This window comes from Anastrepha ludens, chromosome 3 (assembly GCF_028408465.1).
Source record: "Anastrepha ludens isolate Willacy chromosome 3, idAnaLude1.1, whole genome shotgun sequence".
Lineage (NCBI taxonomy): Eukaryota > Metazoa > Arthropoda > Insecta > Diptera > Tephritidae > Anastrepha > Anastrepha ludens.
The window spans coordinates 57,591,858-57,660,287 of record NC_071499.1 but is presented as its reverse complement, the minus strand read 5'-3'; the positions used below and the strand labels follow the sequence as shown (position 1 = coordinate 57,660,287).

Here is a 68,430-nt window from a genome sequence, read left to right as displayed (position 1 = left end):
TCGAAGAGTTAAGGGGATTTCAGAAGGGTTTATCTGAATAAATATTTCTTCTTTGTCTTCTTAATTGGCGCGATAACCGCTTTCGCGATTTTGGCCGAGTTTAACAAATCGCTCCAGTCGTTTCTTTCTCATTCTAACCGGCGCCAATTGGACACACCAAGTGCAACCAAATCCTTTTCCACCTGAACTTTCTAACGCAGAGGAGGACTTCCTCTTCCTCTGCTACCACCAGCTGGTACCGCATTAAATACTTTCAGAGCCGGAGCGTTTGTATTCATTCGGACGACATGACCTCGTTGACTGGGCTGCGGGATCTTTATTCGTCACTACGCTATGTCTATGCTATCGTAAAGCTCATACAGCTCTTTGTTCGCCGTCACCAACGTGCAAAGGTCCAAAAATCTTCCGAATCTCTTTCTTTCGAACACTGCAAGTGATGCCTCATCGAATGTTGTCATCGTCCAAGCTTCTGCGCCATACTATAGAGCGGGAATTACAAGAGCCTTTTAAAGTGTTATTTTTGTTCGTCGAATAAATATTTCAACAAAGTAAATAAAGGATCTTCTTCGAAATATATCTTACACAGAACTATAAATATTCTTTCATATTCAGCAAAAATGATTTCAAATGCAATAAAATTTGTGGAAAAATCAGGAAAAAAGGAGGAAAACGTAAAACTTCTTGCAAGACGATCGCAGAATTGTAAGATGATCCAAAGCGTATCACATGAAGTTAGCCATACAAATTAAAAAAAAGATGAACTTAAATGCTTCTGACATGAGTGTACGTAGCAGACTACAGGAAGCTGGATTAGCAGCTCGCAGCCCACGAAAAAAGTCATTCCAGATACCAACACATAAGGCAAAACGTTTGGAATTTACAAGACACCATGCTAGCGTAATATTTTATGGACTAATGAGACTAAAATAGTTTTGTATGGCACCAAGGGTTCACGAGAATGTGGCACCGAAAATCAGCCACAATATACTTTAAAAACCATTAAACATAGGAGCTCAAAAATAAAGGTATGGGGATGTTTCTCCTATTGTGGCGCAGGCCTCATACACAAAATGATGGCATAATGGATACCAATGCTTTATGTGGCAATAATGCGGAACGTTATGTTGCCGTATTGGAGAGAGAAAATGCCAATTAAATGAGTCTACCAGCAAGATAATGATCCCAAGTGCACGAGTCCGAAGGCCACGGAATAGTTTGTTTTTTGCGTGTTCACTCCGCTCGAGAGCATAGGGCCTCGGCAAGACTCTTCCATCATACACGTTTTTGTTTTTTTTTTTTTTGCGCCGTCCCATGTGATGTGATCTTTGGCCGACCGCGACCTCTGCTCTCTTGCGGGTTGCAGTCCAGTGACATACTCGGGATGAATAGTTACGCGCAAATAAAATTCAGGTTATGGAATGGCCAGCTCAGTCTCCCGATCTCAATCCTATAGAAAATCTGTGTCTTAAAAAGAGTTATACACAATGACACACGGAGTAATAATCAACAAATCTGGGAAATTGTTAAAGATGTGTGGCTGAAGACTCCGAAGCAGCGATTTGAACAATTGGTGGACTCAATGCCCGCCGTTGCGGTGCTGGAATAAAAAAATTGGGGAGATCAAACTAAATATTAGTTGCAACTTTGTACCTGCAAAATTTGTTAGTGCAATTTTTAATTATTTTTTTCAGAATGCGTTACTTATATGGCCACTGCTATTGTAATGTTAACCCTGAACTTCTATCTTTTGTTATAAAAAGTTTTATTTTGCGTATAGAAATGATGTAAGGCACCTTTCTAGAATTTCGAAAAAATCGATTTTTTCATGTTATGATAATTTATACTTTCATAAATATATATGCAAATTTTTATATTGAAATTCGTTGTAGTTTAGACATTGCAGTCCTTTAAAACGAGACCGGTTTGGAGTACGACGCCCAGGTAGGTATAAGCGCTTTAACCGTGTTTTTCTCGAAACTATTTTTTCCGAGTTGGCGTTGGTAATTTCTAAAAAAGTACTGAATTGATTGTTGAATTTTTAATATGTTATTGAGTAGACTTGTGGCTCTCGCAGGTAGCAGAATTATAATTTTATAATCAATTTTTCGATTTTTTTAAGAGCGAGAACGTGAAAAAAGTCCTTTTTTTTGTTTTTCAAAAACAGTCTTAGAATGTTTAAACTTCTAAATGACGTATCTAAGTGCTACAAAGTGCACCTTATTTGGGTGTCAGACCACAGAAATATAGCAGGAAACTGCAAGGCGGGTGAACTTGATCGAACCGATCTACAACCGGATAGGACGCTAATACCCATGCCTTTAGCCACTTGTAAATTACTTACAGACAGGGAAACCATCAAAAAGATAAATACAAGCTGGCAAAACCTCACAACATGCGAACTAAGCAGACAGACATGACCGAATTGGAACAGCGGTCGATCGAAAATCTTATTAAGATTTAACAGAGAAGCTATAAGAAAAATGATAGGGGTATTAACTGGTCATTGTTTAATAGGCAACGACGCTCGAAGGTTAGGACTCCCGTACTTCGATTTCTGTAGAAGCTGAAATACTGAAATAATACAGAAGAAGAGGAAACAATCAGACACCTTTTATGTGAGTGTGAAAGCTTAGCTATGAGGAGGCTGCGCATTATTGATACAGCATTTTTAACCGACGTAGCGGAGGATGGTTCCATGTGTAGAAGTCCACGCAAGTGGGGAAAGTTACTGATCGCCATTCACTTGGGAGTGGCCAGGACGATTCTTCTACATATGGTTCAAGCAGCTCACAACGTCCGGGATTAGCCCACGTATCCTCTGGTTAGCTTCCGAACACCCGTTCGGGAGTGAGCTAACGTGAGAAGGCGAAGCATCCCAGCATAGCTGGTTGTGCGTTGGGTTTGGGACCCGCCGCTTAAAAAGCCCCCCCCAATGAAAACAGCAACAAAGCCTCGGATGAGAACTTCCAACACTGATGACGACCCCTGCAAACGAAATAAGGAATACGATTTGAGGGCATGCACCTGGAATGTCCGGTCCCTTAATGGGGAAGGTGCCTCTGCCCGGCTGGTTGATGTCCTCGTGAGAGTAAAGGCTGACATCACTGCCATCCAAGAGATGCGATGGACGGGGCAAGGTAAGAAAAACATAGGACCTTGCGACGTCTACTACAGCTGCCATGTAAAGGAGCGCAAATTCGGTGTCGGATTTGTTGTGGGAGAGAGACTTCGTCGCCAAGTACTGTCGTTCACTCCGGTGGACGAGCGTCTCGCAATAATCCGCATCAAAGCGCGATTTTTTAACATCTCGCTAATTTGCGCCCACGCTCCGACGGAAGAGAAGGACGATGCGACCAAGGATTCTTTCTATGAGCGCTTGGAACGTTCCTATGAGCACTGCCCCCGCCACGACATAAAAATCGTGCTTGGCGACTTCAACGCCAGGGTGGGCAAGGAGGGAATTTTTGGTCCCACAGTCGGAAAATTCAGCCTGCACAACGAAACATCCGGTAACGGACAGAGGCTGATCGACTTCGCCGGGGCCCGAAACATGGTAGTCTGCAGCACCAGATTCCAGCATAAAAAGATACACCAAGCTACCTGGCTGTCCCCTGATCGAAAAACGCGAAACCAGATCGATCATGTTGTGATAGATGGAAGACACGCTTCTAGTGTATTAGATGTACGTACGATCCGAGGAGCCAACATCGACTCGGATCATTACCTTGTTGCAGCCAAATTGCGCACACGCCTCTGTGCAGCAAAAAACGTACATCTACCTACGCAAAGAATGTTCGACATCGAAAAGCTGCAATCACAACAGACAGCCAGAAGATTCGCCACTCGACTCTCACTCCTGCTCTCGGAGAGCACTGCCCAACACACCGGCATGCGTGAGCAATGGAGCAACATTTCTCGTTCCCTACGTACCGCCGCCGAAGAAGAAATCGGATCCCGGCGAGCCCGAAAAAAACAATTGGTACGACGAGGAATGTCATGCTTCCGCCGAAAGAAAAGATGCCGCCTATAGAGCCACGCTGCGATCGGGCGCAACGCGAGCCATGTGGGATCTCTACAGAGAGCTGAAAAAGGAAGAGAGACGTATTATCCGACAGAAGAAACGAGAGGCCGAAATACGTTAGTGCGAGGAGCTTGAGATGCTGGCCAATAGGAACAACGCCCGAAAATTCTACCAGAAAATTCGGCGGCTTACAGAAGGTTTTAAGACCGGGGCGTTTTCCTGTAAGAACAAAGACGGTGATCTGGTGACTGACGTACAGAGCAATCTTAAATTATGGAGGGAACACTTCTCGAACCTGTTAAACAGTGACAGCTGCGCATGTCATAGAGAATGTGAAGATCCCGATACCCCAATCGTTGACGACGGAATTATCGTTCCGTTACCCGACCATGACGAGGTGAGAATAGCAATATCACGGCTAAAGAATAACAAAGCCGCGGGCGCCGACGGACTGCCGGCTGAGCTATTCAAACATGGCGGCGAGGAGCTGGTAAGGTGCATGCATCAGCTCCTATGCAAAATATGGTCGGATGAAAGCGTGCCTGCCGATTGGAATTTAAGTGTGCTCTGCCCAATCCATAAGAAGGGCGATCCTGCAATTTGTGCCAATTACCGCGGGATTAGTCTTCTAAATATCGCCTATAAGGTTCTAGCGAGCGTATTGTGCGAAAGGCTGAAGCCCACCGTCAACCAACTGATTGGACCTTATCAGTGTGGTTTCAGACCTGGATAGTCTACCATCGACCAAATATTCACAATACGCCAAATCTTGGAAAAGACCCATGAAAGGAGAATCGACACACACCATCTTTTCGTCGACTTCAAAGCTGCATTCGACAGTACGGAAAGGAGTTACCTGTATGCCGCTATGTCTGAATTTGGTATCCCCGAAAACTAATACGGCTATGTAAGATGACGTTGCTCAACACCAGCAGCGCCGTCAGAATTGGGAAGGACCTCTCCGAGCCGTTTGATACCAAACGAGGTTTCAGACAGGGTGACTCGCTGTCGTGTGACTTCTTTAACCTGATGTTGGAGAGCATCGTACACGCCGCAGAACTTAATCGCTCAGGCACAATATTTTATAAGAGCGTACAATTGTTGGCGTATGCCGACGATATTGACATCATCGGTCTTAACAACCGCGCTGTTAGTTCTGCCTTCTCCAAACTGGATAAAGAGGCAAAGCGAATGGGTTTGGTGGTGAACGAAGACAAAACGAAGTACCTCCTGTCTTCAAACAAACAGTCGGCGCACTCGCGTATCGGCACTCACGTCACTGTAGACAGTTATAATTTCGAGGTTGTAAAAGACTTCGTTTATTTAGGAACCAGCATTAACACCGATAACAATGTCAGCCTTGAAATCCAACGTAGAATCTCTCTTGCCAACAAGTGCTACTTTGGACTAAGTAGGCAACTGAGCAGTAAAGTCCTCTCTCGACGAACAAAACTAACACTCTACAAGACTCTCTTCATGCCCGTCCTAACGTATGGCGCAGAAGCTTGGACGATGACAACATCCGATGAAGCGACGATTGGAGTGTTCGAGAGAAAGATTCTGCGTAAGATTTTTGGACCTTTGCACGTTGGCAACGGCGAATATCGCAGGCGATGGAACGATGAGCTATATGAGCTTTACGGCCACATAGATATAGCGCAGCGAATAAAGATCCAGCGGCTTCGTTGGCTGGGTCATGTCGTCCGAATGGATACAAACGCTACGGCTTTGAAAGTATTCGATGCGGTACCAGCTGGTGGTAGCAGAGGAAGAGGAAGGCCTCCTCTGCGTTGGAAAGATCAGGTGGAGAAGGACTTGGCTTCACTTGGTGTGTCCAATTGGCGCCGGTTAGCACGCGCGCTTTGTTAAGCTCGGCCAAAATCGCGTAAGCGGTTATCGCGCCAATTAAGAAGAAGAAGCGGACATAGCGCATCTAAAACTAACGAAGCTCTGCTCTTTTATTAAAGCTACCAGTGGTATCACAATGGACCGTCATTAAAAAAAAATATATATTTTTTTTGTAAATAAAGAATTGATCTAATGAATAAACGATTTTCAATTGATACCGATTGCTTTTCTTCTTTTCTTCAATTTTCAACGCCTTCAATTTTCACGTCTCTAGACTACATAGAAAGGTGCCTTAAATATGTGTTCACTTAATAAATATAATAATATAATATTTCAAAAAAAAATAATAAAAACTTTCTAATCATATCATAGATTAAAATTTTTTTGAAAACAATTTAATATTTTTTTGGTACTTCTATTTTCATGTTCGCAACTGTACATACATAATGATTATACAATATACACCAATTTGTAAGAATTTATAGCTGTCTTCACATACATATACATATAAACACTTCTTAACTCAACTAATTTACACCAAAACATCATACCTGAAATGAAGCTTCCGCGTCGGGCAAAGGTGGCTACAAATGACTGACATACAAACACACATCCATTGAAGTAGAGTAAGATGAGGATTGAAATAAATATGAAAATATGAATATAATATAAAGAAATATAAATATAAAAAGAAATAATATCAATGGTTTAAGGGGATTTTGGTATTAATTAGCGGTTTGTTTCCACTTATGCGCGCATATGTACGAGTATGCGTCATACCATTTTGCCACAGTATTCACTTGATATCATGAGTCTTCACTAGCTTTACTACACATATTTGTGCTTAAACACAAAACTGTTCTACAAGTACAAATTTCAATGTACAGCAGTACTCCGCAGTAGTCCGAATTTTTTATTGAAACCACCCACAGTCATAGTTATCGAGCTTCAACCGTATTTCAAAATCGTTGCGAAATTATAGAACTAGTAATATAACTAAATATTACCTATATATTATTAATGGTAGTTTTGTTGCTGGAATGCTGACTTGGTTTATTTATTTCAGCCGGAAGCGTTTCGGAACAATTTTTCGACACTAATTTGTTTAGCGGCTTGAGGCGATTGCGCGTATAAATGAACAAAACTGAAGTGATACTTAATAGAAATAGAAAATATAAATGTTTAGAAAGCAAAACATAATTGTATATCAAAATAAAACAAGTGGCACAAAATTAATCACCCTACAAACTTTTTTTTGTTTTAATAATAATTTTTTATACATAACCTAGCGTCTATCAAACAGAAATTTTAGCTATAAAAGAAGTAGCTACTTATCTATTGTAAATACGCATGCCGTAACAAAAACTACTATAAATATATTTCGGATAGCCTGGCGGCTAAGATAAAAGGTTGCACAGGAATGCTGGGCAGCCCTAAATGATGTTAGTGTCGTATTCAAGGTCAGTCTTATTTGGGTTCCGGAACATAGAGATATTGAGGGAAATTGTAAAGTCGATGAGCTAGCCAGGGAAGGTACTACTCTTCAACTATATATATATATATAATTGGCGCGTACACCCTTTTTGGGTGTTTGGCCGAGCTCCTCCTCCTATTTGTGGTGTGCGTCTTGATGTTGTTCCACAAATGGAGGGACCTACAGTTTTAAGCCGACTCCGAACGGCAGATATTTTTATGAGGAGCTTTTTCATGGCAGAAATACTTTCGGAGGTTTGCCATTGCCTGCCGAGGGGCGACCGCTATTAGAAAAATGTTTTTCTTAAATTTTGTGTTTCACCGAGATTCGAACCGACGTTCTCTCTGTGAATTGCGTATGGTAGTCACGCACCAACCCATTCGGCTACGGCGGCCGCCCTTCAACTGCTTAGTGATAGAAGTACCATTGGAATACGTATGGCCACGAGCAAATTAATAATTAAGAATAACATTATCCAAGAGGCCAAAATGCGTAACAGCTAAGCTACTATGGCCGGAAATAAATAAAAAAAAGACAAAGAACTGTTTAGTCTTCTAAGAGAGGAGATCTTGAAGGTCGTGGATTGTATAACTAGTCATTGACTATTTGGCAGACATTCCTTGAGATTAGAAGTTTTCTCCCATAAATATTGTTGAAGTTGTAGAGATGAGGTAGAGGAAGTAACAGTTGGGCACTTCCTTCGAATTTTTCCAGCCTTAGCTAAAATCAGAGCACTTTTTATAGGTAAATATTTTTTTAATTCTCTTACGGAACTATCTGCCGTGAATATGGCAGCAATACTACGATTCATAAAATCCACAAAATTTTTCCACGAAGTAAAATAAATTAGGCAGGTCCTAAGGTCTAAGTGAGTTGGTCGTACAGACCGACTACCACCATAACCTAACTTAACCTATAGTATGTTTGCAGTTTTTCACTCAATCTCCACTGTTTTGCTGATATTATGGAGCAAAACACGCCAAGTGCATCCGCTTAAATGTATAGATCAACGTAAATTTACAACACACAACTGGTATTTTCTAACAACTGAATGCGTTTAAGTTCAAAATTTAATATTGTAATTTTCTCTCCCCATAATATCATTGTAAAGGGAAATTTTCAAGCTTTCATTTGAGCATTATCAAAAGAATCAAATACAAGGTGAAGTCCACAATGAACAAGACTGGCGTCTTAAAAATGTTTTTAATGGCGCCATCTTTTTAATAAGTTAGTGCGTTAGAAGTTACATCCCTAGCTGACTTCCAGTGAAAGCTTGGTGACATTCGGTTCAGTGGAAACGGTACAAAAATGAGTTTTGAACAAAGAGCTTATATCAAATTTTGTTTTAAAATCGGTGAAACGTTTACCGAAACATTTGAGTTGATGAAAAAAGTTTAGGGCGATGATTGTCTATCTCGTGCCAGAGTTCATGAGGGGTTTACACGTTTCAGAGATGGTTGTGAGGGCATAAATGAGAATGAACATACGGGCCGCCCAAAATCCGTAATCACTGAAAACTCCATCGAAATTGTTTGTAAATTTATCAAAAATCGTAATCGTAGTTGAATATCTCCAAGACATCGATTTATCGCATTTTAACTGATCATTTGGGCTTACGAAAGGTCTGTGCACGTTTCATTTCGCACAAGTTAACTGAGGACAGAAAATTGCTCAGAATTCAACATTCGAAAGACTCATTAAAGAGGCGAGAAAGGACGAGAACTTCTTCCGTAGAGGCCATCTAAAAAGCTTGTTCCGACATCCTGAAGGACATTCCGGTCACCAACCTGAAACACTCTTTCGAAAAGATTTTTGGACCGCGCAAAACAGTGTATCGAGGTCAAAAGGGATTATTTTGAATAAATAAACTCGCACCGGTCGTTTCTATTTTAACTCAGTCTTGTTTATTTTGGACTTGGTCGAAATTTGAAAATAATTGGAAAAAATAGAAAAACGAAAAATTATAAAAAAGTGGTTGTCTGTAAAGTCGGTTTACTGACGATAGTTTAACATGACAACGTCATAAGAAAATACTGATGGAATGGTTGCATTTTTCAAAAGAAAATTTTAATTTTATTTGTGTGATGGATATTTTGTATGGATATAGAGGAGGAGGTAAATGGAATTGCAATGAAATAGGTCAAGTTACATTTACACAAACGTGAAAAATGACGAAACATTTATCAAATTCATGAAAGATATCTTCAATTTCGATTGTGCATCAGACGTTAATAGGTCAACAACACTAAGAGGTAACATCATCGTTTTGCCTTTTTCAAGACACATTACACCGAAACAACCCCTTTCATTTCCTACTTTACCTATCATCTCCTATTCTCAACAGAGAAATGGTTCATTACCATGCACACAGGAAGAAGGCATATGCAAATAGAAATATGTGAATTTATATACAAATGCGCATATACATACATATACATACATATTTATGCTCACTCAAGTAGGAGAGAGCCAGATGTCGAACGTTGCCGAACGCGGGGGCCGATTGTGCTCTTTGTCGTTCATTCCGCGCTTTCGCTTGCAGTTCAAGCAAGGTAACGGTCATAACTGAAGCAACACACATTTGCCAAAGTTTAACCCAGTCCTCCATGCACCCCTGATAGGCCGACGACGGGATGGCCGTCCGTCAGCTCCTTCGTCGCATTCTTTTTGATCTCCGCTATCGACTTTGATCTCCTCCACGAAGGGGTAACTTCTACTTGAAAAACAAAAGAAATCGCACGGGGCCATATCAGGTGAATACGGTGTTTGCACGATGATATTTACTTGGTGTTTGGTCAAATAATCCAGCACAATTTGGGCTCGGTGCGATGGCGCGTTCTCATCATGCAAAATCCAAGAATTGTTTGCCCACTTTTCAGGCCGTTTACGACGTACAGCATCTCTCAAACGCTTCAAAACGGATAAAAAATATTCTTTATTGACTCTCTGGGCCAATGGAAGGTACTCATGATGAACTACGCCTTGGCAATCGAAGAAAACAGTCAACATCACTTTCACTTTTGAGCGGCTTTGGTGCAATTTTTACGGTTTCGGCTCGTCTTCGAAGCGCCATTCAGACGATTGTTGCTCGGTTTCCATGTCAAATTCATAAACCCATGTCTCGTCGCCAGTAATTATCCGTTTCATGAAGGTTAGATCACTTTGGGCTTCAGAAATCATCTCCTCTGCAACTGTCTTTCGGTGGTGCTTTGGAACGAATTTCAGATCGTTCGGAACGAGCCGGGCTGTAACACGTCTCATACCCAAAACATCATCCACAATGTGTTGTGCGGTTCCATATGAAATGCCAAGTTTACTAAAAATCTCTCTTAAGCTGGTATGACGATTGATTTTCAAGCACGATTTCTTTCACTTTATTCACTTTTTCGTCGGTGTCCGACGCCGATGGGCGTCCGAAAGAAGGCAAATCTTCCACCATTGTACAACCACTTTTAAAGTACTTCTACCGCTCGTGCGAAAAGAAGTTCTACGCAAAAATACGGTGGATTCTATCGAAACTGAAAAGAAAAAGTACGCATTTTTTTTATAAAATTTGTTTAATTTCTTATCATTTACTTACAGCATTTCGTCAATACAGAATTTCGTCAATACACAATTTTGTCAATACAGAATTTCGTCAATACAGCATTTCGGCAATACAGAATATTTTTTACAGAATTTTGAAATACAGAATTTCGTATACAGAATTCTATAATACAAAATTCTGAAATACAGCATTTTGTAAACAGAATATTGTACAGCATACAACACTGTACATACAGCATTACGTACCCAACCCTATAAAAACTACCTAGCTAATGAAGTCGATATTAAAGCCGGCGTACCACAAGGCAGTGTACTGGGCTCGCTTTTACATGAATAATACACGGCTGATCTTCCAACAAACCCGCAAATATTTACATCCACGTTTGCTGACAACACTACAATCCTTTGTCGCTCCGAGTGTCCAATAAGAGCGTCGGGTGAACTCAACAATCATCTGAAACACATAGCAAAGTGGTTGGCAGACTGGCGCATTAAAGTGAATGAGTGTCAGCATGTGACTTTTACGCTTAATAGAAGCGACAGCTCCAGTGTATATCTAAACTGCCCACTCATACCTCATCCTAAAGAAGTTACATACCTTGGTGCTCGTATAGATAGGTGCTTGACATGGAAAAAGCACATTGAGGCCAAAAGTGGGCGAATGATCCTTTTCTACAATACAATCATCAAGCCCATCTGGACGTATACGTCACTGCTGTGGGGTAATGGAAGTGCCAGCAATATTGTAATTATACAACGAAGACAATCTAAAATATTCAGAATGGTTACTGTAGCGCCGTGGTACATAACCAATGAAAATATCCATCGAGTTCTAAATGTTTCATTAGGGGCTACAGAAATATAGGGTGGGCCAGGTAAAATTTGCTTTTTGAATCGGCTATAAAAAAAAACTAATCAATATTTTTTCAAACTTTTTTTTTATTTTTAAGACTGATCTTTGTCATTTATGAATGAAAAATAATATCGTTCAAATGACTGCCACGACTGGCTTTACAGTAGGCCATTCGATCAACGCAATTTTTAAGCACATTTGCGATTGTTTGGGCTCCAATTTCATGAATGGCAACTTCGATTTCGTGTTTTAAAGCATCAATCGTCACTGGATGGTTCGCATAGCATTTGTCCTTAACGGCTCCCCACAAAAAATAGTCCAACAGCTCCGAAGCGGCCATTTGATATCGGAATTTCGGCTGATTATTCGGTTTTTAATAACGGAAGCCAAAAGTTTGAGTGTAACTTTGGCAGTGTGACAAGTTACACCGTCCTGTTGAAACCAAATGTCGTCCATGTCATCCTCTTCAATTTTTGGAAATAACTCGTTGAGCATGTCACGGTAACGCTCGCCATTTACTGTAACCGCGGCTCCTCGCTCTTTTTGGAAAAAAAAAGGCCCGATAATGCCGCCAGACCAAAAACCGCACCAAACAGTGACTCGTTGTGGATGCATTTGCTTCTCTACAGTAACGTGTGGATTTTCTCAGCCCCAAATCCGACAATTTTGCTTATTGACGTAGCCACCGATGTGAAAATCAGAAAAGAAGAAGAAGACTCACCACTTTGGAAATAGGTTTTCAATATTTACCAATTTTGTTCAAGCGTATAGTGTCCCATTTCGTAAATGTCAAACCTTTAAATATTATATGAACACATTTGACATGTCATTTGTGTTACCATTCTCAAAAAAATAGGTGGTTCAAAAAGCAAACGCTATATGGCCGACCCTGTAGCAGTAATTCAAAACAACTACTACCCAAGGTTGAGACACCACCCAAATCCATTGGCTCGGTCGCTGTTACATACCGTCAATTCGTCACGTCTCAGAAGAATTGACCTTTCAACCCTGTGACGCATATTTAACCTTCTTCAAGAAGCTGTGGGTACTATAATTTAGGTTAAATGTCAAAACCGTATTTCTGGTATTAAGTTTAATTAATAGATACAATAAATAATAATAACAGCATACAAAAAATAGAGGACTATTTTACTAATATCATTTAGAAATTCTCATTCCATTTTTTTTTATTCCTTATTTTTGAACCAACCTGTATAACAGATGAAGTCAAATGCTTGCGAGGTATCGAAGGCGGTAGCTGTTCTTTTTATTTACTCGCATGCAAAAAAACTGTCTCTAAACGTCATGCAGTGTACGTTTGCCTCTACTCATCCCTACTTTTCAAATGCGTCGCTTAATACTGGTGTCACTGGTTGTTTCATAAGGACTCCACCCGCTCAACGCTAATTGAGATCATTTTTTAGATGTGCAGTTTGCTTTGATTACGTCCATTTACCTGCATATGTAAAAAATGCATCGATACACATTTAAAAACAAAAATCAATTTTGAAAGAAAAGTAAAAAAAATCTGTTTGTTGAAGCTGAAGTGCGACTGTAAAATAAAGCGAACCTTTCACTTTTCATGCCGCGCACGTCACGCGTAGATAACGAAATATAATAAAAAAAGCATAAAATAACCACTAAAATCTTTAACCATCACCAAATAAGGAGATAAAATAAAACAAACTGGTATGAAAAAAAATTCAGTGAATTCTAATGATTTAACTTGGTGAGTTATCCTCAATCAAATCAAGTGCAATATGTAAAATGTATTGTATTATAAAAACAAAAACAAAAAGAGAAAATACGAGATTCACCCGAAACTAAATGTTTCATGGTCAAATGTTAAGCTGAATATTTCCTGTTTTGGAATTATACAAAATAGGGACGGTTGTTTTAAATGCAAATAGAGATCGACCGAAATTTAGCTTCAGCTTCAGTTTCGGTCACGCTTGGCCTCAAATATTCGGTTTGGCCTTTTCCAAATATGACAGAATATTCCTATACTTGTCGTTTTAGGTATAAATAAGACTTAAATTGTAGGTATAAATTACACTGTAAAGTTAAAAATGCGGGCAAAAGTTTTGATAATTGATCTTACTTAATTAAAGCGTTCTAAATTCAAAGGTGCCTCCGCAGTAAGATAACGGTATTTGTAATATATTGGTGATTTTCAAAAGTAAAAACTGTTCAACACAGTGCAAATTTCAGTAGTATAGCTTTAAAACTAGAGGATTTATTAACAAAAAAATTAAAATTTAAGAAAGTTGTCTAAATAAAAACTAAAAAAAAAATCGAAAACAGCTTAAAATGTATTGCAAATTATTTTCTGCTTCGTACAGGGTTTGATTGAAAAGTAATGAGCCTTATTTTTTTTAAGCAGTTTTATTAAACCTTTTGACTTATACAACTCATATTCTTGAAAATAGGACCCTTGAGCGTCAATACACCGCTGGTAGCGGCCCTTCCACTGCAGGAAACATTTTTTAAACTCATCCGCCAGAATCGCTTTCAATTCAGCTGTCACAGTTTTTTGGATCGCCTCGATGGAGTCGAAACGCCTCCCCTTCAGCTTTCTTTTCAGGCGCGGGAACAAGAAGAAGTCCGGAGGAGACAGGTCTGGGCTGTAGGGAAGGTGGGGAACTGGAACCCCCATCTAGGCCAATGCAGAGATGCAGAAGAAGACGGTTTGTCGTGTTGAAGGGTCCAATTGTTGACGAGGTCGGGTCGATCCCGGGCGACGCGGTTTTTCAGCCGAAGGAGCACTTCTTTGTAAAATGCCGCGTTTACAGTCTTCCTGGAGTACAAACTGGTCAGCTTTACGCAAAATTTGATCGAGTAACGTTGCTCCAACGATCGCTGCATTTTCGCCACTGCAAAATCCTAACACACTTTTAAAACAGCTTTCACGCGCGGAGCGATGTTGACTGCACCGCTGTTGCCAGCGAACTGGGACCGGTTTCTAGTGGAAGAGGAGGTCCAACGATCGTTTCCCCCACCAGCCGATTCGGTTGATCGCTTGGCAGACGCTCCGCGCGGGAAGGCTCATTACTTTTCAATCAAATCCTGTATATTGTATCTACTCGTATAATACGTTAAGATTTAAATGGTTTTCGATTTGAAAATAATGTAAGGCTGCTTCTAAGTGAGCTGTTTATCTTACAAACAGGATCCCATAAAAAAACGGCGGATGCGTTTGAACTTAAAAGGTATCAATTAAGTAAAACTAACTATAAAAATCTTTACCCAAAAAAATGTTTGAACGTTGTGTTATTGGTTTTTGTAATATTTTTGAATACTGGCCGTCAAAGACAACATTTTCTATTAAAAATTAATTTTTATATATTTTTCTGCTCCTCCAACGTGTGTGGCTAGTAAGCAAATGTTCAGTGGGGCAGGTCAGCTCTAAACTGCTTGCTCGAGATAAATATCTATAAGTTATTTTTAGGTAGGTAGGTGAAATGGTTGAAGTACCACTCTGGCACTCCCCAAGTAGCACTAAAGCGCCGTTTTGATACCATTAACTGGGAGGATTGGGTCTGGATTTGACCAATGACGTCGTCAGAGCCTTGATCGCGGCTTGCCTATCGGAAAAAATGTTAATATCTATCTCACTCTCACGTTTCCTAAACATTTTGCATACCTGCAGGATCGCAAAGACTTCTGTATGAAAAGCACTAACAGTATTCAGCAATTTTAAGGAAGTAGATAAATTGACTTACTTAGTAAATATTTTATGTGAATTTTTCACCAATTAGTTCAATATCTTTCATTTACTCGTACCATTAAAAATGTTTGGTTCGGTTCGAATTCAACCTCAATAAGTGTAACCAAAAATTACTATTTTCACGTATTCTTTATTTGTAAATAAATACTTTAAACAAAAAATACTTATAATAAATTATGTACACATACATTTTCAAGTTCATGATATACTATTCCCTAAGCTAAATTAAAATAATAAAATCTGTACATTCTATGTTAATTCGTTGTCTCCTCCCAATATATGTATGTATGTACATATGATACAATATTTCTTCCTTATAGAGGGGGTAAATACATATTATTTATTGTACATTACCACGAAAAATCTCATTTTCACTATCCCGGCGTGGAATTTCATAACCATAACCACTCGCTCTCTTGGTTGTTGTAATAACTGCTGGTCGTTGAGGAACCACTGTTGGTTTAATAGTAACAACAATGCCCGTTGTAGTGCTCCCAATCGCCTCAGTTGTTGTTGTCGCTCTCTCAGTTGTAGTGTAGGGAATAGTAGTTGTTGGTGTATTTGTTGTTACTTCCGGTGTAAAAACGGTATTTGGCTCTGTGGTACTTTGAGTTGTTGTTACAGGTCTACGCGTAGTAATTCCCGATTTGAATTTGAAACCAAGTCCAAAACCGCCACCAATGCCGCCACTGCGACCAGCATTGCCGCCAAAGCCGGAGAGTAGACTAGTTACAAGATTTAGTTTCCGACTTATAATGCCAGTGGGCAGTTGAAGGAGACCATTGGATGCTGGCGAGGAGAAGGAAGAGGAGTAGGAAGCGGAAGATGATATACTCCCTGTAGAGGGCGCTGAAAGGAAAGTCGAAATTATATAAGCAATTTTAAATATGTGCATTCTAAAATCCATGCGGAACACTTTTGAACAGATTTTGTGTTCACACAACTTAATATATTTGGGTAATATTTTTGATCGGCGGAGGAAGCTTAAAAATAAAATGTTGTTTCAAATATATTTTAAAATTATAGCTTCAGAGGCTAGAGAAGAACCCAGATTATCGCAATAATTGTAAGTACAAAGGAAACACTGTTTCGAAATTCAGCGATTTCTTAATAATAATTAGAGGAAGAAATCACTATATTCTAAGTCAAGTGCAAGTCCGAAATACTCAATACATTCACAACTTTTTGCCAATACACTCATATTTTCGAACGGCGAAGCTGCTTGCATCGAAGTTTCAAAGGCAGTATTGTGTCTACAAGTAAATTTCCAAAAAGTCCTTCAAAATACTAACATTGAAAAATTTGTTTTTAGTTCAAGAGAATGACTATAGAGTACCACCATTTTTGAAATTAACTTGCACTTTTCGCAAGCAGTTTCGAGTTTTCCGATGATAATACGTATTGTCTATTAGTTATTAGTTCTGAGGTCTGGGTGCCTCACGAGCTCAACGAAAAAAACAAAGAAAGTCGCCTTCAAATTGATTCTCAGCATCTCGCCTCGTGAGGGAAGATGAGATTTGGTGCATTTACATCAATATGACTCAACGAAAGGAGTGAGTGGCTCCAGGAGATACGCCAAAGCTAAGAGTCCAGTCGGATCTGCATCCAAAGAAAATCATAATATGTGTTTGGTAGGACTGGGAGGGCATGATGCACTAGGAAATGCTCGAAAAGATCCACCACGTGAATGAGGCTATTCGATTGAAAAGCCCTGATCGACATGGTCAAACCATACTCGTTCACGACAACGCCGCAGTCGTCAAAGTCGCACTCCAAGAGATCAAAAGGGAGATCCTTCAGCATCCGCCGTATTCTCTGGACCTTGCACCGACCGATTACCATCTTTTCCACATCGTGTCAAAAAAGGGTGTTACCTTCAATAAGAAAGAGGTCCTTAAAAACTGGCTCAACAACTTTTTTGACATCAGACTAGGCGATTTTTGGCGTTCCCACGACAGTCGGTTCTACGTAACCGGAACGACCCGAATTTATAACCGGCCGAGGACTGTCACTTCAGCAGCATTCCTCGTGTATGCAGGGGGAATGTTTATGCTGTTACAACAACAACAACAACAACATTTTTGGCGGAACGGCATCATCAAATTGGTCGAGAGGTGGGAAGAGGTAGTAAACAGCAACGGCGAATATTTTAACTTATTGATATAATTATTGTTTTTTGTTTCAATCAAAATCTTCGGTAAAAACGCTACGAACTTATTCACCAGCCCAATAATTAAAATAAGGCACTTAGGAGTCCATTAGATCAATCTGGTCGCAGTGCATAAATGCCTTAGCCTAGTTCGTACAATCATTACCATTACCGTTATGACAATCAGTATATGATCTAAATCAAAATTCGTTTAACACTTTTTAAATAAAAAAGGGATTTACTCTGGTTGCGTAGAAGCGTCTACCGAAGTATGTTCAGTCTCGGGTTCACTCCAGCAATGCAAAATTTCGATAGGCATCGAAAGAGCATCACTAGACAACTTCGCTCTATTCCGATCTGACCCAATTTCGAAATCCCTTGCCGAAAAGTGATGCACGAAAAAATAATAATCTTTTTCATAAACAAAAAAAATAATTAAAAATAAAATTAAAAACAAAAATTTAATTCTACAAATAAACAAATACTTTCTCAATGAAGTGTCAGATTTTATCAAAACTTTTCTTTTGATTTTGTCTTTTGAAACATGAACAAACTTAACGCCATATTTTGCCCTCGTTTTGTGGCACAACAAAAAGAGTATTGCCTGATAACTTTTTTAGCAAAAGTTTTCATTTCTATGCTTTTGAGTACTTTTCCTTTAGAATTTGCTCTGAAATAAAAAGTAGCTTTTCCAAAAGGACAACACGGATTTATTAAGTAGCTCAAGATGACCGATGCAGGGTGAAAATTAGACATCTTACATCGCCTTGAATTATTGCTTGATATGTTCGTCTGACACACTTGATGCGCTAAACTGCACTTTCACACACACACGCAGATATGTACATACATACCTCTAGTTGTCAGGACAAAGAAATTTGGCGCCAGTAATAGAAATGGTTTCGCCTCAGCCTGTTGCCACAACACCGTTGTTGTGCCGAGTAAGAGCAGTATAATTACACTCTTCGACATGTTAATAGCTTAAAAAATACAAACAAAAAGCCGTTTCCCTCAATTTGTTTTCCGCAGAAATAACACTTCCTGCTTTCACTGGTTCCGTTTCTGCCGTTAACGCCTTTAACGCGCGCGTACCAATTTCGTACTGATGTTGTGCTTTTGGTAAATTATAAACTTAAACCTCAACTAAAATTAGTATTTAGAGCACAAACGTCTTGCAATAGTGTGAAGTACCTGGGCATGTGTACGCCTCAGTGTATAAGCGTATTTTAATAGCCATTAGTCAAGTTGTTAAGCGAAATCAATGGAAGCGTTGTTAGCATAATTCTTGCCAAATCTTTTTCCTCGCCTTCACATTGATCTTTCCATTCAAACGTGTTGTATTTTTATTATAATTTTTATTGCTTATAGTTTTGCAATTCAAATAAAGAACGATGATAGAACAGATTAAGTTACCGTCACTTTTGCATAAATCTTCTCAGCTTGGTCCGGTTACTCGTATAAAATACGCATCAAATAAACGTTTAGAATTTTTAATCATCCACAATCAAACTGCAGCAAAAATGTTCTGCTGTGTTACAAAAAATTGAAATCAGTTGACAAATTTTTAGCTTTTATTCTTTCACCTTTTGGCCTGCTTTTATATATTTTAACTAATTTGATGTGATTTTTTGATATCTTGCTGACTCTTACACTGGTCGGTCATTGACTGCTGTATTTTTGTGTTGAATTACCACATTTTCGATAAGTTTCTTTAAAGCAACTCTTTCCATATGTGAGATTTAGCTATTAAGTAACAATACCGTCGTAACTCATTTTATTTTGATTTCATGCACATTTACTATTATCACCTTGAATATAAGCTCCTATTCTCTCTATCCTCTATTCCTCCTCTATCCTGCAATGCTCCATGCAAAACTTGCATTATGCGAAGGAGTTCTGGAAGCCTTGCACTATCGTTTCTCTCTTCACAATTTCAACTGACTTAAATCTTTGCTCTCTTAGTGCTGATTTTACCTAAAATGGCGAATAAGGCTACACTTAGTGTTGATCAAAGCATGATATCATAGATTAGTTTCTGTACACCCTAGTGTTAATCGGATCTCGCTATGTACTCGATACCTGTTCTCGTTAAAAGTTATCTTCATCATTGTTAGCTCAACAAGCCGATCAGCGTCTTGGCTTGCTATAGCATTTGTCTCCAGTTCGATTTATCCCTCTCCACAAGGTATACCTAATAGCTCAGCTTCCCGATCTACGCCATCCAACCGTGGCAGTTTTGGTCTTCGTTTGCCTCTATTTCTCCTACACGTACTCAGTAGAATTTTCTTCGGTCGGTATTCTCAGCCGGCCCTTATAATGTGACCAGCCCATTGTAGACTGCTAAGCTTTGCCATATTGTCGTGACAATATCCAGATGGTTATACAGTCTTTCAAGTTCGTGATTTAATCAATTGATTATTCTCCAATTCGGTTTTCGCAAACAGCACTAAATATTTTTTTACGCTCAAAAACATTAAGTTTTTGCTCACTATCCTTGTTTAGTGTACAAGCTTCACTAGGGTGTATACTGGTACAATAGGAGAACGGTAAAGTGTTATTTTCACTCCAAGAATGTGAATTCCTAAACAATTTCGAAATTGTAGGGACCTATTTTAAGACGTTGGCAGATGTGCTGCACTGATTTTCCTTGCGGTGATGACACCATTCCCTTGTCTTGTCTGCATTCAATGATAATCCCATTCTTCTTGCCGCTCTTTCAATTTTTATAAAGGCTTATTTAAGGGGTCTCGGTGGTCTAGAATTTTCAAAAAATCGATTTTTTTTATATTTCGAAAGTATAGGCTTTTAAGAATATACTGTCAAATTTTTGGAAGGATATTTCCAGTATTTTCGATTCCACAGCCGTTTTAGCAGGTAGAGTCAGATTCATCACGCTACGGCGTCAAAGAAGAATGTCCACTCTCGAAACTTTAAACTCAATTATCTCAAAACTACTTTTTTCGGCCTGGTGTTGTAAAAAAAAACTATTCAACCGAATCGTCTGAAATTTTAATACGTCAATCACAACATCAATGGCTACGTGCGTACTAGAATCTTATTATTATTTCAATTATTTCGTTTTTTTTTATTAAAAAACTGAAAAAAATCCGATTTTTAGAGTGTCAAATTCATTTATAGTTATAGTTCTTAGTTCGGTAGCGGTGGGTCAATTGATTGCTTTCAAAATATTTCCGGCAAACCAAAAACCCATGTAAACGAACCACCTTCCTCTTAATAAATATTATCCTAGAAGTGGAGCGATGTACATTTTCAAGTCGCCTCCGAATAACAGATTATAAATCTGGAAAATTGTAAATTTAATATTATACAAATTATAGAGTTGTAATTCATGTTATATATTGCTGAAGTACCACAATGGCACATGCGGGAAATGCTGATAGAACGCATGTGATACTTTTTACTAGAAGGTACAAGATCCCCTATTGGCAACCCACGAAGCTAAACGACGTGGAACTAACTCTTAAAAACCACGCAAAGTACCTTGGAGTAATTTTGGATAGCAAACTATCATGGAAGTACACTATTTTAGAGAGGAAGAAAGAGGCCAGTAACGCACTATACCCATGTAAAAAGATGCTGGGAGTTACATGGGGTCTATCTCTTGCTATAACAATTGACATCGCGACGTAAAATTATTCGGCCATCAAATTTTTCGCGCAAAAGAGCCATTGTTTCGTTAGCTGTGTGACAAGTGGCACCGTCCTGTTGAAACCACATATCGTCCACATCCATACCTTCCAATTCGGGCCATAAAAAGTTCGTTATTATCTCACGATAGCGAACACTATTCACAGTAACTGCCTGACCGGCCTCATTTTGGAAAAACTACGGCCCAATGATGCCGATGGCCCATAAACCGCACCAAATAGTCACTCTTTGTGGGTGCATTGGTTTTTCGGCAATCACTCTTGGATTATCATTCGCCCAAATGCGGCAATTCTGCTTGTTGACGAATCCACTGAGGTGAAAATGTGCCTCATCACTGAAGATGATTTTCCTCGAAAATTGGTCATTCACTGTTGCCATTTCCTGCCACCATTCTGACCATTGACGACGCTTGAAATGTTCAAGAGGCTTTAGTTCTTGAGTCAATTGCACCTTGTAAGCGTGTAAATGCAAGTTTTTCTGCATAATGTTCATCAACGACGAGCGTGAGATCTGGAATTGTTGGGCACGACGACGAGTTGAGGTGGACGGCTCTTCAACCACACAATCGCGAACAGCAGCAATATTTTCTGCAGTACGAGCTGTACGAGCATGCACTGGTGTTTCCACATCTCCTACAGACCCGGTTTGCTCAAACTTTTGCACAATTTTTCCGATTGTACGCTAGACCGGAGTGAAATACGTAATTTTTTTCAAAACATATCGTAATAGCAGGGAAAAGTTGCTACATATCAATACAAATTCAGGAAAAAAAAGAAATTTCAAATCGGTTAACATCTTCCGTTCGCGCATTGCATTTAAAATTTACAAATTTTATAATAAATAAACTCACCGCGGGAAGGTGACTGTACTACGAGTTCCATCCACTCCCTTCCCAACCAACCAACCAAAAATTAAAAATTATTTATTCGGGAGTGGCAAAGTCTGCTTTAGTGTCCAATTGAGGCATAACTGTACGAGAAGTGAGTGTTGCTCTTATAAACCCATCACGTCTCTCGTTCCCATACACTTTTGAGGACGCTTAAGTTACTAGTTTTACGCAACGCTCCACAACTTGCGTATGGCATGGAATATTTGTTAAATCTATGGTTAATTTTGGTTTTTCTTTATCAGAAATTAATTGCAAGATATCTTCAGAAGAAAGGCTGCCTAAAATTGGGGGGCAGGTAAGTATCATTTCAGACCCATTAATTAATTCGAAATATTTATTTGCTTCAAAGTTTAGTTTAGGAACCAAAAAGTTTCGAATATTTTTGTCTTTTGAAGGGATTTTCTTTATTTTCAGAACTCGCCTCAATCCAAGATCGCGGACATGCTCTCTGTCATCTATCACCATCGAGAGAAGAATGTTTGTGCTCTTCCTTTTTTATAGATTGATAACGTTTGTTTCCTTTTTCAACTAAAACTTAAGTGTCATCAATCCTGCCATCAAAATACACACACATCGGGTCGTTTAATTGCTCTATTGCATTCCCCGACTCGATAAGTTTTAGTCTACATTTTTCTTTTTCTCTTCTAATTTTGCTTCGATCAACAACAAAAGAAGTATCTTTGTCCGTTATAAGACCAACGTCTTTAAATGTACTAGACACAATAGCTGCTGCTGCTCTATCAGATACTCCAAAACGATCACTTGTTAAAACCGATACTGGAAGTGATAAGCGCACCTGTGCATTTTTGAACTTGCTGACTGAGAGGAAATAGAGCGTGGGGTCTGAAAATCGGGATCATTCTTATCATTGTCAATTTCAGGAGTTATCTCTGTTTCAGAATCAATGCTACTACAAGAAGGTCCAGGTAAGTTGGTCTGACTTAAGTGACTAGCTTTTCTCTGCAACTTTAATGTAAGCTTTTGAGTTTCTTTGGTATCTACTGTCCCAATCTTACCTTGTCCGAGATATCTTTGAGCATATAAATAGAAATTTGATTTCTAATGGCGGTATCTTCCTATCTTTAGGGCACGTGCAGTTGATAGTTACCGGCCTGGGACAAATACACTTGTCAAAGCTTTTTTGACAAAAGCAATTGGGTGTCATCTCGCACTTGCAGGACGAAATGTCAAATAATGTACTTGAAGATTGTTCAATAAAATCATTGTACGAAGACGAAGAAATACAAGTAATCAAGTGGAAGACGATCTAAAGCACAGACGTGTTATAGTAGCCGTAAGCCGCTTTCACGTAAGCCTCATTTGGCATAGGCTTCCTTAGTAGATGTGGTATAAAATTGGTGTAAGTTGATCGCTCAGAACCACAGAAATGGATAGATTAGTAAATTGGAAATCTACTACTCAATGCTGAAAGTGCTATGTATAAAAAGTGAGCTCGATCTTTAATCATTTACAACTTCTACAAGTTTTCGTAAATCAGCTGGATTTGGGATAAAATTTGTAAATTTTAAAGGCAATGCGCGAACGGAAGATATTAACCGATTTGAAATTTCTTTTTTTTCCTGAATTTGTATTGATATGTAGCAACTTTTCCCTGCTATTACGATATGATTTGAAAAACTTTACGTATTTCACTCCGGTCTATTGTACGCACGTTTGGACGATTAAATTGACCGAAAAAATCACGAAGTGCGCGATATGCATTTTGATTTGAACGCCCGTTTTCATAATAAGCCTGAATAACTTTAACGCGTTGCTCGATTGTTTATCTTTCTATGGTTCAAATTGAGTTAGTCTGAAATTGAAATATGTCAAATGAAATGCAAAAAAAACTTGACGTTTAGGTGTAGTTTACATTCAACATCGGCCCTTGAAATTTAACCCTTTATTTACTGATGGCTCAAAAACCACTGGCCCAAGACCACTGCAGTATCTTTCAAGTAGAAGTCTTTGCTGTAGGTAAGGCTGCGGAAATAGCATTCGCAAAGGCATCAAACAACGTCAAAATAAATATATACATACGTTGACAGCCAAGCGGCAATAAAAGCAATAAACTCATATGAAATTCCATCTAAAAATGTTCTAAAAAGCAGGGAAGCCATAGAGAGACTAGTAGTAGAGAGAGTAGAGAGACTATTGAGTACCCGGACATATGGGCATTGCAGGAACCGAAATTGTAGATGTTTACATACAATTCGAACAAGAAAACGACATACTGAAACCTTTAAATACGGTATAAAATAACATCGCTGCGGACATGAAAATACGGATAGATAGGAGGTGGAATAATCTAGCCACTTGCAGAACCGTGAAAATCATGTGTGCGTACTAGCTCTGTCTAGAAAAGAAAGCAGAACTATCGTAGATATGCTGACAGGCCACAATTTGCTAGCGGAGCACGCATACCAGGTAGGAGTTACAAACGGATTTTGCAATGAACTGGAAGAGAGGGAAACACTAAAACACCTTCTATGTTCTTGCCCTGCGATAGCTAGAACCAGATTAAAATGCTTAGAAGCTGTACAATATGAGAAGTTAAAATGCCCCTCGGGGATAGAACTTCAGAGTTTACTTAGATTCGCAAAAGGCGCAGACCCATTACAAGATGTCTACTACAAAGAAACGTAAGGGTCAAGCTCCATCTGTTAACAATGAGGACCAATAGGTCTATGTGATAGCTTTCAGCCAGCCAGGTCAACTTAACCTAACCTAAACTTAAAAATAAAACAAAAATGCTATATAATATATTACTTACTCCTGTTGTGCCCATCATATTGTTCCAGAAATTTAGTACAGTAATTTTTTTCAGTCTTTTTTGTTCTTCACCTTAAAAGTTTCATTATGTTTCATTCACAATAGAAATTAACAGTCATTTTTGGGCAATGTTGCCTTCAAAAATTCTCTTTATCCGCTTGAATCATGAAGTCTAGTTGTCAATCCGCACTAGTTGCACCTAATTCCTCAGATAATTCCGAATTAAGTCCTTAATCTCGATTAACACCACCATCTGTCTAGGCTATAAAGAATTTGTTATAGATACTTAGCATATCGTAACACAGGTGAGAACTGTCATGCTACAAATTAATCTGAGCAATGAGTTTTTCGGATAGGTAATCGTATTGATTTTGAAACAAATTCTCATAATTTATAAATATTTGCTTTGCATTCACTTAAATTTTGCCAAAATGCGAGTTATATTTATGGATTTTTATTTTAAAATAACCACTCAGCTTACTACTACGCTACTTAAGTATATATAATCAGTACCAATAGGCACAATTTACCACCAATTACCCAGCTACAGCCATTAACAGTACAAACAACTTTAACAAATGACGCAGAAATAAAGAGCAGTCAACAAAATAAAAGTAAGAAATACAAATTGAAAAAAGGGTATACGCCACCTGTTGCTTAAACAAACAACACTTAGTGGAAATTAATTTTATATCCAAATATAAGCGTCGCTAAGCGGTATTAAAACAATGGTCGGTGGTCGGTGGTGCTTATGCTCTTCTCTCTTTACTAGTTTCTCTGGCAAAAACAAACTAAAATAGCATACTAAATTCGGCATTGAACTTGGCATTATGGTCTTATGTTAGTAACATACTATGCATATTTATATGTGCATATGTACATACGTGGCAGTTTCAGAGGGGCAGCGCTTGCAGCGAAGGTAAAGGCTTTCGGATGTTATGCAATCGATCGTTAATGAGTCGAATTTACACACGTAGTTTATTCGTGTTCTTTGTTTTTGTTTTGGCGTAGGTCAATGTTGAGCTTGAAGTTCTGCAACTTACAAAAAACGATGGGACTTAAATTATTCAGTTTTTTCTTTGGTTAATTATTTATTTATGTTTTTATTTTGGTTTTAATTTTATTTACATGCAAGTAATAGATTTTATGTAGAACTTAGTGGATTGAATACATACGAGTATGTGCGGTTTCAGAGTCTGTATCTATACAAGAATTTAGGGAAAATCAACTCTGTCATTGAATTCAATTTTTATTTTGAAGCTACGAAATGAATGAAATTATGATTTAGAGCCGCGCATGAGAACTAAAATAAACGAGTAAAGTCGTCGTTATCTGTACCACGGTGAGATATGCGCTCTAGATTATTATTAGTGTATTTGTTGGTCGGTCTTAGTTTTCTATCTGCGAGAGACCTTTAGAACATAACCGGGGAAATTATCTAAAATATATTGACATACATTTTCTAAGATTTCTGTCACAAATATAATATAATGACAATGACTATTTGCTTCTTTGCAATTTCTTTCAAGTTGACCATCAAGAATTCCCCCAGCATTCTATGTCGTGGATCACCCAGACTCACAGATAGTGAAAGTCTGTTGCCTTAGATTCTTCTTGATTGCAGTTTCTACATCTACTGTTGTAAGGCCACCCTATCAACCTGACATTGTCTCCCAAAGGCCAGAGACCGGTTATTGTTGACGTAGTTCTGAATATGACTGCTCGTGGATTTCTTAACGAGTCAGTTCTGGATTTGTGGAAATTAGGTCTCGTTTGTTTAGTTATTTTGCAGGTATCTGTGTTAGTCCATATGTCAAACGGCCTGCTTCTGGAACAGCGAGAAGATCGCTCTTTTGCGCACACCTTGGGGACAGCCTATTTCTACCGCTTCGGATTCCTTATAGCATGCCCGGCAAATCTTGTCAAATCATTAGCCTTCTCATTACCTTCTATGTTCCTATGTCTGTCGTGCGCGCTAAAGCATTAAGTTCTTCTTTTGTTTGACGATTTTTAAATTAGTTGTAGGTGGCTTCAAAGCTAAGATAGCTGCTTGACTATCTGAAGAAATTCATACTTCCGATAGTTGTTGTGATTGGAAGTTTCGGGGTCTTACGAATATATAAGAACACCGGCGTTGAAGCCGCAATACATCTTGGATCCGTCAGTGTAAAGTGTCCAATGATAAGTGTAGAATAAGCACAAAATTAAGACAGAATTTCGTATGTACGGGAAATTTCTAATAGTAAAATAATAAAAACATAAAAAACATTAAAAAACAAGATTTACGCTGTAAAACATTTCTTTTGGTTCCACACATATTTACATAATATCGCCTTCAATGTATAAGTATACATAAGTGCATCCTTCCTCCATCCCTTGAATGCGTCATAAGAATTTTCCATTGTTCGAAACAGTCCTGCCAGGCGCGTGGCGCGGAAGCCTATAATTAACTATAAAACCTCTTGACAGACAATGTGGAATGAGCCGATGCACCGTCTAGATGGAGAGCTCAGAGCTTGTAAAGCCATCCGTAAACACCAATTTTGAATGACTCGGTCGGTATCTCGTGAATAACATTAGTAATGTTGGCTTCCAATGCCTCAATCGTAGGCTTTACATACGCCCATAAATAAAAGTCCAAAGATGTGATATCACACGATCTTGGTGGCCAATACACTGGTCCGAGACGAGATATAAATTGCTCACTGGAATGACGTCGCAGTAAATCCATTGTTTCACAGGTTGTATGGCACGTAGCGCCGTCTTATTGGAGCCAGATGTTGTGAGATCACAGGCTTCAATTACCGGCATCAAAAAGTCGTTTATCAAGGCGCGATAGCGTTCGCCATTCATTGTTACGTTGGCGCTAAACTCGTCAAAGAAATATGGGTCGATGATTCCTCCAGCCCATACCCCGCACCAAACGGTTGTTTTCAATGGATTTAATGGCTGTTCTTGAATTTTTTCGGGTTGTTCTTCAGCCCAAATACGGAAATTTTGCTTATTGAAGTAGCCATTAAGCCAAAAATGGGCCCTATCGTTGAACACCATAAGTTGGCCTGAGGGCGCGAGGAACACTTTTCATAGAGGTCGATTTTCGTAATAGAATTGTATATGTAAGGGTTTTCCAGTAAGAGGTGTTATTTTGATATTCAAAGAGAAATGCTATTTTTTAATACAAATGATGGGATGTTTATTTCATTATAAAGAGGAAGGTATGCCTTTAATAGTGGAAAATAACATCAGGTAAATGACCCCCACGACTACGCTTACAGGACAATATCCTTTTCATGAAATTTTCCATATCCGAATTGCAAAGTGGCTGCCCTATGTCCCCGATAGCCTCACGAATTCCATCTTTGAGGTCGTGAATCGACCCTGGGCTGTTGGCGTAGAGCTTCTCTTTCACGTGGCCCCAAAGAGAAAAGTCACAAGGTGTTAAATCACAAGATCTTGGTGGCCAATGGTAATCACCTTTTTAAGAGATAACACGGTCCGGGAACTTTTCCCGTAAAAGATCAATGGTTTCGTTGCACGTAACCGCGTCTTGTCGAAAAAAAACGTTGTCCAGATCAATACCATCCAATTCCGGCCATAAAAAATCGTTACTCATCTCTCGATAGCGCAATCCTATTCAAAATAACACCTGTTATTGGAAAACCATTTAGATGCATACTTACCTATATATATGAGACTTTACATTTTTCCAGCAAAGCAAAAAAAACTCGAAGGCGAACGAAAGCTAACGAAGTATACAATTTTTTGTTTAGGAAAGCGAGAGGTAAAATGCTCGAGAAGGATGCTTATATGTATGTATTATTCCACATATACTCGTATTCTTCTTCCACAGTAGCGTCAGTCTCGTAATTTTATACTTGCATCTCGTATAAGATTGGCTTTGTTCATTCAGCGGATGTGAAAAAATTCATTAAAGTGAGAACAAAGTATCAACCCACAATTCATCCTTCTGTATAACTGTCTCTCGTTTTAACCGAATGTTTAAATATTCGTAAGCTCAATTTAAGACTTGGTGGTAGGTACGCGGGCTTGCCACACTTGCTGACAGATAACGAAAAAAATGATCGGATTGAAGATTATAAAGACATCTTGAAATTTGCTTATAAGGACTCAAATTTTCTGAAAATGATTGTGACTGGCGACAAAACATAGTTTTTTTGAATATGAGCCCTAAACCAAGCGTTAAATTAATTAAAGGTTATCAAAGGAAGATCACCCGAAAATATTTTGTCTAAAAAGCCAACTGTGAAGATTATGGTGCTCTTTTTACAATTTTAAGGGAATTGTGCATAAAAAATTAGTTTCACAGTGCCAAACAGTAGTAAAACAATCCGCATATTTACTGTTTGTAGACTTCGAAAGAGCATTCGATATTAAAGAAGACGCTATGTGGAATGCCCTTCGCCGTTTAGGTGTGCCTGGAAAAATCATTGCATTACAGGGTCGAAGTGTAACCAATTAAAAAGGCCATAAATTTAGTTTGGAAAATTACTTTTATTCAATTCAAAGTAAAAAATGTGTCCAAATAATACAAAACTAAGAATCAATTTACTTTTGCTGGATATGACCACCTTTGCCTTAACTATGGCCTTGAGACGGTGCAGAAACGAATCGCAAACTACCCGAAAGTGACTTGCAGGTATTTTGGCCCACTCGCGGACAATGGCTTTTTTCAGCGCCTCAAGACTGGTGAATCTTTTAGTTCGGACCCTGCACTCCAAAATGACCAAAAGAGAATAATCCATCGGATTCACGTCTGGTGAATTTGAGAGCCATTGTATGTACGTTATGAAGTTCGGAACGTTGTTTTCTAGCCATTCTTGGTTCACACGAGCTTTATGAGACGGTGCCGAGTCCTTTGAAATGTCCATGGTCTGCCACCGAAATGTTTGTCTGCCCACGGCTTCAAAGTAACCTCCAGAATACTTTCCCGATAATATTTCGCATTTACCTTGACGCTAGGCTCGATGAAAACGATTGGAGAACGCATACTCGTATCTGCGGTTACAGCGGCCCAAACCATTACTTGTGGCGGGTGCTGAGGTGCTGCCTCCTGGTGGCTAATCGATGACTCAAATTCTCGTATGTCGGTCAAATAAACCCTATCGTTTTGAGAGTTTACGAATTGCTCAATTTGAACATTTTTTTCGTCTCCCCCTCTTCCACAAGCTAAAGTTGCCCTGCATAAACGCGGCCCAAGCGTTGGTTATTTCTCTCCCGCAAGCCATCTATTTGTACCCTCATGCTAGTCGATGATAGTCCACCAAGATAATCGACCTCGAATCACTTTTCACAACAAAAAACTCTAGCTGCTTTCAAGGCTGCTTCAATTAGTTTTTTGCATCTTAAATTTAAAAAATTCTTATATTTTACAATCCGAAACAATCTAATTAAACTTCGTTTAAAAACTGTTATGCATTATTGCACCTTGTTGACATTGATTTTGCGCGTCTGCCCAGCATTCATATGCAAATCTAGACATTAGGGTGCAGCACACTCCATACAAAAATAAGCCGGTACTAAATATTTTTCTATCACAACCACAAAATGTGCAATATTTTAAGACTTCCACCAAAATTTTTCGGAAAAATGTGAGAGTTTTTATACAATAAATAAAATTAGTTTTAAAAACAAAATTACCTCAGATGATAGAAGAGCTTCAGCTTAAAAGATCTGCATTAGGAGGTGAATGGGTTAGTTTTCCAAGATATGAAAATGGTAGGAAAATACATTTCCAATTATAACTACATCGGTCAGAACTTGGCTAAGTTATTCAAGTTTTCCTCAAACCTGTCTTCTAAAACAAGTCAAAAAAGTCAAAAATCTTATTACTTTTATTCCGTTGATAAAATTTTCACAAGGAATTTATGCAAAAATTGTAATCTTAAATTATTCTGCTGTCTAACTTTATTTTTTGGAAAAAATATTTTTGAAAACTAGTTTTATTAATAAAAAAAACTTGATTTTTGTGGTCAAATCCATCCAGCTTACATAAATCGTAATATTTTTCTGAAATATTATATTTTGGCGAAAGTCTTAGAATATACAAAATTCAGTATGCAAACAGTAAAATTTTTCGTGGAGCTACCCTAATGTACATATGTTGGTAAATGCAAGTAGTCGCTTGGTCGTGATGGCATTGGCTGGGGTCAAAGGCTTTTGTGTTTAGATTGATAAGGTTAAATCACAACTGGATATTGGTCGATGGTCAATGCAATACTATAATCTATGCTCGCAAAAAGTGTGTATATCTCCACTTGATTTGTTTGTAGTAAGAACTATTGCAATTAAAACATTTTATTAACGCATTAAGAGCTTTACAGTGTCGCAATTTGTATTTGATGGTGTCGTGAGTATTCCTAAATATGTAAAGGGTGATTAATTTACAAGTACTGGACTCGCTGGAGTACTACGCTCCGTATCTCATGAACAACATTAGTAATGTTGGCTTCCAATGCCTCAATCGAAGCTGGTTTATCCATAAAACATTTAGACTTTACATACGCCCAAAAATAAAAGTTCAAAGGTGTGATATCACACGATCTTGGTGGCCAATCCACTGGTCCGAGACGAGAGATAAATTGCGAACCGAAACGACGACGCAGTAAATCCATAATTTCACGAGCTGTATTGTAAGTAGCGCCGTCTTATTGGAACCAAATATTATGCAGATTACAGGATTCAATTTCAGGATTCAAAAAGTCGTTTATCATAGCGCGAAAGCATTGGCGCCAACCTTGTCTTTGAATCAATATGGGCCAATGATTCCTCCAGCCCATAGGCCACACCAAACGGTTATTTTCAATGGATGTAGGCGGCCGCCGTAGCCGAATGGGCTGGTGCGTGATTACCATTCGGAATTCACAGAGAGAACGATGGTTTGAATCTCGGTGAAACACCAAAATTAAGAAAAACATTTTTCTAATAGCGGTAGCCCCTCGGCAGGTAATGGTAAACCTCCGAGTGTATTTCTGCCAAGAAAAAGCTCCTCATAAAAATATCTGCCGTTCGGAGTCGGCTTGAAACTGTAGGTCCCTCCATTTGTGGAACAACATCAAGACGCACACCACAAATAAGAGGAGGAGCTCGGCCAAGAAAGGGTGTACGCGCCAATTACATATATATATATAATGGCTGTTCTTGAAGGACTTCGGGTTGCTGTTCATCCCAAATATGACACTTTTGCTTATTCAGGTAGCCATTAAGCCAAGAATGGGCCTCATCGCTAAAAAAAATGCAGGTCCCAAATGAGGATCTTCGGCGGTTTTTAAAGAGCCCAACGACTGTAATTAGGACGCTTTGGAAGATCGGCCGGCTTCAAATCTTGGACTATCTGTATTTTATACGCTTTCCACAGTGAAGACCCCCGAATGATTGTTGTGTTATAACTGACCAAGAAGTACTTAAGTTAGTGGGACGATAATCTAATTATATAATATATTGGAGCAAGGCTTTAATCTCTTGCTGGTAAAAGCAATTCGAGGGTAACGATGTCGATGGGCTCAACAAATGTAGGTATATTACGATTTAAAGACGAGATGTATTTGTTTGTTTGCTATAACAATTGATTATAGTTATCATAGATTGACAACTCCGCTGTGATTGAAAACAAAGCAAAATATCTGAGCATTACGATCGACTCAAAGTTAAACTGGCAGGAGCATATAAAGAAAAAATGAAATGAAAATCGTTTTAAGAAATTGTACTGGTTGCTTGGACGTCAGTTCAAATTATCTTTGCAAAATAAAGTACTTATATGTCGAAGGATAATTGCACCGGGCTGGAAAGGAGCACTGCTGCAAAAAGTAATCTTAGTATACTGCAACGAGTCCAGTCTTAAATACTTAGGACCATGACTGATGTACCTTGAGACATACCTAACAAATAGTAGATATTTATCGGAACCTTGACATCGATACTATTGACGAGGCAATACAAAGCAAACTAAGCAAATAAAAAAAAGGAAAATAAAATTTAAAAAAAATTGATTGATTATTGAAAGTGAGTCACAGTCGCAAATACCAAGACACTTGTCCGTCGTATTTCTGATAAGTTTCTCCCTCTTATAAACCAAGTAATCCATGTTTCGCATTGCTGACCAACCGCTCCCTCTGAGACCACCAAAATCTCTGAAACTCAAAAAGGTCCATTAGGTTTAGCTTTCATACCGAAGATTTTCCATCCATATTTGTAAGTTAATGCAGTCTCATTATGTTCCAGGCATATTTCACATAAAGCAAACTCTCTGAAACTCAACCCGGACGTGCGTCGCTTTCGTAAATTGAAAAAGGTCCATTAGGTTTAGCTTTCATACCGAAGATTTTCCAGGCATATTTCACATAAAGCAATGTGAAACCTCAATTCTGTTGAAACGAAAAAGTTTTTTCTAATGGCAATCGTCCCTCAGTAGGCAATGGAAAATCTCAAGTGCATTTCTCTCATGAAAAAGCTTCTCATAAAAAACCATTTGCCGTTCGGAGGCGACGTAAAACTGCAGGTACCTTAATTTATGGAAAATATCAAGACACACACGACAAATAGGAGGAGGAGCTCGACCAAACAGCCGAGAAAGGTATAAGCGACAAATATATATAATATATATATATACTCATCTACTTATACAGATCACGTTTGTCAAGCATCAGCTAAAGTTAAGTCCTGGCGCTGTGTGGAGCATCGAGAAACATTTTACACTGCCGTCAGGCGTTGATACTATGCCAATAGTCAAAGTGTTTCAGTGAAAAAAGTCAACCTTGTGCGTGAGAAAAGCTGTATTCCAAAGCCGGACGGACCAAATAATTTATTCATCGATCTACTGCGCTAGCTTAATCGTTGTCCTTGATATCTGTAAGCCATGGATGCCTCGCTCACAATCTTTAAGTTGATACATATAACCGAGCAGGTTGGTTAGTTACACAAGCAGATCAATACCAATTTAGTCCATCAGTTGGAATGATTTTCTTCAACAACACAAGAAGTTATAAAGAAACGCCCTCTCTAAAATCTCCTTTGATATTAAATTACTTGAAGAAGTTCTGCTCTTTTGGTACCACTCAACGTCATTTACACAAAGGTCTAACACCTTTGGGAAATAAACTCTGACAACGCGACATATGGGGATTTCCTTTTCTTGCTATCAAAATCTGCTTTGACATCGACAAAGATATGGCGTGTCTATTCAATTTCTTCGGGGTTTTCCAACATTTTAAATGGTGTAAATATCTGGTCGATAGTAAATTTACCATCTATGAATTTAATCACACTATTAAGACCTAATCTGTTTTCACTTTCAAGCGTATAGATCAATAATATTTATCTAGGTCAGGAGGTGAAGATGCCAGGAGCCGGTACACTTCAATTTCTGTCCACAGGCTACGGTCCTAAGATCTCTTTCTGCCTAGTAATTGATGCATCCGTTCTATTGCTATTTATACTTCGCCATAGTTGGATAATGGAATATCTATTTGATCGTCCACGGCTGGAACTCATCATTCGTTGATCTCCTCTATTCATTTTATGTTTGACACCATTTATAAAGTGGAAGAGTACTCTCTATAACTTAAATATGAGATGGACTTCAATCACCAGATCACTGTTCTTATTCCAATAAATATTCACTCAGATCTTGAAAACTTCAGTAAGCAGCCGTCGTTTTCTCTGTCGGCCATCAAGCACTTCCCAATCACGCCTTTCTGCCTTTAGACTTTCGAGCACATACCTCATATGGAAGAAAATGCTCTGCTTAGTAAGTGAAAAAATTGTGAAAATTTGACGAAATTTTTTAGCGAATTCAATTGAATGGCATTTAAAACAGCATCCGCAGAAACATTCTAAAGACTCTGATTAAAAAGTTGAAGAATTGGATTACAATTTTTTGAAATTTTTAAAATGTTGGTCAATTTTGTACATTTTTACATTTTTTTCGTTTATTTTTATAAAAGAATTTAGCATGAAAAATATTGCGATCGTTGTAAAAATGACGTACGTAGACAAGTTGCGTCATTGGAAAGAACATTTCCCAGCCATGCTTAACAAAGTTTTAGACCCTGCTCTAGACAAATATTCTATATTCAGGAGAACAAAAACAATGAATACCGATCAATCAAATGTTTTCCCCTGAAGGCCTAATAGCAATCTAAAATTCTTCTTTCTAAATATCTCGATTTCTTATTGTGTTGCTCTCAGTATCTTTCGAATATACATACAATGCCTTAACGGCAGAGCGGCGCATGTCGAGTCTTTGCCAGTTTTTGCATAAAAAAGTTGTCAACGATCAAATGCCATAGAAAATCTTCAGGCAAAAAAACCTTGTTTTAAATTATTTTCTATCCTCTATTCCCAGTCAAATATTTGCATACTTCATTCAGTAACTAATTTGCTTATGATATGCATACAGGCTCATTTGTGTATGAAATCTTTGAAGTATTCAAAAAAAAGTCTACCAATGACTTTTAATAAGTCCATGCACGTATACGAGAGCCAGAATTTTTGGAAACTTATTAATGATTTTCTTTATTAATTTATACCAACTTTACGCCAATGTGCGCATTTTTTCGCATAACCTGACGAATATCGACTGATTTACATACTTGGCTTCACGAATCGACGTGCTTAACATACTCTTTTTGTACATACATATGTACATACTCGCGTGCATAGATATGTATATAAATATTCATATATAAAAATATATTCAATTGCATAAATTATTTGGAAAAAGTAAGTACAATACGGTTATGTGACTGGATAAGGTGCCACTTTTATATGGATATGCGGAAGCTGATGAGCGAGTTGAGTGGGGTGGGGTATGCATACATATTTGAGTGTGGATGATAAGCAACCCGTCAGGAAGACGACTGAGTGATGATTTCGTTTACGTTTTCATTTTTTTTTAATTAGTAAAATGTATAAATACGTACGCATAAAGAATTGAACGCAATTGGGGGTGTAATGGTTTAATATATAATATTTGTACATTTGTATAATAAAATTATAGTAAAATTGTCGCTCTCTAAACTGAAATATAATTAATGAGAAAAGTTTGTAGGAATGCTATAAAAAATTGGAGAACTTACGCGGAAGTTAGGATAGCAAATAGCAACAAAAATAATAGAAGTATGAAGAATAATATTTGGTTAGGTTGTAGTAACAGCCGCCGAAGCTAATGGCTTAATTAGGTCAAAAGTGTAGGCCCATGAAGGTACCGCAGTTTGATATCCTCCTCCTTACTGAACTGGCCGGTGTCTCTAAGAAACTGTATCAATCTTTTTAAAACAATGTTCGATACTTCATTTAGAGTATCAAAGAAAGGTGCTTCCATATAACGAAGCGAAAGTCTGGTTATACACAGTGCGGGACAGTAACAGATGAGAAGATAAAGAATTTCTTTTCTACTCCTCGTCGCTCTTGAAGACTCTGGAGCATTTTCTAAAAGGCACTTCCAGCTCATCATGTATCCCTGTTAGACAAGGCCTTGTGAGGACTCTAATGGCAGTAGATATGTCTTCTTCTAAGTGTACTCCATCTCGCGTTCCTGCCCGGTACTTTTTCGTCATTTATGTTTTGCAATTCTAAAATCTCTTCCCACAAGCTCAAAGTAGCAGTTTGTGGATAGAATAACAATCCATTTTTACATCTGCCGTTAATTTTCCTCTATACGCCAACATGACAGAGAATCCAAGGGAAAACGGAGTTTGCTATTAGTTTGTTCTGTTTAGCCAACATAACTTGAGCTATGAGCTTACGTAGACCAGAATTGATCCCTAGTGTTGCTAAAAGAGAATGCATGGAGGCATAGGCTCCAGCTTTATAAGAATGCTGATCCTCTGATTCGCGATTGTCCTCAATGAAAGGAGGAATTTAAAACTTCTTATTCCTCTTGACTAGCGTAATAATCGCTTAAGCGAGATTGGGCGACTTTATCAACATCATCGGCATACGTCAACAATTATACGCTCTTATAGAAAATTGTGCCTGAGCGAATAAGTTCTGGTGCTCGTACGATCCTCTCCAATATCAGGTTAAAGAAGTCACACGACAGCGATTCACACTGTCTGAAACCTCGTTTGCTATCAAACAGCTCGGAGAGGTCCTTCCCAATTCTGAGGGTGCTGCTGGTATTGAGCAACGTCATCTTGCATAGCCATATTAGCTTTGCGGGGATATCAAATTCAGACATCGCGGCATACAGATAAGTCCTTTTCGTACTGTCGACTGTTTGTTTGATGACAGGAGGTACTTCGTTTTTTCCTCGTTCACCACCAGACCCATTCCCTTTGCTCTTTATCCAGTTTGGAAGATGCAGAACTAACAGCGCGGTTGTTAAGACCGATGATGTCAATATCAACAATTGTACACTCTTATAGAAAATTGTGCCTGCACGATTAAGTTCCGCAGCTCGCACGATCTTTTTTAGCATTAGGTTGAAGAAGTCGCATCACAGCGAGTCACCGTGTCTGATACATCGCTCGGTATCAAACGGTTTGGAGTGGCCCTACTGGTATTGGTCATATTGCATAGCCGTATTAGTTTTGCGGGGATACCAAATTCAAACATTGCGACATGTATGCAAACTCTTTCGTGCAGTCGATTGCAGCTTTAAAATCGTCAAAAATATTGTATGTGTCGATTTTCCTTTCATAGGATTTTCCAAGACGTATTGTGGACAGCGAAGTGCTGGAAACTGACACAAAAGGTGGTTCAGAGTGTCTTTAATCATAGCCTTAACTACACTTTTGCACCAGTACCATTTTTGCCGCGAGAGATGGTGTAAGACAGTTTCCCGTAAATACCCCAATCTTGAGCGAAGCGTGACCCATGAGCATATTGATGCTTTTCACAAACGCTTAAGGTACGACGGCGGATGTGTTACACTTTTACCAATTATAAGCTCAATCGCTTCACTTCGCTGCATCCAGGCGCCCAGTAGCCTTATCTGGTTTCGCATTTTCACACACAGAGCGAATTCGTCATTGCTGGCATTACTACTACGATGAAAAAAAGTATCGACAGAATTGCCTCCCTTCCCAAACATGAGAAAAATGGTTATATGAGCTCGCTGTCTAAAAATCAGCTGAGGGTGTGAGAACACAAATAAGCTAGAGGGCGAGCCTCCAATGAAAGCTATTATTTGGTTTGGAAATTTAAAAGCTGCATAGCAACACCAAGAAATCCGCGGTACAAATTGGCACTCGGTATCTATAGACAGTCCCTGCTAGGAAAGGGTTGAGCGAAAGTGTTTGATTTTGGTTAAGTAAGCAGTAATCAGGTTCATCTGTGCGTCCTGATCACGAGATCAACTTATTGGAAATCTAGTCAGTAGCCTGGTTTCACATAATTTAAAACGCAATTTTTTAAGTTAACTAAAAAAGTTAGTTATTTATTTTCAGTAAAATTGTATAGAGTTGATCGTTAATATTTATATAAAGATAATCGTAATTCATTCGTAATTGATTTTTAACTTCTTAAAATTAATTTCTATGTTTGCACATAACATCTCAGCTTAATTTAAATATTTATATGTATGATATAATATTTGTATTCCTCTTTGCCTATCTTTTCCCCTCCAACTAACTATCGGTGTCTGTGTCTATAGGCATAACCAGCCGATTGGACAGTCGTAGTTGCTGCGGGCTCCGGAGTAGCTGCTGCTGTAGTGGTACCCCAAGTTTTCACCAAAATTGGTATGCGAATAGTTTTAGTAACGTAAGCCGGTTTGGGGAGGGCGCTGAGTAAACTCTGCTTGAAGTTGGCCTTCGCCTGCACCAAATTACCAACCACCTGGTTAACGGCTTGAAGTTTTGCTGTCACCGCACTGGTTACACCCTGGAGAAGGGCATTTGCATCAATAGCCGGTGCGGCAACTGAGCTGGCAGCAGCGGCCGGGACAGCATTAATGCCTGTGAAGAAGATGAAAAGGGTTAGATTTGATGTAAGGATTTAAGAGTAGATTGATTTTTTTTTATATTATATTATAAATTATATTATTTAGTTTTATTTATAGACAAATTTTATAGTTACGACTTTTTTGATTATATTATATAATAAAATTTTAACGAATTAATGTTGGAAAGAAAATACTATAAAATTTAGAAAACTTAAACTATGTTTCCGCAATTTATTATATAATTTTACCACAAAAGAAAATTTCATTAACTTGTTTTAATAAAAAAAAAATTACTTTTTACAACAAAAGAAGCAGTCGCATTGTTTCTTTTTATAGACATTTTTTTCAATTATAACTATTCTTATTGCATTACAAAATTTTAACGAATTAAATAAATTTTAAAAATTTTAAATAACATTAAACTCATATTTTTTTAATAAAAAATATGTCTTAAAAAAGATTTAATAAAGGGTTTTCTAATAAGAGGTGTTATTTTGGTAAAAGATCAATGGTTTCGTTGCTTGTGTGGCACGTAGCGCCGTCTTGTTGAAAATAAACGTTGTCCAGATCAATACCATCCAATTCCGGCCATAAAAAATCGTTAATCATCTCTCGATAGCGGAATCCATTCACCGTAACTGTTGCTCCAGCTTTATTTTCGAAAAAGTCGAATGACTCCACCGGACCATAAACCGCACTAAACAGTCATACGTTGAGGATAGAGAGGCTTTTCAACAATAACTCTTGGATTTTCTGAGCCCTAGATCCGACAATTTTACTTGTTGACGAAGCTACTCATCACTCAAGATGACTTTTCGATGGAATTCCGGATCATTTTCATGCATTTCAACGACCCAACCAGCAAAGACACGACGTCTTATAAGTCTTAAGTCTTAAAATATCAAAAAATGACAGCTGCAAAAGTGACATCTACCAAAATAGCGGGCTATTCAAAATAATACCTGGAAAACCCTTTAAAAAAATCGAACTTTGTAAAAACCAGTATTCATAAAAATATTTTAAAAAATTAAAGTAAAAAAAATAAATTTTGAAGTTTTAAAAAGTTAAATTAATGTTTTTACTTGAAAAAACCTATTTTCAAAAGTGAGTTTTTTAAAAAAAAATATGTGTCGGGTATTTTTCAGAGACAAAATTTACAGTTATTACTTTCCTCTTACATAATTACGAAATTCTAACGAATTCAAGTTTAGAAAATTATAATTTGTAATTTTTGAGAATTTTAATTACTCAAAACAAAAGTATTTTGCAAAGTTTTTTGAGAAGCAGAAATATATCACTAATATACTTATAATATAATTTAATATTTCAACACTTCTTGTGACTTAAATAAAAGTCACTTTGGAATCTAAATCTTATAAAAATGGGCTTAAGGGGTTCAGGGTAGTCAGAATTTTCAAAAATTGGATTTTTGTTTTTTGTATTTTCTTTCTCTTTTTCTTTTCGAGTTATTCAACAATTAACAAAGGGCATTCGGGCAAGCAGCTAGCAACCGACTTCTCGGGTTTTATTGTTATAATGAAACTAGGACTTAATTGTGGGTATCGGTATGCTGAAAAAATGAATGCTGCACGTAGCAGAGTGGCAGATAAGAGCGCTAACGATAACACTCGAGAAGGTAGAATGCTACGTAGGCTATAGGAAATCAATATTTTGGAAGCTGCTATGACGGCTGGAGAACTATTATATGGCCCAAGAATAGATGACACAGTGTTAGTAATTAAATAATTCGTATTAAATGCGTTTTTCTCAAAACTATGTTTTTTTTATTGAACTGATGATCACTGTAACTTAAAAACTGCTTAGTAGATTTCAAGAAACTTTACTGCTTTTGAAAAATATAAAAACCTCGTGCCTTTTTTTTAATTTTAATTTTTTTTTAACAATTAATTGTAGTCTGTTTTTTATCGAAAATATTTCCAGAAACCGGCAATTTGTTAATTTTGGAAAAAAAGCTTCGATCAGGCACAAGATTATCTATTAATAAAACTAGTTTATCTTGTCCGATTGATTTTAGATGAATCTCCAAGGACTTGTGGTGATCACCGCAAGGGACTTCTGAAGAAACGGGCTCCACACAAACAGCGATAACTTTTACAATTATTAATTTTTTTTTTTAAATTTGCTAAAGTCAAATCGAAACATGATGTATTATATATTATATATGTATGACTAGAAAAAAAATTATTGAGATCATCATCTTTTCGGACCTGTGACTACCACTAACCCCTTAAACCACCATTAGGGGAAAAATTGCCAATTTCAATTGAAAGTTCGAAATATTAATCCTCTATAGTTTTGATCTTACGAGCATTGTTATTGGTGCTTTAGGATTTAGATAATTTATTTGAGATGAATAATATTGATCTTTTGTCCACCAAACGACTAAGTAAGTCAATGCCATATTTTTTATAAGTTAATATATATACTATCTTCTTCTTCTTATATGTAAAAATGAATGTTTGTCTGTATGTCATCGATGAACTCAAAAACTACTGGACCGATTATTATAAAAATTGGTGTATATATGTATTTTTCCACGGAGAAAGTTTGTAGAATAAGCTCATTGATGCCACTCGCCACCAGGGGGCGCTGCAGAGTAGCAACTTCTGCCCCGTTCAACCGATTGTCATAAAAATTAATATGACCATGTATTTTTACACAGAGGAAACGTATACGACATGTTCACGAGAAGTAAGGTTAGAAACTGATCGAATACGTACTAATCAGACCTGTTCTTCTGAGACAACTAAACTACGGGAAAGATGACCATTGGAAGCGCTTGATCGTACACTACGAGATTTGAGAGGAAGCAGGCGGATCTTCGGTGTCGCACTCATTTTATTGTCTGGTGATTTTCAACAAACACTGCCACATTCAACACCCGCTGATGAACTTAATGCATGTCTTAAATCATCAGTTGTATGGCGTAATTTACAGAAATTGACTTTGAAAACTAACATGCGTGTCCAACTAGAACGGGACGCATCGGCTGGAAATTTTGCAAAACAATTATTGGATACTGGAATTGGGCGAATGAAAATTGATGAATCTACACAGCCAGCAAACTTCTGTAAGATCACAGAAAGCATCGACGAATTGGTGCAAACAGTTTTCCCAAACATTGCACAAAACTACAAAAACCATCAGTGGCGCAGTACGCGTGCTATATTAGCAGCCAAAAACATCGATGTCAACACCATCAACTTCACCATTCAGCATGGAATACCCAGTGAAACGACAACATATAAGTCCATCGATCGAGAATTAAGACGAGGTTGTCAACTATCCAACTGAATTCTTGAATTCGCTTGATTTGCCAGGCATGCCGCCGCACCTTCTTACATTGAAAATTGGCGTACCTATCATTCTTCTTTGAAACAGAAATCCACCACGACTGTGCAACGGAATCAAACTCTCAGTCAAGAAAATGTTGAACAATGTTATCGAGGCAACAATTTTTACTGGAAAATTCAAAGGCGAAGACGTACTGTTGCCACGTATCCCAATGATCCCGACAGATATACCAATCGAACTCAAACGTTTACAGTTCGCGGTGCGACTCGCTTTTGCAATGACTATTAACAAAGCACAAGGACAATCGTTACAAGCGTGTGGACTAAATTTAGAGAATCCATGCTTCTCACATGGACAGCTCTATGTGGCTTGCTCACGTGTCGGAAAACCTTCTGATTTATTCGTGTACGCACCAGATGGAAAAGCAAGAATTGTTGTGTATCCCACAGCACTTCAATTAACATCGAATTGAAACTAAACTTTGTAATGTCACAATTTTTTCGAAATAAACAAAATCAATAAAACGGTTTGGAATGAATTGAATATTTGTGTACTGATTTTTCTTTAAAGTTATTTTAGTTGTTGGCATAGCAAAATATTAATTTTTTGTTGTACTAAAAAAATGTTTAATTTCATTGAAGCTACAAAAGCATTATGGACTCGACACAACTTGCAGAAATATGTATGTTTTCGGACTTTCGCAAATATAAGAAAACAATACAATTTTGAAGAGTTCTTGCGATACTCTGCTGACAGAAATTTAGCAGTTTTTCATCGTAATTATAGGATTTGATTTTGCATTGTTGATAAAAATGTAATTGACTTAAAAATGAGTGCTTTGAGCGGCACCCTTGTACGAGGTGGCGCGAAATTAATCATCCATTTTGTTTTTTAACTTTTTTACTAAGTAAAAACAAAAATTATTTTGAGTGTTGGAAATCTTTATTTGAACCTTTACGCGCTCCATTGCTTTTCTGTTTGTACACTGCAGCTGTCTAATTCACATTTGCAAAAATTATAAATCTTCGCGATAGGGCGATTATTTTTGCGCCACCTTGTAAATAAGAGAGAAATAAATTAACGCTTTTAAGTGTGTTTTGGTGCCGCTGTATTTATGTGTTTGTGTATTTAAGTATTAATTATGTGTAAATGTATTTTTAACAGCAGCAAACATTGTTGATTGTCGATCGCATTTGAAATTTTTTTTTTTTTTTGTAGAATAAACGTCTAATAATATAGAGCACCTCGCGTGCGTCCTTTCTTATTGATTCAATTTCATAAAGATAATTTTTGTATGTACTTTTGGACAAAATAATAAACGCCTCGTTCTGCTGGACTTGAAACGCTGCCAAAGCCACGATGACCACGAAAACGAATTTGTACATTTTGTATGATAATTTAATTCAAGCAACTTTTACAATACAAAACACTAGATTGCAAATCAATTTGAGACTCAACGGCTCTTTGGCGCACTAAAATTAGCCACACACTATTACTCCCGTCGTATGAAACGAAACTAGTTGTTAACTTTAACAAAAGCTTTTATATGCCCTCGGAGTACGCCCTGATCTTCGACTTCTACTCCAACTAAGTCGTACCCAAGCAAACGAAACGCATTCGTCTTCAATCGGCACAAGCCACACGCCACTTCGCTTAATTCTATTCGTTTATGTTTGTGTGCGCATCAATTTTATTTGCTTAAAACATTTTTTCCTCAAAGCCACTTATGGGCACTCCAATCATCAGTCAACATCCCATCTACATAAATTCATAATGGCTAGCGCCTTTGCACGCAAAATGAGAGGAACGAACGGATTGTGGCAGCGGCTAGCACTTTGTAGAATTGCTGATCACTTGGCAGACGGAAAATTTGTATGTAAATCTTGTTGCGAAGAGTGCTCGACGTTTTCGAGAATGACAGTCTATTTCAACATTTATGTATGTGTTGTAGCTGATTTACATAAAGTGTTTGCTGCTGCTTTTGATAAGCAAGGAAACCGGCTGTGATTGAGCATGAACATATATTTATGTACTCGTATGTACTTGTATGTATATATGTAATGTACAAAGTAATATCACACTTTAAGTTCTTCCAAATGATTTCCGACTGAATTGCTAATTAATCACTTGAAGGGATATGAAAGCTATAATTCATATTTTTGATTTGTAGGAAGCATAAAATATGTTTACGGTCCATCCGAAAACTTCTTTGGTGTGTTCTTCTTCAAGATTGGCTCAAAAGACGCTTACACACATATGTAGGTAATTCACAAGGGCTCAAAAGTATTGTATTGACATACATCCTAAAGTTTTTACGGTTAAATAAATGTTAGAGGAGGAAACTACTATCAACTATTTTTTAACGTGGCAAAATTTCTTAATATGACTTGTACAGTACCTTGCGGGCACCTCTACCTATATTTTTAGCCCTTCAAAATGTACGAAATACAGCAAATACGACACCCTAATGTAGTTTTTAAGTTGCCGCCTGCAAGTTTGGCTCAAGCTTCAGAATTCTTAAAAATGTCATGTTTACCTGCACTGCAACTGATCAGTGTAAATCTACATATTCTCCTTCTTCACCCGATCTTTCCAATGCAGATAGGGACTTCCTCTTCTTTTGCTACCACCAGCTGGTACCGCATTAAATACTTTCAAAGCCGGAGCGTTTTTATTCGTTGCCCTATATCCATGTCGTCGTAAGGCTCATACAGCTCATCTTTCCATCGCGTACGATACTCACCGTTGCTAACGTGCAAAGATCCAAAAACCTTCTGCAGAATTTTTCCTTATCGGATATTGTCAACGTCCGATCTTCCGCGTCATGCGATAGGATGGGCATGATGAGGGCCTTGTAGAATGCTAGTTTTGTTCATCGAGAGAGGACTTTACTACTCAGTTGCCTCCTGAGTCCAAAGTAACATATGTTGGCAAGAGAAATTCTACGTTGGATTTCAAAGCTGACATTATTGTCAGTGTTAATACTGGTTCCTAGATGAACGAAATCTCTTCTCCCTCTCTCGGAATCATAACTGTCAACAGTGACGTGGGTGCCGATACGCGAGTGCGCCGGCTATTGGTTTGATGACAAGATGTAATTCTTGTTTCCTCGTTCACCACCAAACTCATTCGGTTTTATTATTATTATTCGTACAAAATTGTGCCTGAACGATTAAGCACTGCAGCACGCACGATATTTTCCAGCATCAGGTTAAAGAAGTCACACGACAGCGAGTCACCCTCGCTTGGAATCAAACGACTCGGAGAGATCCTTCCCATTTCTAACGGCGCTGCTAGTATTGAGCAATGCCATTTTACATATCGGTATTAGTTTTGCGAGGATACCAAATTCAGACATCGCGGCATGCGGAATGCAGCTTTGAAATCGACAAAAATATGGTGTGTGTCGATTTTCCTTTCATGGGTATTTTCCAAGACTTGACGTATTGTGAATATTTGGTCGATTTGGTCTAAAACCACACTGAGAAGGTCCAATCAGTTCACTGATGATGGGCTTCAGCCTTTCACACAATACGCTCGCTAGAACTTTATATGCGATATTTAGCACGTGTTGCAGTATCGCCTTTCTTGTGGATTGGGCAGAGCACACTTAAATTTGATTTATGTAAACATTTTTAAAGTTCACTAATCCCCAACTCAGGATTTCGGAAATAATTTATGATAATTTCATTTTAATGAGCCACATCCGTCTTAAGGGGCCCGTTGCATGTTAATAAATTTAAAATTACTTTCCTCAAGGCGTATAATATACTTCCTGATGTTTATCTATTACATTGACTGTGGTATCATTGACTGTCCAGATCTATTGGAGAAGATAAGTTTCAATATTCCGCAAAGCATTTTGCGTTTCCACTTCCCGTTGCATGTTAAAGTTTTAAAATAAAATTATTTAGGTCTAACTACTAGGCATCTTAATGAAATTAAAAGAATTTTCAATAGTCTTAATATTGATTTCGCCCTTCCTGGGAATTTATTTATAGCTAAGCTGGGGCTTGATAAAGTGTTCAAAAAGTATCGCGAATTTTGAATTTTCGCAGGTTACGTATATTCGAATTTCGATTTTTTTGTGGCGATATGTTGGTACTCATTTCTCTCACTCATGCCGACGAGTTCCGCCATTTTGAATGTTCAGTTAATTGTTGACAGCTGCTTTGCTTGCACGTGTTTCGGCTCGTCAAAGAACTGTATCGATCAAAGAACCTGTATCAAATTTTGTGTGAAAAACGAAATTAAGTGCGCGGATGCACTCCGAATGTTGACTGTGTCATACGCAGAAGCTACTTTGGACCGAAGCAACGTTTATCGGTGGTACAAAATGTTCTCAGAAGGCCGAGAAGATGTGAACGACGAAAAGCATGCCGGGCGCCCGAGCACTTCAACAACAGACGAAAAAATTGATGAAGTGAAGAAAATGGTATTGGTCAATCGTCTAATCACCGTTAGAGAAGTTGCGGAGGACCTAGCCATATCGATTGGCTCATGCTATTTGATTTTTTCCAATGATGGGCATGAGACGGGTCGCCGCAAAATTCGTACCAAAACTGCTCAATTTCGACCAAAAGCAGCATCGCAAGAACATGGCTAATGAGATGTTGAACTCTGTCCGCGACGAGCGAAATTTGCTCCAGGGGGTCATAACTGGGGACGAATCGAGGGTTTATGGTTATGATGTGGAAACCAAAATTCAAACACCTCAATGGAAGCTGCCGCACGAACCAAGACCGAAAAAAGCGCGCCAAGTTGGGTCGAATGTAAAAGTTTTGCTTACCGTTTTCATCGATTGCAAGGGCGTTGTGCATCATGAGTTCTTGTCACAGGGTAAAACGGTCAATAAAGAATATTACCTGCAAATTATGCGCAATTTGTGCGAAGCAATCCGCCAGAATCGCCCGGATTTGTGGAAGAACAAAAATTGGTTCTTGCATCACTATAACACCCCTGCTCACACATCGTTGCTTGTGCGCGACTCTTTGGCCGAAACAACACACTAATGATGCTACAGCCACCGTATTCTGGCCCCTGTGATTTTTTCTTGTTCCCGAAACTGAAGAGGCCCACGAAAGGACGACGCTACGCGCAGGAGCTGAACAAGATAAAAAAATTATTTTTTTAAGTGCTTCGAAATTTGGAAAAAACGTTGCCACAAGTGCATAATATCCCATGGGGATTACTTTGAAGGGGACAAAATAGATATTAATGTATAAATAAATAATTTTTGAAAAAAATACAAAATTCGCGATGCTTTTTGAACACCCCTCGTATATCCAAAAGTGTTATGCCCTTATTGAAATATCCTTTCTATTGAACAAAAACAAAAATAGAATATGTGCTTTGTTGTCACAAACTGGATAATTTTTACATTGAATGCACGACACATAGAACAGGTAGTAGCAACTGATTTGATTTTTTTCAATTTATTTGGTTTCTAGATTGTAATTTTTTTCAAATACCTTAAACCTGTCAATGTTATCCGATGTGTTTTGAATATTACGCACATCACTTATTTGATTTCCTTTAAATTAAAGTTCAATTATTTGTATCCATATTTTTTTTTGTATTGTTTTGTTGTATGTTCTTTGGCTACATTTCTCAAGCGCTTTGAAAAATTTTCACTTCAAAAAAAAAAAATACATACATACATTCATTTATTAATGCAAATAGAAACAAACAAAAAATAATACTAATATATTATAATTTTATTGATGTTATATTTTTTCATTTTGTAACGAATTTCTATTTAAGTGTTGTTGTTTAACCAGACAGCAGCAGACATGCTAAAGAACATTGAACCATTTATTATTTAATATACTCTTGGGCACGCGCTAAACAAATCTTATGGAAAGGTAACCGGTTTGCTTATACATATTTCTTTAACTTATGTAAATGTAGATTTTTTATTTTATTTTATTCTGGTTTCAGAAAGATCCCCTAATTAGTAGGTCTTTTATTTTTATCAAACATTTTATTTGCATATGTAGTTCAGTCTGATATGCAACTCACGAATTCGATTCTATAATTTATATATGTAGATATACGTAAGTATTAGATTCATAATTCTAAATCAATAGCATTAAAAAAAAAAGATTATCGAAGGTCACGCAACAAGTTAACATAAGGTCTAGGTAAATTAACTACTTCGTCACGAGTTTTGCTTGGTCATCGTCAAGTGTATTAATGGAACGATTAGAAGTGGCTTGTTTTTGTTTTTGTATTTTTTTTTTTGTATTTTCTTCATCTCAAAAACTAGCTCTTGATGCTCAAAAATGGCATCCGCGCTTAACATTCTTACACTACCACTAACGCTTGCAACCAGCCACTAGGCCGGCCTACCTTCCAGTATTCTGTGTCACTAATTTTGTCTAATTAATTTTAGCGAAAAACACCTAATTTAAAGTACTGCAAGTGATATTACACGGCATGTCTCGCTTCGATGTCATAAAAATTATTAATCACCGGGTATATAAGCAATCATTGTCGTCCACACTCACAAAATACAATACAATTGCAGACAGTATGGCTAAGGAAATGAGACTTACTCCTGTCAAGTTGACGTTTTTGTGGCTTCTTTGTAAATGTGAAGTCCTGGCCTTGTCCTTAATGCAAGGCATAACTGAAAAAGACATGCTGACACAACCTTATCCAAAACAACAAAGACTCTCATGATCTACAAACGTATAGTAGGAAAATCCTTGGGCTGTAGTTCAAGAATCCTGAGATAGGTGTTCATCATACGGCCAATGATAACATATGGAGCAGTTGCTTGGGCATCAAGAGCCGCTCTCTCGACAGTGCGGGAAGCGTTAACTAAGCTCCAGCGCTTAGAATACCAATGCATCACGGGTGCGATGCCGATCTGCCCCACAGCTGCGATAGAGGTGATGCTCGAGCTCACACTGCTTCATATAGTTATTCAGCAATCAGCCAAGCGTACTCTGTTAAATATTACTAGGGAAGGCTTCGGTAAAGGAAAAGCGATATCATCAGTCCTCACTGGTCCTTGAGTGTATCGAGAAACGGACTCAGTTAGATACGCACAATCGCATCCGGCTAATTTGTGTTCCAGAACACACAGAGACACTTGACTTTTGTCGTTTCTGTGAACAATCCCAGGAGATTCCAATGCACATTATCTTTGAATGCAGCGCTATAGCACGGAAAAGGTTAATATATCTCGGTCAGAGTAGGCGCAGGTGTATATTCCGAACCTCTGGCGATCTTCTTCAGTTTTTGGCTCCCCGACTACTGTAGCTGAACTGATGGCAATAATAAAAGCCGCGACAGTGATACAGTGTGATGCGATACCTGGAGATGATATCTACATTTTCACTGATAATCAGGCGGCGATAAAATTCCTCACAAAGTAGTCGACAACCTCAAAGGTAGCCATGTAATGCCGCACATCTCTTAACGACATGGCTGAGTCATTTCACCTATAGGTAACATGGGTTCCTGGGTTAAGGGTAACTGCAGAGCCCATGAACTAGCGAGACTTGGCACCAAATTGACCAATGAGAACATAGACAATGGCATAGGCACACCTTTACTTATCTTTGACAAAATCATAAAAGCAGCGAAAAATGAAAGCGTAATGAAACCATCTGCAGAATAGACCGACAATTATGGCCGACTCCCAATACTAAACGCACAGAATCTCAAAATTATTGTAAATGTCATTATCAAAGTAAACCGCGGTAGATATTTTTAGCATCAAAATTGTCTTCGCTACAACAAGATGCATTCGTTAAAGGTGGCGTCACTAGACCAACAACAATGTTTTGTATCTTTGTTTGTCAAAGCAAAGTATTAGCAGACCAGAAAACAAATCATGAATTCGCCTTATTACATTCTGGGCTGACAGCCACATGGACACGGCTAAAGAAAAAAAAAACAAATCGGCTAATTTACCGATGCCACCTTTAATAGATTCGCCTTGGCTATAACTTTGTAACGGTACTCCAAAGCGTGGTGAAATTTTGGAGACTAAAGGTAGCAAAAAATACAATCGATTTTGGTAATAAAAAAAACGAATTCACATGTGGTTCTTTTTAGTGTTTTTCAGAAAAAGAGTAAAGCTACTCGTAAAACAGGTGTTTGAAGGTTTAAAATATATAACATTTTACAAAAATTGCTGTCACAAAGTAGGTATGTTCATATAAAAATTTTGCAGTAATTTGCCAGTAACTTTATTTCCGAGAATAATATTCCGAGAAACCTATCAAAAAGGACATGAACGCAAAACCAGTAACAATTTGCAAGTTTTACAAACAACTGAAATAGCTTGAAACTGTAGGCCTCTCCATTTGCGGAACAACATCAAGACGCACGCCACAAATAGAAGGAGGAGCTCGGCCAAACACCCAAAAAGGGTGTACGCGCCAATTATATATATATATATATACATATATATAAGCATAAAACACAAAAGATACCTTTAATGCTTCAGATTTCTATTTCGGCAACTGCAGCAATGGTGACTGGAGGCGGTGGTTAAAAAGTACATGCCTCTATATCATTGGCCGATTCCTATTTAATTTATGACTTCAAATAAACTTTACAAATTTTATTTAAACTGTATTTACTTGTATTCTCTATTTTAATCACCATTTTTTATTAAAATTCGCAAATTTTAATTTTTTTTTTGCGATCAGCTGTTTTTCTCACTTGCATATTCTTACAAGTAAATATTTGTCCAGTAAAAGTTGCAACTTCTCCTCTAAATAAAATGTCATTCTGCTCTCTCACTTTCCCCTACTTTGCAAGTTTTTTGGATGCATGAACACATAAATAATTTGCTTCATGAACAGACCTTTTGTATATAGTCACATTCCTATGATCCCACTATCAACAACACACACATCCTAACCTCTCCTATTTATGTACAATATATTCTCACATTTCTTCTTCACGTTTCTTAATTTGCTCCCTTACTAACTCATCTTTTCTTTAACGGCCAAGATGGAAAGAATAATAAGATGGCTTTACTTATTTAGCTTTACTTTTTTCAATCAAATCACTTTCTCCCTACGGCAGTGTTGCTTAGCTTTAGATAAAAAAAACGCACTAAAATACCCATTAAAATAAAATAAAATACAGCATTTTTGTTAAATTACTTAAAGAACTTAGTATGAGCGACAAATTGTCTTTAAAATGTGGGTTTTTAATAAATGTGTTATGGGTACAATTCAATTTAAGAGTTTTTTGTTAAGAGAAGGACTTTTTTACTATATTTAAGGTTATGTAACAAGATCAAGGTACTCTTTTTGTCAAAATGTCGTTATGGTTTCTTCAGTATTTTCTGGTATTTTTTGTTTATTTTTACTATCAATATACCTCTTGATTTTCTATGTCCCACTAAGGATTGAGGTCCGGAAGAAACGATTACACCTCTATGGTTTTAATTCGCATTCAGTAAATTCAAACGCTTTTCAAAATGTGTAAAACGGTTTTCAATGTTATAAAGAGTTGAGAGAGAGGCATTTAATATTCTAACATAACATTAAAAGGGACAAAAAATCCACTTTTCACTTTCAATTTATCAAAATTTTCATTAACACTAAAATCTTCTCAGGATGACCTTTTTAAACATTCTTTTGTTTAATAATACAGTTTTTTTAACATTCAGTTTCGGTAGCTTTAAATTAAAACAAAAAACAGAAACAAACCCCATTTTGGAAACCATTGAGCCGATCATGTAACCGAATGAGTCCGCCGAGCTTTTTGATTTATTTTCTTTTTCTAGGCATCTCTTTTTCAAGAGATCGATTGCTTCCAAGATGCCATTCTCAACCTCAGCACTTCTGTCGCGTTTTTTCCCGCTAGCTGTGACTGGGGTGGAGATGTCGCTGATGTTGATAGCAATGGTGAATCTACATCATCAAAAAACTCTTCTGGTGGCACTATTGGTGGCAACGGTGAAAGCATAGAAGTAGCAATTGAAGGCGTAAGCGAAGCTAAATACTTCTGGGCACACATTTTGTGAGCACCTAATTCTTAAAAAAAACATTATTAGTTATCGCTTTATAAAAATATTCCAACTATACTTACGGTCGAGGAATAACATGCGGCCTTAAAAATGACATGCTTTCAAGCAGATACCACGGCCTCTGGTAGTCTGCTCCACTGCCTGATGGTGTTCTGATTTTCTGGCTTCTCTGACATACCGATCGCGAAAAGCTAACCACCTCCGTCTGCATACCTCACCTTTAAAATAACTTTGTTATGAAATTTGAAATACTAGTAAATATAGCTCCCACAAGCTTGTGCGCAGCTCCTTTCCGATCTGTTCCCATATCATCGTTTTCCTTCCCTGGAACTCATATAGAGGATTGCTCTTGTCGTAGAGTTCCTTTTTGTGTTGTACTAGCGATACAAGATGCTCGTCGTTCAGCGCCATTTCCGTGTTTAATATGTTTGTACACAAATTTATGAATATATATGCATATGCATCTGCTTGTATCGACACAATGTTGCCATTGATATTTTTGCTTACACACTTTTTCACACATCCGCGTTATCAGCTACAATTTTTCATTGTTTAATAAACCAAAGCCAAAAACCAGCAAATAGTTCATTTATCTCTAATTAACATTATTGAACAGTATTTTTAAGCTATTTTAACAAAAATTATCATTTTTCTAAGTTTATTTTGTAAATGATTTCGTAATGTACTGCTTGGCAACACTGTGTGGTGAGAGAGTAATCAGCTGGGTCGAAATTACGGAATTTTTTTAATAGTCGTGAAATAAAATCTACGATACGGAAGGAAGGAACTTTTCGTTTACATGGAGTTCTCATTAGTTTGATTCAAACAGCTGGGTCGGAATTGCGTTTACGGGCTTCACTGTTTTCAGCATAATGCGACGCCCGCAATCGCGGGCAATGCGACCAGATGTTAAAAAAAGTAAAGCTAAATAAAATTGAGTAAATTATTGAACTAACTTTTACAAAATTTATATTTTACAAAATTATAAACATTACTTTTAATTAAAACAGGCTAGAAAAATGTCATGAAGATAGAACTAAAACTCCGAGACTACATAACAAAAAAAAAAAATGCTAAATCGAGTTACCAAAATGGTAATCTGGCCATACTGGTCACCAATTGTGCTAATATGACGTCACTCATAGTCAAATTCGCTGAGAGCAAAGTAACGGTACGACGATAGGTGCCATCTCATTATTCTTTCCATTATGATCATTCTTGTTTAACGGCATTATCTGAACCAATCTCTTTGTCTTTCTTGCAAAACCACAACAACAATTTACACTTTGACTCTCGCTATTAGTTTTTAAGCTCATATTTGTTAACTTAGTAGTAAGAATTGCGTAATCTTGGAAATCATTAATGAAATGACCTTCGAAAATAAAGGATTTTTATTATATAGATTTTTATATTATTGATCTACTTGCAGCTCTACTGCTGCCAACTGTTCAACGTTCCTTGGTGTGCATTAAAACTACATAAATTGGCAAATGTGCGTCTTACTTATAAAATATATTTGAGTTAATTATTAGTAGTAACAAAGATTAACATACATATATACATCGAAACATTTTTATATAAATCCCATATTTTAGTGGATATACAAATAATATACAAACAAATCACACTTAATTTACGACTAAAAATAATTGCACATATATTCGAATACATCCAGCTTCCTTTTAGCGCGCTGCGAATGTATTATCCAAGCAATATTTACAACATGCAAATTTCCTAAATGATTCTTAAAACGTTTTAAGATCCACGCTTTCAGTTTAACTTTATCAATTAAACTGGCGTTGATGAAAACGTAATTAATACTTTGAATGTTAACATCATTTGGGACATCATAGCACCGGCCTCCTAAATACTGGTAAATCAATTTTGCTAGCTGCGTATACTGATCTATGCTGTAGAATGTAGCATTGCAATTGCTAAAGAAATCCGTATTTTCATCATATAAAATCAGTTCAAGTTCAGCTGCATCTGCGGCTGAAGGCTCCACGATTGCAAGCTGAAAAGAAACGTGATCCTGCATATACTAAACATTTACACACTTAGAGAGAACAGCTTGAAAAAATTACTTACATCTTCGTCTGTAATACCATCGAACACTTTCATCAATTGCTCAACATCTGTACATTCCGTATATGGGTCGCCATATTTATCGAATATTTGCGAAAATTCAGTTTCTAACTCGTTCGTTACGCAAACCATATCTGTGGGAGTTAATTGCAATTCCTGTCGCTTGCATGTATCTACCAACCACTCCAATTTCGCTATATTGTAATGACGCGATTTACACAAAACCTGGACACGAAAGGTTTTATCACCCGCAATTGATAAACATTTGGAGTCTTGTATGGGATTTTCCACTATTTCACCGCCATTACGCACCACCAACGCTTTTAGTGCCTCCGGCGTATAGCCGTTCTTTAAACTTGCACTCAGTATGCAAAAGGAGAACCCTTCGAATAGATTTGAAGATAATTCAATCTACAAAAGACAATTTTTTAGTTATCCCATAATATTTGCTGCCTATTTACCATATTACCTCAGCTGGATTAAAACGACGCTCATAGGACAAGATGCCCAATTTACGACGCTCTGCGACGGTTAATTTACGTCTCTTTTGTGGTGCCGTTAAATCTCCCAATTCAACGCCGCGCTTATGTATCTTTTTGAGACCCCTTTCACCCTAGAAAGTAAAATGATCAGTATTGTAGTAAGAAAAATAATAGTATAAGGGCGTCGCTGCCGCTTTAGTTGGGTGCAATTTCATATATGGCACTGAAGCATGTTTTAATTTGGACAGAGAAGCTCTCCGAAGCTCTATAAGACAATCAAACCTGAAACATTTCCATGTAATCGTGCAGCGAAAGGCACTCATTCCACATTTTGTCGTTACGCCACATTTCTATGCGTGGGAAATGCAACGATTTAGAAAGGGCAAAGGCTGCAGAAGGTGCCAAATCAGTTGCTCTGATTTGCAATATTACAGATTTGCTTGGCTCAATCCACACATCAGGTCTGCCTTCAGCACTGGACTGTTTATAATGATACCAATCGGGTGGTGGTTCCATTTGCCTGTCTTGCCAATGCGGTTTGAGAGCGTCATTCAGCCGCATACTCTGCCTGGTTCTATTGTCAACCTTACCGACGCTGTAAACGGCAAATTGTGTGTCCGAGGTGTATTTGAGCACACCCAGCAAAAAAGACTTAATAAATGTACGCGTTCGATTGTAGAAACCACCAATTACAAGTAAATCGAACTCAGTTGTCAATCCAGTAATGTACTAAAATAGAATAAATTGAATTAAAAAAAAAAAAATATTTTATATCACAAACTTACATCGGCTTTTATTTTATACCAGCCACTTCCAATGCGTATGTCTGGGCGGTAGATAGAGTTTTGCTTCTTCAGCACGACTCCCTCCTCTTTTGCATCCAATGCTTGCTGAAAGAGCTGCCGAAACTGCTCCACCGTTGTTAACTTAATTGGCCGCATGATTTGCAATATTCCTGGCTGCTCTACTCTAATAAGCTCGACGACCTTCTGGCACCGTTGTGCGTATGGCATTTCCAGCAAACTATTGCCATTAAAGTAGAGCACATCGAATACCACAAAACAAGGTCGCCAATTCAATTTGTTATCCAAATGCTTAACGTCTGTATTCTCGCCTTTGTCACGGAAGCATTTTAGCTGCATATCGTATACCATCATTTCGCCATCGAGTATTATGGACTGCAATTCGCTAGGTAAGAGCGACTGAAGTAGCGGCGTAAACTTACCACTCTTATAGTCTTCACCGAAGCTGTGAGTGTAATCAATTCCTCTGCGGGATATATATTTGAAACGCCCATTTGCATAATGCAGTTGAAAACGTTCACCATCCATTTTTGTCTCTAAGTAAAGCACGTCATCAGCCATTAATTCTTCAATACTACCGTTAAACTTTTCACACAACATTCCCTGTATGTGTTGAAAGGGTTCTACAATTTTATTTATATTAAAGGTGCTGCTGGCGACATTTATTTTCGAATCGCCAGGTACGACTTCTGTTTTTGTGTGTTCATTATCTACTTTATTATCCGCCAGCAGACAACACACGCGCTTCAAATTTGAGCAACGTCTATGCAAATCTCTTGCTTGGGCATGCATGAGCGCGAAAATACGTTGTTCGCCAATACCGAGGTGCATGTTCTTCAGCAGTAGGCGTATGAACCACATTTGCTCTTGAGCCGAAGCTATTTCAGTTAACCGGGTTAGTACCTTTTTTGTATCTATGGGGATAATAGATATGGTTAAGTGGAAACCGCATGGATAAAAGCATATGTGACTTTGTTCACGATGCTACTAAATTACCCTCTTATGGCTCAAACTCACCTTGTCGATCATCCTCCGCTATAGTATCTAACATCTGATGCACTTCGTACAGAGAGAGTTCACTTGGTTCGTGCCTGCAACGAGGCATCAGCACTGCATATACGATATCTGCATAGTCACCTTGTGATCCATTATACCTACGCGCTTGTAAACGCTGCACATCGTTGGCTAGAATGATTCGTTTCAAATTATTTCCACATTTATTTGGTTTTGATATTAGAGCATAGTGAAATCTTCAAGACAAACAAACACGTACAATCTTTCGAAAGCTGTAGTACATCAATGTACACGCCACCGAGCGTTGTTATTTGCAATCCATATGCCTTTCGTGACATGTCGTCCCGCGGAATCAGACATCTGAGCACGCAGAAAAAACTGGAACTGCCATCCTACAAAATGAGTTACTAAATTAAGAAAAATGGCACAATATATCAAAACATTAGCGCCTATTACCTCAGGACTCTCCGCAGGGATCCCTTGTTCTTTGCGGAATATTTGTCGAAACTTTAGAAATGACTCATAATAGCGACGTAATATCTTTTCCTTTGAAGCTTGATTTTTAGCATTCTTCACTTTGTCGAGCATCGAACAGATATCGGCGAATTTTATATTTTTCGAGATATCCATGTTGTGAAATTCAAATTTGTTTACGCATTTAAGCTTTATTGAAAGAACAACAGAAGTCAGCTGTTTTATTTCCTATAAGGTGGCTGCGTTCACGTCCACACAAACTTTGTTTCCCATTAATACTTATGTATGTAGGTAGGTGAAATGGTTGAACCGTTCTCTGGTTGAACTACCACTCTGGCACTCCTCAAGTAACACTTACGTCTTTATTACTAGTTATTAGAATTTATTATATAAATTTCAATCTTTATGTACTATTTTTAGAGTGTTGATACACAAGATTTTCAAAATTATCTATTTTCTTATATCTACCGGCAATTGATTATAACTTTTAAACCTTTATTATCTGTATACATCCTGCATATATCGTATGTTAAACATTTTCCGTTTGGCAAAAAAGAAACTTAATTTATTAACCCTATCTATTGCTAAATAATTATTGTGTCGTCATAAGTTTGTTCATGTAATAATTATGAAAGTTTTACATAAAAAAAAAAAAAAATACAAATATCAAAAAAGTGCATAGATGCTAAGCCCGCAACAATTTGCAAGTTTTACGAAAAGCTGATTAAATTGTTGGCAGGAACAATCACAAAAAGTAAAATTTTTTTTAATTGAGCTAGTTCGTATTAAATAAAAATAAAACGAAAGCAAAAAATGCAAAATAACAAGCTAAACATCACATGATTTTATTTTGTCCACAATATTTTTGTTCCATTTCATTATCGCTGTCAGATGAAGAACATTCCAATAGTAATTGTGTTGTTGTTGCATTCATAGCGTTCTTCACATTTTCGTTGCTGCCGTCTATGCATGTATGAATATATAATAAATTGCAAAATTAGTCAATAACAAAAAAAATACATTCAGTGCTTCAGATTTGTAGTTCGCAACTGCAGCAACGGTGACGGAAGGCTATGGTTCAGAAATACATGCCTCTATAACATTGGCCGATTCCTATTAAATATATGACTCCAAATAAACTTTGTCAATTTTATCCAATATAAATGTAGGTATTGTCTTATATTCTCCATTTTATTTAAATTTAGAGCTTTGACTTAATTCGCAGATTTTTTAGTTTTACTTGCCGATCAACTTATTTTCTTACTTGCAAATTCTTACTGGTAAAAATGTATCCAGTAAAACTTGCAACTTTCCCTCAAAATTAAACGTTATTGCGCTCTCTCACTTTCCTCTACTTTGCAACTTTATTGAATACATGAACACCAATTATTAATTTATATTTAACCATTATAAATTATTCAGCATTGACGAATTGCTAGTGTTGTATGGTGGGTTAAGAATATGGCTCATAATTCTATTTTGCATTTAAAAACTTTTTTTTTATCAATGCAGAGAACAAACATTAACGCTCTCTGGGTTCTCTGGTTTCGACGTAAAATTATACTCTTCATCAATCTGCTGTCAACAGCTGTAAAAAGATAAGAAACACGCCTTGTAGCCAGGCAATTTACACGCGCTGCATTTTGACGTTTTGTTCTTTCGTGCTTTTGACCGCCAGTGGCCGTGCGAAGTGATTTCTAAGAGCCATCAGGTGTCCTGCTCAAGATTTTAGGGCGCAAGTGCGCTGCGCCCTAAACATTTCGGAAACTCTTTATAAAAAGTAAATCAACAGGGAATATATCTCAGCTCAAAAAATTAAAAAGCTCTGAAGTTACACAACATTCTACATAAAAATAAAATACCAATGAAGGTTATTTTCAATTGTTTATTTACAGATTTTGCAACTAAATTAAAACAACCCAAACAACATTTCCCTCTTTTTAAATGGCGCCAACTTCGGTCTTGGCCATACGGGCCGCTGCATTGAAATCAGTAGAACTCCTACGCGAATTACACAAACGCGCTTTTAGCAACAAATTTCTACTTGTAACCAATGTGGGCATTTCGCTGGGCCTTAGTACCGTCGGTGATCTATTGGAACAACATTACGAAATGTATAGTGGCGATTTGAATGAATGGGACAAACAACGCACCACTAACATGGGTATTTCCGGTATGGGTGTTGGTGCCATCTGTCATTTTTGGTACAAGTTCCTCGATCACCGAATGCCTGGTCGCACGATTGGCATTGTTATGAAAAAAATTGTGTTGGATCAATTCATTTGCTCACCACTCTACATATCCGCATTCTTCATGACGATGGGCGCGTTGGAAGACAAATCGATTGAAGAGACATGGCAGGAGATGAAAGAAAAAGCGTGGAAATTATATGCTGCCGAATGGATGGTATGGCCACCCGCACAATTTATTAACTTCTATTGGTTACCCACACGATATCGCGTATTCTATGATAATGTCATTAGTCTAGGCTATGACGTTTATACATCGCAGGTGAAACATAATGACTAGGCCAAGGGTTATCATTTATTTGGTCTAGGGCAATCTAATTAGAAATTTTCCAATCAGTACGGAAATGTATGTATCGAACACATTCAGTAATGAAGACTAATTAGGCATACATGTGTATATATATGTTTAACATAAGCTGTGAAATTTCTCAGTGGATATTGCTATTTTGATAAAGATGTACACACAACTTATTTATTAATGATTCCTGTAAATAGAAGTAAAATAAAAGGGAGTTAACATATTTGCAAATCCAGTAACTAATTATTTATAATTCCCTTAAATGCCCAAGATTTCCCTAAAACCATTTCAAACTCAGTTCCAAAGTGCATATCCAGATTCATTTATAAAACAAATACTTAAAAATTCAATACAACATAAATTTTTAAATAGTTTTTGTGCGAGCAAAAATACATAAATTCAATTTGTTTATACCTTCATGGATTGGATTTTGTTTGTGACGAATTTTTTACGGTCGGTTCACAAGTTCGCCTTTAGCGATAACTATTTATGCTATACCAAAGCATTTCGTCTTTCCTAAGTGGGAGTGGAGACTTAATTGATCAAAGCTACGAAAAATTGTCCAGTAAACGTGAGGTGTGGGATCGCAAACGGACATTCAGCATGTCAGTTGCAGGTCTCTTTGGTGGAGTTGTGTGCTATCACTGGCATATTTTTCTAGAAAAACGTCTACCAGCTGTGTGTTAAGATCACATTGTTGAAAATTCTATTTAATCAGATGGTATGTTCCCCGTATATTTAACTGTTTTCTTTACGTTAGTATCCAAGGGGGGCCGAGCATTTGAGCACCTAAAAGAATAATTTGTATAATCTACTATTTTAAATGCGGACTAAGGCCACCCGCGCAGTTTATAAACTTTTATTTTCATTCAACAAATATGCGATTTTTTTACTTTGTTGTGATTGTTGTAACAGCATAAGCATTCACCATATATGTTCGGGAAATGCTGCTGGAGTAACAATTCTTGGCCAGTTATAAATCCTGGTGGTTCCCGTAACGTAGAACCGACTGTTGTGAGAAGGCGAAAATTGTGTACGTTATTGTTGTAGCATCATAATCATTCCCCGTGCATATAAGAGGAATGCTGTTGAAGTGACAGTCCTTGGCCGGACACAAATCCGGGTCGTTTCGGTAACGTAGAACCGACTGTCGTGGAAACGAAATTTCATTTTGTACGTCTTTAGGTTCAGTGTAGTCTACTTGACTGATACTGCACATGTACAAACTCATGATAACAAAAAAAATATATGCACGCCAATCAAATTTTTAACTGCCTTCATTTCAAGAACAGAAATACAGACCGTCGTGAATCGGCAACTGATAATCTAACCGCCCAACAATATTTAAAATCTTCTTCTTCTTAATCGGCGTATCCATGCTGGATGTTCGCGATTACACACAAACGTTATTATGATCTTAGTCGTACGGTTGTCAGGTCATATTATTAATGATGTCATTATATTTTTGTCTGTTTTTCGCTGCTGCTGTTAGTTCGCCGATTGTTTTGAGGCCTGTCCACTCTTTGATGTTGTCTAGCCATATCATTTTCTTCCTACCAATTCCTCTTTGTCCTTCAATTTTTCCTTGCATCAGCAGTTTTAAAATATCATACTTGTCACCTCTTGTTATGTGTCCGAAATAAGCGACTTTTCTCCTTTTTATGTCCGTAAGCATGTTCCTAGCCGTTTGCATTCTATTTAGCACTACGTCATTTGATATTTTGTCATTCCAGCTTATTTTCAAAATTTTTCTGTAGCACATTTCGAAAGATTCTAGTCGGTGTATGCTTACGGTTTTCAATGTCCAGGCCTCGCATTCATATTTAAAATAAGAACGCTAAAGGTATGTGCGTTGTTTTTTTTAGAAGTTTATTGGCAATTATCAATCAAGGTATGATTTCCTCGGAATTATTCGTAACTTGAAGTGTGTTTTTCAAAGCGCGCCCATTTAATACGAGTTATACAATACATTTTTAAAATTATTAAATTTGTTAAAAACAATGAAATTTTATAGATGTTTTAAATAAGCGCGCCTCTTTCAATATTACTATATCTTCCTATTCCCTCGCCGACGCATAGACGCTGTACATTTTGGACAATACCACTTGCCTTTAGGCGGTTGGGTAATACCCACACATGGATAATGAAACCATTCATAAGGACACGCATCATTGTCGCAAGCGACCATATCACCATATGAGACTTGATTACAAGTACAGTAACGTGGTTCGTTTGGATCATATGACCATTCTCCCTCTGGTGTTTGCTCCACCACCAACCCATTTTCATTGACGGTAATATTTGAAGTCGGCGCAAGAGTGCTTGATTGATTGATTGAAGACGCAGCCGAGGTGACACGATTGGCTGCGGCGGTGGAAGTGGATGCCGCACTACCTCCAATAGCTGTAAGTCCTATGGACGTGATGCCAAGATTTCCCATAGCAGATAAATTAGATGAGGATGGCAACATATCCACCGAGTCCACACTCACTGATGACGACGAAGAAGCCAGTGAAATAGCCGACGACGGTGCGCTACCGCTACCGACACTGTTGGCATGAGTAATACTGTTGGTATTTATTTTTCTAAAAAATACATATTGTTTTAATCAAAAATATTAAGCACCAAAAAACTCATTAGCATACTTTTTTTGTTTTTTCTCAACGTTTGTAGTCTGAAGCGTAGTTTGTGCAGCAGCTGTCGCTGCATTTGCAATGTCTCGGCTTATCCAAAACTCAGGCGGTCCACCTGTGGCGCCATGTATAGCCTCATAACTGGCTTTAAGACTCGCGGTGCGACGTCCCTGTGGCATTTGTTGTGTTGCAACTATGGCTTGACTAGCCGCTGCAGCAATTGCATTCGAAGCGGATCCCCCTAGTTGTTGCAAATTGTAAGCAACAGCTGCAGGATTACTAGCTGAATTAACTGCAGTGGTCGCCGAATTCAGCACGGAATGTGCACCTATTACTGGTGTTATAGGACGCACGACAGCTACCGAAGGATTAGAAGGTGTCAAGCTATTGCCCAAGTTCGTACGTTTCTCTGATATACCGGACAAATTTGAAGTGCTGTCTCGGCGTTTTTCTGGCTTCGGTGTACGATAGCGATTATCTTTTGTTGTTGCTGTTGGTGTTGCCGGGAGTGACAAACCGCCCATAGCACCACCTGGTACGCCAAGCATGCTATGACTATTCGTAGCAGTTACTGCACTTATTGAGCCATAATATCTATTTTCTTTTTGGGTAACACCGATGACATTCATCAATGCCGTGGCTGCACTAGAGCCACCATCTAACTCTAACGAACGTTTTTCTAATATTTCTGTAATACCGTTGTTATCTGCTTCCAGTTCACATTTGAATTTGAAGAGTTCGCTGTCCAATCGGCGCAAATAGCGCTCGACCAACTCATGAATTTGTGTGGCAATGTTTACTTTTTCGTCGGCATCTTCCAGCACTTTGTAGTACTCTTTACGAAGGTTTTGGAAATCTAAATCCGCAGTCTCGTTTTGTAATTCTCCACGTTTACATTGTTGAAAAAAGGTTCGTGTTTTTTTCTCCAAAGAATCCATACTATCTGTAACAAAGGTTGCACATCAAAGCTAGATATACGTGCAAGCAAAATAAAAAGTGGAAATTTTTACTTTGCACAGTCAAGTCCAGTTCACGCATCTCTGTAAAACGGTCCCTTAGCTCCTGCGGCAAGTGCTCGATCACTGTTGGGGCGATAAAATTAAAGAGGAAAAGGTTTTCATTTGTTTTATTGCGAACTGTAACTATTGATGCAAGAAAAAATCAAAACAAAATATAAACACATCACTTCAAAATAAACAAATGTCCAATCGAGCGTTAGTAACCTCAAAACCTGCTTAGTTGATCAGCGGAGCACCCAAAAATTATTACTTGGAATAATGCACCGACACTTACTTTCAAGATAATCCTCCAGATATAACATGTTTGTAAGTTATTTGTGTACAAGTTTAACCAGATTATTACTCTATTTGCACAAACTTTAGTTTATTAGTAAAATTTACAGCAATATTAATAAAAACACGTCTTTTCAATACCGCTGTCAAACATTTTATGACGTCTAAAAAGGGTTGCATTCACTACGTACAACTGCGTACAATAGAAAGAAAATTCGCGGCGAGTGTTGTAAAGAGTTGCATTAAATGAATTTCTATTGAGGGCAAAAAAAAATTTACTAAATATCGTTTCAAGGGAAGATTTTTCAAAATTTCCTCATAAATTTGATTTCATAGTAGATGCACTCTTTATTAATCTGAACGCTGAGCAACCTTTGACAACTGATTTTTAGATTCATTTTGGGAGAGTATTTATAATATGCGCTATTCGCTTTTTTTAGAATTGTTTATATAAGGAATGTGTCAGGAAATAATGAGAGTTTGTTTTATTTCTTGCTTTTATCTAAATTTCACTGTAAAATCATTTTAAAAATTCAAAAGTTACCTGTGAGCTTGCAAGTTTGTATTTTGTATGCAATGGTACAGCTTCATTTAAGAAATAATTAACACGGGCTTAATTGCTTGACTACACACAATTGTGGCGTCGCATCTATAGCTGACTAGGAATGTTCGCATTTGTATGTCAATGTAAATATGGAGAACTCTTATATATTTGGGTACGTCGACAATTATTAGTTAGAAACGAATAAAAATATTCGAAACATTTTGAACCTGAGTTAAATTTAAATAAGTATAAATTTAGTAATGCAGTTATTATTGTAAATCCCACCATTTTTTATTCCCAACTTTCACTATAAAATATTCTTTCACCATCAAATGTATCTTTATTTATTTAATATCTTGCCAATTTAAAAGAAAACCTCATATATTCATATATAGGGTAGTCTTTTAGCTGCATGAGGACTATGGTTTGACAGTTAAGAATCACAAATCCTGTTGTTCTGTAAGGCTTCGCAAGTCATCATGAATTGTTTAACTCCAAAACAACGCTTCCAAATTGTGGAAATTCAGTTTGAAATAAAAAGATATATTTGTTTTCGAATGTTCATAGAGCACGGTTCTCATTTCTTCCAAAAAATGGACTAGTTTGAAAATTGGACAAGAGAAAAAAATCTATGATATTAATTACCAGAGTACAATAAAAATATGTACTCCAATTATATTTCTGTTTATTACCATTTTAAATTTTTGAGCTCGGAAAACACAACTGGTATATAGGTATATATAATAATTTGAATTACTTGGATACCTCTGAATAATCTTTTTCTTTTAAATATTTGTAATTAAGTCCACTTGAAAATAAGTCATTTAGATAGAAGATATAACTACGTTTTGTGTGATATTTAATTTATTATAACAAACATAATACAGTGCCTCACAATTTCTCTTGATTTCCCCTGAACCAATCGGCCGAATTTCTGCGGCCAACTCAATTAAAAAAAAAATTGTTTAAGAAATTTTGCTTAAAAATGTAATGTTATATATCAAATACAAAATGGAAACGTCTAATAGTGGTCGCCCCCGGACAGATAGTCGCAAATTTCCGAGTGTATTTCTGCCATGGAAAAGCTTTTGATAGGAATCATCTGCCGTTCGTAGTCGACTTAAAACTGCAGGCCACATTTGTGAATTAACATAAAGACGGATGCCACAAATAGGAAGAGGAGCTCGCCCAAACCCCAAACAGAAATGTGTGCGCCGATTTTTTATTTATTTTATTTTTATATCAAATGCAAGGTCATTTTTTCTTCCATTTAACCCACTTATTTCGAGATGCGGTTAACTTGGCATTTAAAATATTTCCTCTTAATATATAGATATTAAATACATATATACATTTACGCATATCGGTAGATTACTTGATTGACGATGATCAGTTAATTACCTGTGGGATGATAATAATAACGATATATAGGCGCCTTCCCTTCCTCATGCAAGAAATGTTTGACATCTTTTTAGAAATAACTAATACGATTTGCCAGGCTGAGGAGTCGCTATTCTGCAATTATACCGTTAATAGTAAATTGTATTGAAATTATGCGTAATTTAGCTACTTTCAGCTTTCGGCAAAACGGTAAATTTAGGCAAGCTCTGGAGTTACTGACGTTGCTTCAAAGCGAAGCGCATGCCAACGCGTCGTTTAAGTTGTATGGAGACGGGCCTTAAGTCTTGAGAGTGCGACGCTGCGATGTGTTTAATACTCTTTACAGCACTATGCGAAAGCTTACTAAGCAAATGGCAACATTGTGTACATTTTACCACAACAACACTATTAACAAACAATTGGGTACAACAAATCCTGTATTACAGAATTGTCTAAAGGATAATTGGCAAAATACAAACAGGACGCAGGACATAGGACAAGTTTTCATTCTCTTCGTATTATCCTTCGTAGAGGCGGCCACCCGAGTTCTCGCAATCTTTAGAGCGTTTTGAGTCGCTGAGTATTCGGTTGTGAATGGTCATTGCGCGAAGACGCCGCTGGAATATCGTTGATATTTGGGCCGTCCAAATTTTGGCAAACATTTTCCATTTATTTTTTCTTATTACGGGAAGTGTTTTGTGCAAACGTTTGTTTTTAGTTCAAAAGAAGCACTGATGTGAAAGAAGTTTAATTTGAAAAACCATACGCAGATAATTTGAAGTTCGTTTTCGTATAGACGTGAATTTGTTAAATTCGGAATTAGTAAAATTTTTTTGGTTGAATTTTATGTAGTTTTCCTCTTATTCGGTCTATGTTCGCCTTAGTATTGCCAATACTGATCTAAAGTAATACAAAATTTACGAATTTTACAAAAGAAACTATAATAAATTATGTCCAAAGTGTTGACTCAACAAAATGCACTGCCTTCTCAGCAGTCGAAAAAAAATGAAAATAAGAAAAAAACCACACCCTCTGTAAAAACGCTCAATAACAACAGCAGCGGCTTAAATGGTAGCACCAACATGAGAGGCCCAGCCTCCAGCTCCCTGATGTGTTCGTCGGAATCACCATCTACCTCATCATCGCCCACTACGGTCGATTTCGATGAGTTCACTAGCAGTTCTATACTGGAATTTCTGGCAAGGGAACAAGAATGCTGCACCGAAGCAGATGCAGAAAGCATTTTTCAAGAAGTAAGTAGACTGGCTGATAATTCAGATACCCGTAGCGTTGATGAGATTTTGCGAGAGGCTGAGCTACTGATGCAGCAACAATCGCTCTATGGAAAAACTGATAAAATAGATAAAGCAAAACAGAATACGAAAAATAGCTCAAGTAAGATGGGCAAAGTAAATTTGCCTCAACCACAGCAGTCATTGCAGTTCGAACAAAAACAAAAAACTTTGCCATCTTCGAATTCACAAAATACCCAGCCGTTACCGGTGAAAATGCAAAGCATCAAACTAAATAGCAAGTATACCAAACACATTGAAAATGTTTGGCCACCAGAGATTCAAACACAAGTGGTATCGCGCACTCGACTGACCAACGGTAATTGTAGCTATCAAGAGATAATGCAATTACAAAAAAATCTAACACCAAATAGTGCGTATGCAGCGCCTGCAACAGCAGACACCACGCCAACACCTACAGTAGCTACCACGCCACAGACGCCAACACCAACTGCCGCCACACCACTTGGCAATCAACGCTTTGATGTTTTCGTGGAGAATTTGCCATCGGTGTCGGTCATATCTGAAGAGTCGACACCGAAGGATATGCAAAATATGAACGCAACTGAAACCGACGTAACAACAATGGCGCTGATAAACGGTGACGATGATGACACCGATACGGTGAGTAGAGGGCATCTGCACGCATGCACATCCTCCGACGCCTAATCAGGCAGCAAACATTTGAGAGGCTCTGCACCTATTTAAACGATTATTTTTAGTGGGACCTAAATAAGGCTATAAATATGTATATACTACACAAATTGGTGCACATTTATTTTTAACTTTCCTTTACGTGCGAATTGATCTCTTCAACATATCTCAAATATTAAATTTCAGTAAGTGATTGAATTTATTTAAATTACTACATAACAAAAAAGTTATCTTAAGGGGTTAGGAGTAGTCAGAGGCCCAAAAAAAATGATGATTTTCAATAATTTTATTTCTGCTAGTCAGTCAATTGCTTTATTTTACAAAAATAAAAACCTAGCATTAGCACATCATGTTTCGACTTGACTTGAGCGAAATCTCAAAAAATAGTAATAATAATTGTAAAAGTTATCGCTGTTTGTGTGGAGCCCGTTCCTCCAGAAGTCCCTTCCGGTGATCATCAAAAGTCCTTAGAGATTCAGCTAAAATCATTCGGACAAGAGAAATTAGTTTTATTAATAGATAATCTTGTGCCTGATCGAAATTAACAATATGTCGGCCTCAAGAAATATTTTCCAGATTTTCGAGAAAAAACCCGACAATTAATAGTTAAAAAAAATTGAAATTTTTGAAAAAAAATACTTCGGTCAGATACGATTTTTTTATGTTTTCAAAGCAATATAAATTTTATTGAAATCTAACAAGCGGTTTTTAAGTAACAGTGATCACCAGTTCAAAAAAAATAGTTTTGAGAAAAACGCATTTAAAATTTTGCTATCGCTCCGGAGCGCCCGAGCGCCCTTTGTTAATTCTTGAATAACTCGAAAAGTAATTGTCGGATTCACTTCAAATTTTCGCACAATATTTTTAAGGTAATTTACATTACATTCTGATTACCCCTATCCCCTTAAATAAAATGTAGCGATTCATAAGCTTTGCTTGTTCTATGAATTTCAAAAGGACATTCGTTTCTTCTCACTAAATCAAGTTGTGCCTCTCTACTTCTCGTTATGGCTTCACATTCGAGGAGCAGGCTAACTGTTGTCTCTGGGAACGAGTCGTCA

At 37.6% G+C, this 68,430-nt stretch overlaps 6 protein-coding genes across 6 annotated transcripts; 2 read left to right on the top strand and 4 right to left on the bottom strand.

Annotated features, from left to right (window-relative positions):
* Positions 1 to 15,658: 15,658 nt before the first annotated feature.
* Positions 15,659 to 18,800, bottom strand: LOC128856473 (uncharacterized). Its single transcript, XM_054091775.1, has 2 exons — positions 18,473 to 18,800; positions 15,659 to 16,318 (listed from the first exon to the last, which is right to left on the bottom strand). The coding sequence occupies exons 1-2, from the start codon at positions 18,588 to 18,590 to the stop codon at positions 15,810 to 15,812; spliced, it is 627 nt and encodes a 208-aa protein (XP_053947750.1). The 5' UTR covers positions 18,591 to 18,800; the 3' UTR covers positions 15,659 to 15,809.
* Positions 18,801 to 38,369: 19,569 nt separating this feature from the next.
* Positions 38,370 to 43,695, bottom strand: LOC128856472 (uncharacterized). Its single transcript, XM_054091774.1, has 2 exons — positions 43,467 to 43,695; positions 38,370 to 38,864 (listed from the first exon to the last, which is right to left on the bottom strand). The coding sequence occupies exons 1-2, from the start codon at positions 43,549 to 43,551 to the stop codon at positions 38,539 to 38,541; spliced, it is 411 nt and encodes a 136-aa protein (XP_053947749.1). The 5' UTR covers positions 43,552 to 43,695; the 3' UTR covers positions 38,370 to 38,538.
* Positions 43,696 to 53,642: 9,947 nt separating this feature from the next.
* LOC128858040 (DNA ligase 4) lies at positions 53,643 to 57,251 on the bottom strand. Its single transcript, XM_054093967.1, has 8 exons — positions 57,010 to 57,251; positions 56,813 to 56,945; positions 56,557 to 56,724; positions 55,522 to 56,453; positions 55,019 to 55,465; positions 54,724 to 54,867; positions 54,258 to 54,665; positions 53,643 to 54,183 (listed from the first exon to the last, which is right to left on the bottom strand). Exons 1-8 carry the CDS (start codon positions 57,181 to 57,183, stop codon positions 53,809 to 53,811), a joined length of 2,781 nt encoding a protein of 926 aa, XP_053949942.1. The 5' UTR covers positions 57,184 to 57,251; the 3' UTR covers positions 53,643 to 53,808.
* A 1,422-nt stretch (positions 57,252 to 58,673) lies between these two features.
* On the top strand, positions 58,674 to 59,797 carry LOC128856470 (mpv17-like protein 2). Its single transcript, XM_054091773.1, has 2 exons — positions 58,674 to 58,807; positions 58,923 to 59,797. Exon 2 carries the CDS (start codon positions 58,972 to 58,974, stop codon positions 59,554 to 59,556), a length of 585 nt encoding a protein of 194 aa, XP_053947748.1. The 5' UTR covers positions 58,674 to 58,807; positions 58,923 to 58,971; the 3' UTR covers positions 59,557 to 59,797.
* A 1,625-nt stretch (positions 59,798 to 61,422) lies between these two features.
* On the bottom strand, positions 61,423 to 63,672 carry LOC128858038 (inhibitor of growth protein 3). Its single transcript, XM_054093966.1, has 4 exons — positions 63,501 to 63,672; positions 63,218 to 63,289; positions 62,220 to 63,150; positions 61,423 to 62,159 (listed from the first exon to the last, which is right to left on the bottom strand). The coding sequence occupies exons 1-4, from the start codon at positions 63,526 to 63,528 to the stop codon at positions 61,622 to 61,624; spliced, it is 1,569 nt and encodes a 522-aa protein (XP_053949941.1). The 5' UTR covers positions 63,529 to 63,672; the 3' UTR covers positions 61,423 to 61,621.
* A 2,141-nt stretch (positions 63,673 to 65,813) lies between these two features.
* On the top strand, positions 65,814 to 67,437 carry LOC128858037 (uncharacterized). The gene has a single exon (XM_054093965.1). It carries the CDS (start codon positions 66,374 to 66,376, stop codon positions 67,382 to 67,384), a length of 1,011 nt encoding a protein of 336 aa, XP_053949940.1. The 5' UTR covers positions 65,814 to 66,373; the 3' UTR covers positions 67,385 to 67,437.
* The last annotated feature ends 993 nt before the right edge of the window (positions 67,438 to 68,430 follow it).

What these genes read in the sequence shown, in the direction of transcription:
- LOC128856472 (XM_054091774.1), bottom strand. Translation starts at nt 43,551, where the DNA reads ATGTACAAATTCGTTTTCGTGGTCATCGTGGCTTTGGCAGCGTTTCAA. An exon ending in GTTTATTATTTTGTCCAAAA is followed by an intron (nt 38,865 to 43,466) that starts GTACATACAAAA and finishes TCTTCTTCACAG; the next exon opens with GCATTAATGCTGTCCCGGCC.
- LOC128856470 (XM_054091773.1), top strand. Translation starts at nt 58,972, where the DNA reads ATGGCGCCAACTTCGGTCTTGGCCATACGGGCCGCTGCATTGAAATCA.
- LOC128858040 (XM_054093967.1), bottom strand. Translation starts at nt 57,183, where the DNA reads ATGGATATCTCGAAAAATATAAAATTCGCCGATATCTGTTCGATGCTC. An exon ending in ATTACATGGAAATGTTTCAG is followed by an intron (nt 54,868 to 55,018) that starts GTTTGATTGTCT and finishes TTTACTTTCTAG; the next exon opens with GGTGAAAGGGGTCTCAAAAA. An exon ending in GTCGTTTTAATCCAGCTGAG is followed by an intron (nt 54,666 to 54,723) that starts GTAATATGGTAA and finishes TGTCTTTTGTAG; the next exon opens with ATTGAATTATCTTCAAATCT.
- LOC128856473 (XM_054091775.1), bottom strand. Translation starts at nt 18,590, where the DNA reads ATGTCGAAGAGTGTAATTATACTGCTCTTACTCGGCACAACAACGGTG. An exon ending in CTTTGTCCTGACAACTAGAG is followed by an intron (nt 16,319 to 18,472) that starts GTATGTATGTAC and finishes CTTTCCTTTCAG; the next exon opens with CGCCCTCTACAGGGAGTATA.
- LOC128858037 (XM_054093965.1), top strand. Translation starts at nt 66,374, where the DNA reads ATGTCCAAAGTGTTGACTCAACAAAATGCACTGCCTTCTCAGCAGTCG.
- LOC128858038 (XM_054093966.1), bottom strand. Translation starts at nt 63,528, where the DNA reads ATGTTATATCTGGAGGATTATCTTGAAA. An exon ending in TCTGGAGGATTATCTTGAAA is followed by an intron (nt 63,290 to 63,500) that starts GTAAGTGTCGGT and finishes TCGCCCCAACAG; the next exon opens with TGATCGAGCACTTGCCGCAG. An exon ending in GTTGAGAAAAAACAAAAAAA is followed by an intron (nt 62,160 to 62,219) that starts GTATGCTAATGA and finishes TGTATTTTTTAG; the next exon opens with AAAAATAAATACCAACAGTA.